This window comes from Mytilus galloprovincialis, chromosome 2 (genome assembly GCF_965363235.1).
Source record: "Mytilus galloprovincialis chromosome 2, xbMytGall1.hap1.1, whole genome shotgun sequence".
In the NCBI taxonomy this organism is placed as follows: Eukaryota; Metazoa; Mollusca; class Bivalvia; order Mytilida; family Mytilidae; genus Mytilus; species Mytilus galloprovincialis.
The window spans coordinates 36693455-36765543 of NC_134839.1; the positions used below are offsets into that span (position 1 = coordinate 36693455).

Genomic DNA, 72089 nt, shown 5'->3' on the forward strand with positions numbered 1-72089 from the left:
ATAAATAAAGTCATAGCGTAGATAGTAAAAGGTCAATAAGCGTAAACCTATATATTATATACTTTGATTTATTCACTTTATCAGTCTCAAAAAGTATAAATTAAAGCAAAAAAAAAAAAATAATTATAATAATTTCTTGTGCTGTCTACAAAAATAAATCGAAATATATACGGTAAATATAGAAATTTTTCTCATGAATGTGTATAACTGCACGACTGTGCGTTTTATTTTCTTATTATCGGATGGTTATTAGATATAGCATTAGTCATCGACACGCTTACGATAACGGTAAAATATGATTAAAAACCAAGACTCTTAATGATTGTATTTTAAATCCCGGCTGGCAAAAACCAGGAGAAAACGTCACGACCTACAGGAAGTAGTTAATATATTTTCATTAATTATTGAATTTCTCCTTTTTTACTGCACATACAGCAATAAAACTTTGTGAATATATATATATTATGTCATAATGAACATATTTAAACCATAAGTAAAAAATCGCGAATTTTCCCTTTAAAGTCCAATCAACTTGAAACTTAGTAAACATGTTCCCTATGATATGATAATTCTAATTTTAATGCCAAATTAGAGATTTTATCCCATTTTCACGGTCCACTGAACATAGAAAATGATAGTGCGGGTGGGCATCCGTGTACTAGGGACACACTCTTGTTTGATACTGACTTCCTCAGCTCGCGTATCAGCTTGCCATAGCGGACTCGCTTGATATTCTTGATTATAAAGTCCGTATCAAAAACAAAAAATAATAATATATAGCAGTAGACACTTACCCTCGAACCAGTCTTTCTTCTTTTGGTGTTCATGCTGTTTCCTCAATTTTCTGGTTTATCCAAATTTAGATCCTCCTAATCGATTTACGAGATTTGAACATTGGTACTTAACTGCCTTATATGTTTGAAGTCATTGCCAAATTAAACATAGATGATAATTAATGTGTTGATATTTTTGTTTTCTTTTGTTCGAATTCTATCCTCGTCTGAAAATAATATCGTCTTTGTTGTTTTTTTTGTTTTGTTTTTTTTTTTTTTGGGGGGGGGGGGGGGGCAATTATATCCATGCAAAAATTAAATAAAAAAAAATAATAAAAAGTACCGAACTCCAAGGAAAAATAAAAAAACAAAAAGTCCCTTACAAAATGGCAAAATCAAAAGCTCAAACACATCAAACGAATGAATAACAACTACCATATTCCTGACTTCGTACATGCATTTCTCTTTATAGAAAATAGTTGATTAAACATTGTTTTAGAGCTAAAATCACATTGATCGGATTTTGACGCTTCACGTTTTGTCTTTTTTATTTTTTTTTTTATTAAATTTAATCCAGTCTACCACATTTTGTTATCTCAAATTCCCCGTTTTTAGTCGTCTCAATCATATGGTCTGAAAGTTTTCATAAAAAATTTGAACGATTGGATATAGGAGTAAATTCAGTAAATAAATACTAGTATACGTCATCATGGACCCATTTTTTGGACAGCTTTCAGTATAAAATGGAACACCTGTGCTGCAATGATTGGTAGATAAAGTTTTCAGAAAAAGAGAGACGAAAGATACCAGAGGGACATCAAACTTATAAGATTGAAAATAAACTGACAACGCCATGGGTAAAAATAAAAAGACACACAGACAAATAATAGTACAGAAGACACACCATTGAGAACTAAAGACTAAGCAACGCGAACCCAACCAAATGTAAATTTGACCCAGTAAATGTATTTCTATTACATTGATCAAAGATAAGGTTCAATAAAATAAATAACGATATAGAAAATATTGATATAGAATTGAACAGTGATTGGTCATTGTAGTAACTTAGTGCGAAACTTTAAGGGCATACGATACAGTTACAGGGAAGGGAATGACGTTGTTAACGTTAAATGTTATTTTCGCGACGTCAAACTGTGACATATCGGGAAAAGATGCATTTTTCGACTGATTTTTATCATTCAAACTGATTTAATTTAAAAACGAGTGCATGGACCCCTATTTTTTAAAACAGCAATTTGTTTTATTTTGCATTGAGATTATGTGACCCAAATTTTATAAAACTGTAAATAGTGCAATTTTTTCCTCTATTCATGAACATTTGATAAATATAGAGTTATTTCGGAATAAAAATTGCATAATTTTTAATGATACTTATTAAATACAGAAATTACCGATTATTTAACAAAAACCGTTTTGTGTTTATCTTTTAAAACAAAAAAGTTATGTCTTTCTTTCGAAAAAGAAAATATGGACACAAATCTGAATTTTGAGCAAATATACAAAATTTCGAACTCATTTTACTCAAAAAGTAGCACATGAAGGTATATTTTTTATTACATATTTGATTTAATGAGGTAAAAAATACCCTATATGCAAATTTTCATCAACTTGTAAATACAGGTTCAAAACTGTATCGTATGCCCTTAATGTTTGTAAACAAAGCCATGTTGACGGCTCAAAAATGCCACATGACCCTATGTGTTGAAAGATGGGGCTACATGTGTACTTAAATAAATGATATATGAAAGCCTCTAATTTCTGAAGGTGAAAAAGTTATAAATTTAATTGAATATATATGTTTACATTAAAGTAAATGAGAGATGTGTTTAACTGAATTTATCCGAATGCAACACCTATAACTTGTTTTTTTTATATTTTTTTTTTATAATTTTTTCTTCATATTTTACTTTGTCATTTGAAAAATATCAAGTACCGATACCTTATCATATAAGTCGCGTTTTCATAACTAAATAACATTTAAAATTTTGATTTTTTTTTTTTACACGTAAGATATTTCAATTAAGAAGCTGACCATTAAAATTATGATCATTTATAATTATCTATTATAACAATTATACGGTTTGTGTAGTTTGAATAATAAAATTCAACGATATAAATAAATATAATAAATATTTATTTTATTATAGTGTCACATATTGATTGACAAATATTTACATATCACCGTATTCAAGAAAACAATCAATACCCAGTCATAATTTTGACTTTTGAAACACTTAACACATGCTATGTACATTATAATATATGTTGAGTTTGTTGATTTTTAAACAGTGCAAGCGAATTGTCTCCCTGTAGTGTTAGGTACTACCTTAAGGTTAAAAGATTTTTTTTATGTTTGCATTAGCACTAATGAGTTTGTGGTGTTTTCTAATAAAAAAAACCCAACATTTGTTCATCCTCTTTCGTTTGATTAATGCATTACATCAAACATCTATACGTTTTTTTTATTTGTTGTCAATTCTAATTTTTAAAAGTCAAGATATTAAACAAATCAATATGCACCCAATATGATTTGTTTTCTAATTCTAACTGTTGTGCATCATATACATAGATAAAATATAATATTGGAATATAAGATCATCTGGTTTATTTTCTGATATATATTACAATTCTTTAAAATTTTGTCTCGTCGTTTTCCTCATTTATCGGAATTTTCAGTATTTGTTCTACAAATGCAGATGTTTCATCTTGCTGTAGTTGAGCTGTAATTTTGTCTCGTCGTTTTCCTCATTTATCGGAATTTTCAGTATTTGTTCTACAAATGCAGATGTTTCATCTTGCTGTATTGATTGGTACCAAAATGGCTTTCTTAGTTTTTTTGTTGTTTTTGTGGTTGTAGGTGACTTTGTTTCCTTCATCGTCATATAGTTGATCATAGCTTTTTGTCCTGTCTCCATCATGTTTGTCGTACTTCTCTTTTTCAAAGGCCTGTTCTTCAGATTTTTCGACATGCCGATTTTCGCTTTGATCTATGCGTTTACTAGAGTGATCTACTGTCTGGTCAGATGAATTTGTATTTTCTTTTGGTAGTCCTGTACTTACATCAACGCCTTTATTATATACATCATCCCCTTTTACGGTTGCTTCGTTCGATTTTTCTCCTTTTGTTGTATTTAAATCTTTGAGAGACATTGGACTTTCTCCTTCCTTACGTTTTTTCCCACTGCGATGTTTCTTGCGCTTAGTTGACTTTTTCCGAGATTTCTGTGGTTTGTCATCATAATTCTCTTTTTCTTGATGAACATCTTTCTTTTCCGTATATGGAGAACGTGCACCATATCTTGCTCTGTAAATTTCATCGTCTGATTTTGCATAAGCCTCATTGTCATGTTCTTTTATATGACGTCTGCTCATACGTGTAGTTGCTGATTTCTTATTAGCCTTGTAATATGTGTCGTCATCATTTTCAGCTTCAGAGGGTAATAGTACTTCATCTTCTCTTGGTAGTGCACTTGATGACCCTAAAGGATTAGGTTCTTTATAGTCACTTGACTCTCTGTCTGGACCAATGATATGTATGGTGGGTAATCCTTCATGTGCGATATCTGTAACGTTTTTTCCGTCAACAATTCGTGAAATAACTTTATGTTTTGTCTTAATTTTTCTTTTACCGAATGCTTCACGACTTGGAGGCCGATCTTCATCGCTTCCCTTATTTGATCTGGAACCTTTTGTGAGCAAATAAATTTCAAGGTCACTATCATCAATCTGGCCACTCTCTAAACTATAACAACTAGATTGTCTGGATACATCACTGTCATAACCGGAATGAGTTTGTAAGTTTCTGCGTAAAATGTCTTTAAGAGGAGTATCTGAACTGACAATTTTCGGAGGTGGATGAACAAAGATTTCTTCATTGTTATCATGGTCATATATCGTTTTAAAGCTATACTCAGAAGACGGTGGAACAACCATTGGTTGTTTTAAAGTTTTCATTGGCCTTAATTTATAAGTATCGTCATCGCTGTCATCAGTTGTTATTGGTCTTGGTGGAGGGAGTTCTAAGGTTGTTACGCCATATAAGACAGCAAATTTACCTTTTAATCCAAGTGGTTCCGGTAACTGGCTTTGCTGTTTTGACATTTGATTATTGAAGCCATCTATTAATTTCTGTCTTTGATAGACAGTGAGAGCAGTAGGACAGGGAGCTGTATTTGTTGTCGAAACTTTTTCGTCTTTTTGTTTAATAGTATGACAACCATCAACAATATAACATGGACAGGCTAAAGTTACACAACCAAGACTAACAACTGCAATATACCATCCATAAATTATAGTTTCTGTTTCTTTGTCATGAGTGTTGTGGAATACAACAACAGCGACTACCAAGCAAATCGCTGTAAACAAAAATATGAAAATTGTAATAAAATAGCTTGGAATTAATAATCAATAATTAAACACATTCTCACACACACACCTCGTGCTCGGAATAAAAAAAAATATGGCGCTCGAAACAAAATTTTTATTAATGCAAATTGCGACATATAACATGTATAACATCTGAATGTATTTCCGTCAGTCAAATCGTTTGATTTTACGGAAATCTATACAACAACTTATCTTTATATACACAGGACTAGGTACAATAAATTCCCTTTGTACTAACAATATATGTAAATACAACATAACCATTTCATAGCTCTCGAAACATCATCTCTATTGATTTAAGGTAGATTCATGGTATACTGACAACTTGAATTTTTACAATCTCAATACAAAATCAGTCTAATTAATTACCCAAATCTGCAAATTTGGAAAAGATTTGGAATTTAATAGTAAGACGTTTACTTATATAAAGAAAACATGTTTATTTATTGTGTAATCTAAAATATTGAAACAGATATCAAATTTTGTGTTTTAATTTTTTTTCTTTCAAATAAGCCTTTAAGGGGAGATAACTCTTTTAGTAAAAAAAAAGTATACACTGGACAGATAGGGAATTTTTTAATTTTTACTGTCAGCAAGAAAACAAGTTCGGTGACACAAGTTTTCTTTTTATTTTCTTAAAACATATCATAAAACATATCTTCTTACAATTTATTTCAAAATTCTATCTCATAGAATTTTTTTTATGCACACAAATGTGCCTTTTCATGAACAATCTAACCAAATTTAGGCAATTTTCAACGACTCATAGCTTGGAAAATAGCAAAGTGACCCATACTTTTTATTATATTTTTGAAAAAATCATAGTAAAATCTTCTTTTTGGCAAAGTATAGTAAAATCTATCTCAAAAAGTATATACTTATGATCTACCTTAAAGCGATACACACAAATCCGTTTATTCACATTTTTCCGGATGCAGCATTTTAAAAAACACGGCGCTTTCGACAACATTTTCATTTTTCATGTACTAAACATAATATTTTTAATGGCATTAACAGGATTGCGAATCAAGGAAACAGGGTATCTTTTGAAAACAAAGCAAAATACGATTTGTGTGGTTATCAAGTGAAGACATTATCATTTGCTTTGGGTTTGACTGTCGAGAACTACCAGTTGATATGCATAAGGTTGGGATTATTTTGTCCTTTTACAGGTAATTTCCTAATGCATGTAAAACAAAACTTTGGTTAACTTGCTTGCTTTGTTTGTATATTGTACAATCAGTAGAATAACACCCAATTAAATTCAAATATGATATATACAGGTAAAACTATGCCTATATAAATTGTTTAAAGATGTCAATCTTATTTACAAAGCTTGAATAAACAGTTATACAAACAAAGCAAGCAAGCCAACCAAAGTTTTGTTCTACATGCATTAGGAAATTAGCTGTAAAAGTATTTATCTTGTCGAACGTGATTGATACTGTACTCCTATTATGTTTATATTAATCATATAAACATTGCTATTAAATGATTACGTCATTAAAAAAAGTTTTAAGACTTCATTATCACATGTAGATATACGAGTCTTTTTCTTTGTGAATAAACCTCAAATCGTCATCAAAAAAATTATTAAAGCAAAACAAAAAAGGATTATTGTTAGCTTACGTCAATATATCCATTAATCGAAGGATTTTTTCCTCCATAATTGTTTTCGCCTATTATTATGCATTGTCAAACTAATATTTTTCACAACAATGTGCAGAATTTATCTATGCTTCAAAACAATGTGCAGAATTTATCTATGCTTCAAAACAATGTGCAGAATTTATCTATGCTTCAAAACAATGTGTAGAATGTATCTATCATGCTTCAAAACAATGTGCAGAATTTATCTATGCTTCAAATATAGAACTTTTTCAGCATGAGTAAAGTTTTTTTCCTCTCCAGTTCTACAGTATAAATTTCAAATAACATCCCATTGCATACACTGTAATAAACATTACAGTAACTATAAGTTAAAAATTCGAATGATGATAAACTTTATTTCTCTGTGTATATGCTTTAGTTATCATGTCAACTCAAACTTTCAAAATATTTTATAGAAATACCAAATATAAAAGGAATGGTGATTTGAATCACCCACGGTATAATGTTTATGATTAAGAAATATGCAATGAAATGCAGGATGTATTTCCTACAACAGTCAAATTCAAGGAAATATTTTTAATTTTGATAGTTTTTCGTATGAAACCGGATGTGACGTACCATGATTCGGTGATATTACATCTTTTACATTACCTGTTAGAAAAGCAAATGATGCAGCAGCAAACTTGATTCCTCTGATTTTTTTCAAGTCACGTGTCCAGAAGAATGTCATGGAGGCCAAGACAACACAGATAAAGTAGAATGAAAACCCTAGGCTCATAAACACTTGCGGAATCTTGTAACTCCCTGAAATGTATAAAAATATATGATCATGTTCTTCGTTACATACAATCTTTGTGTTACAATATCTGTTAGGTCGATTGACATTAGAATTTTAGCACCAAATACAAAGTTATGTAGCCGTCTCTATTCTGATCTAGTTTTCAATAACACTTGTTTCTGGTTTCCTTACAGTTACATGTTTATGAATGTTTCTATCTTACATAGTTTAAGTCTTAAATCTTTTGCCTAGTAATTTTTAAAATAATAATATACAATGTTTACAAATAATTGTATTACTAAATCTTTGATATTTTCTATCGCATTCAACAGAATACCTGTACCAAGTCAGGAATATGACAGTTGTTGGCCGTTCGTTTGCTGTGTTTTATTATTTGATTTTTCCATTTGATTAGGGACTTTCTGTTTTGAATTTTCCTCGTAGTTAAGTATTTTTGTGATTTTACTTTTTTATGCAACTTAATAAACAATTTTGATTATCACAATCAAACTTAAAAATCAAACGTATTTTTCTCAACACTGTCACTACATGTATGCTTTTATTCTTAATATATTAACTCTCCAAAAATGATTGTGTATATTGTATATTTATAATTTCAAATTTTGCCATTAAGAATACGGTCAACAGGCTACACTTCTTTCCTTCTTTTACTTTCGTTAGTCAATTTCTTTATTGTATGTGTTTAAATTATATATGGTTTAAACATGATATGACTATTGTCATCGAAGATTGCTAGTTAACCGGTCTAGTGTGAATTGAACAGGTCCAAAATTGTCGATCGACCAAAGGAAGATAACTAGAATAATAACTCGTTCCAGATACGGCTGATTAAAAACGGATTTTTTTCTGAGGTGGCAGAAACCAGTTATTTTACAATAAATCTTTAAAATTTCATGGATTTATGATTTTATTTTCTTGAAAACTCATTCAAGCTTATATACAAATAAAATGTATGGTTTCAAGGAACTAAGATGTGTGCGTGCTTATGTAAATATATAGAAAACCTTTAAATTTGGGTGTCTGTCCAGCATGGAGATTTAAATTTATATTTATAAATGCATTGCAAATAAGGCAAAAAATGTGATGCTCTGATACCAATATAATCCTCACCTGCAGAATCCTGCTAAAAGCCGACAAGAATTTTAGCCAAATTCAAGAGAGAAACGATATTCAGTAAATTAGAGCCTTGTCCGAACCTATCCTTACCATCAAAATCTCAAGATATTTTTGTTTACATAAAACTGAATTTTTTCCCCACTTTGATTGGATGTCGTCAAGTGAGGAGACCACACTTTTGACATCAGATTGGACCTATATGTGAAGGAAATCCCCAACCTGTGTATACAACTACTTACTTGTGTAGTACAATAGCCTAGAATTTACATTCATTTATTTTTTCAGTCCACATGATGCAATTATATACCTGAATACTTAACTATAACAAAATTTCTGGTACACCAAAACTGGTACCTGCCACCTGAGGGATGATATATATCAAAAACTGTATCTGTATGCGGAGTTAAATGTGTAATTTTGAATACATCATGGAAATCATGATTTATCTTCCGCATGTGGGCACATGTCAAAACCTGCATATTGGTATTGCTAGAGAAATTGCAAATTATCACATTAAGATAATTTTAGAGTTAAACAGATACATTGTTTTGAAAATTATATAAATCTACTCACAATCACCTTAAGATTCAAACGAAATATAAATAACTGTTGGCAAAAAAATCCTTAAATTGTTATCAAAGGTACCAGGATTATAATTTAGTACACTAGACGCGCGTTTCGTCTACATAAGACTCATGAGTGACGCTCAGATCAAAAAAGTTAAAGTGAGGGGTTTTGAAACAGTAATTTATTAGACAAAAAGTCTGATCCCAAGCTGATCAGGTGAAAACTTTCCAACAGTAAAAGGGAATCCATGTTTTAACATTTTCACTAATTAAATGTTTTCCTGTATTGTGTCGTACTTTTATAGAAATAAGTGTTTCAAGGCATGTTAGAGTAAGGTTTAGGGATAGAGTTATTTACTTTACAATTTATAGTTTAACTTTTTTACGTTGCAATAATGTGTATTTTCATTACAGGCGTAATTGTTGCAATTAGTATACTTAATGCTTCAATGTTTATTCATAAGCAAGAAATGTACAAGAAATATGATTGCCCTACTGAAATTTCAACTTAAATAAATCTGTGTATAAAAGTGTATGCATAACATCACTTACTTTTGAAGCAATCTTTTTATAGATTCGCGTAGACGTATGGCTTAGATTTCAAACAATACCGACCATATATGTTTATATATAACAAGCATTGAACATATACATTTAAATATCAGCAGGCTTATGCATTTAGATAATGTATAATATACTTTTTGTTTTGATTCTATTTTGTTTGATGTTTTGTATTTTTATATATGGTTCAAGTTTTAAACGTAGGAATTATATTCGTTTATGTTTTATAGCCGTAATTATTGCAGTTGATATACTTAATGCCTCAATGTTTTTTTTTCACAAGGAAGAATTATACAAGAAATATGATTGCCCTACTGAAGATTCAACTTCAATAAAAATTGTTTCATGTGTTGAATTTGCTCATTATAAGAGAGGTTTGGGAATCTTTCTTTTATATGACAGGATAGAAGTGTACGGTCGAAATTACTTTCTTAAGTAATGATATTTTATTAATTTACCTATTACGCATCACTACGACTTCAAATAAAACAAGCCATTACATTAATATATAATATATAAAAAAAGAAGATGTGGTATGATTGTCAATGAGACAAATGTTCACAAGAGACCAAAATGACAGACATTAACAACTATAGGTCACCATACGGCCTTCAACAATGAGGAAAGCCCATACCGCATAGTCAGCTATAAAAGGCCCCGATAAGACAATGTAAAACAATTCAAACGAGAAAACTAACGGCCTTATTTATAAAAATAAAACGAACGAAAAACAAATATGTAACACAGAAACAAACGACCGACACTGAATTACAGGCTCCTGACTTGGGACAGACACATACTTAAATAATGTGGCGGGGTTAAACATGTTAGCGGGATCCCAACCCTCCCCCTAACCTGGGACAGTGGTATAACAGTACAACATAAGAACGAACTATAAAAATCAGTTGAAAAAGGCTTAACTCATCAGATGGACAAAAATACAAGTGGACGTGGCCGGGTACCTGTACATTCCGACAACAAAAAGACACTAGAAACAGATCTGAGAGTATTCGCAGTTATCTGACAGCTAATTCAAAGCCACTAACAACTAATAAAAAATCATGCATCTAAAACTAAACTGTCAATCCTTTCACATCCAACATCCAATCATCATCGGCGGGATTTAGTGTAAAGACGTCATAAACAGCCTTCTAAATATAAAGATTTAAATGTCAGCAGGGTTATGAACTTTAATCTAATGGATTATGAAGTATATTTTTTTTTATTGTATTTTTTTTTTTTTTTTTTTTTTTTTTTGATTTTCAAAAAGGATTTCTTATGTTCTGTTATTTTGCTATTCGATCATTTATAAAACTGTTATTTTTCCACTGATCGAGATTTTTGTATACTAGTAGTTAAAATAATCAGGTTTGAATGGAAAATCTTAAAACAAAAGTTTAATTTCTCTTTTATGATACAATGAAATTCTAACTGACATTTTATATAAACACATGAACATGTCTTCTTGTTTATCGTATTGTGGTGTTGGTTCATATAAAACATGAACATGTTTTCTGGCATTCTTTGTTATGGTGTTGGCTTATATAAACATATGAACATGTCTTCTGTCATTCTGTGTTACGTAGTTGGATCATACATACACATGACCATGTCTTCTGACATTATGTGTTATGATGTTGGTTCATAAAAAACATGAACATGTTTTCTGTCATTCTGTGTTATGATGTTGGCTCATACAAACACATGAACATGTCGTCTGGCATTCTGTGTATTGGTGTTGGCTCATACAAACACATGAACATGTCGTCTGGCATTCTGGTTTATGATGTTGGCTCATACAAACACATGAACATGTCTTCTGGCATTCTGGTTTATGGTGTTGGCTCATACAAACACATGAACATGTCTTCTGGCATTCTGGTTTATGGTGTTGGCTCATACAAACACATGAACATGTCTTCTGGCATTCTGTGTATTGGTGTTGGTTCATACAAACACATGAACATGTCTTCTGGCATTCTGGTTTATGGTGTTGGCTCATACAAACACATGCACGTGCCTTCTGGCATTCCTTGTTAATGTTTTCCTTTTGACATGATTTCACGTCTATTTTTATTCATAATTGTAGTTGCATTGCTTTGTTTCGAAATCACTAGTTGTTATGTCAAATCATCATAATTTAATAAACGAAAATAAAGAAGGATTGTCGGGTAATAATTCCTGATGATAAAACCATAAACCCACGTGACAAACCCGTAGTCAATGTACTACTTCATTTATGTACAAAATAATAAACGAAAGTAAATATGTAACCAACATCAAACGACAACCACTGAATAACAGGGCCCTGATCTGGGACAGGAACATAAAAAATGTGGCATTTACTTGGATCTTTCAGCAAAGCATGAATTATTCAAAAGGCTTAATATCAAAATGTTGGCCACGTTGTTTATATCATGGACAAGGAAAGTTATTTACTTTAAGTGATTTGATAGTTTTTGGAGACAGCATCAAACCACGTGATTAAAAATTATAATATGTGTTTTTATAAGTCACGTTGGTCTAATAAAATTGTGATTATATCACTCTTATGGCTGGCTGCCTTTTGTCATAAACTATATTGCTTGTGTAATAACTAATATATCTTTATCACCTACAAAATATCATGATCTATTATTGAGGTTGTTTATGGATTTAATTTGACTAAGCATAACGAATAACATTGATTAGACATTTTCATCGAACTTAAGTAGTATTTCACTACTAGGTCAGATGTGTCAGTTCAAATAAAATATGTCATAAACTTCATCAAACGTTTTAATGGGGGAAATGCATTTACCATCAAAAGAAATAGCAATAATAAATTTTTAATCAAGGGAAATGTATGCAAGAGTGAATTACATTCAAACAAAATAAAAGTATAGGTATGTAAGCGACTTGAGTGTATGTAAGCTATTATAGACAACCGTACGGCCTTCACAATGAAACAAAAACCATACCAAACTGTTGGATATAAAAGACCTCGATAAAAAAAATATGAAACAATTCGATGTAGAAAACTAACGCTATAATCAATAACAAAACAAACTACGGTAAACAAATATGACAGACTTTAATGAACGATAACCACTGAACTGCAGGCTTCTAACTTAGGACAGGCACATAAAGAATCTGAATGGTTTAAACATGTTTGTAAGATGACAGGGAGTCATGACCCTATAATTCTACGTTAGACCATATGTTAAAATATTCTCCTGTGGTACCACAGGGAAGTTGTGTTTTTTGTTATAAGTGGCTTTCTCTTGTTTACCAGAGCGGCCGGTTCATCACTGTTACCAGTTTTGAATTGTATCCTCCGAGTACCGAGGAAGCGTTATTCAAGTTATGGCTTAGCGTCAGTGTGGGGTTGTGCTCCTCGTTCCCTCTAATTTTCCTTGTTACAGTACTTCTGTTACCAGAAGAACACCTACTTGCCAATATTAAAAATGCCGGCGGTTTGTATCGTCTTGCCAGACCTCGTTTACTGTTTTTTCCCTGCGGCCGATTTTATTCCACATAAGATTTCTTGAATTATTTAGTATTAAGGAGTTGCGGAATGATCGCCTATGAAAAAATTCAACGGTACAAACTTTAGCATCTAAAGGAAACCGTACAACCTCCAACAATGAGCAAAACCCTTACCATATGCGGCCGGTTTTATTCCACACAATATTTCTCCAATTATTTTAACCTTTAGAATGAAATTCAAAACAGTGTGGCTGTGGCCATTGATTGACACATTAAATTCATCCATTGACTGGGACAATTTACATGAACGTTTGTCTGTAACGACCACTGTTCACGACGTACCTACGATAGACATTTAAACTGTGGGGTCACCATCACTGTGCTTAAACGGCTGTGGGTAACTTAAGTTACCCACAGCCCAAGATGGAGCCGCCTTGCGTCGGTTAGATACTTTTCTTCTATAGAATAACAATACCACGAATGCATCAATTAAACAACTGAATTTAAAAGTTGTATTAATCGTTTAGGGAAACCCTTAAACTGGAAAGGTGATTAAATTCTACAAAATAAACGATCACAGCACGATTTAAAAAAACACTTAGGCTGTCCGTAACTTCAAAACAATTTGTCCGTAACTTTTTTCATCATACCAATAGAGATGTCCGTAACTTTCAAAGAATCGACATACGCGGATGTAATGTTTAAACTGATGATAGAGATTGCATCGAAAACATATTCACAAAACGAAGTAGATGTCTAGTATGATATAATTCATTGTATCGATGGAAGACAAACTTGGGAAAAATATGAAAAAAATCACGATAAATCCGCAAAACTCGGGTCTCATTTTGTATAACGTCGGGGTACCCGAATTGCCTAGTTCGGAGGGTTGTTTCCGATCATAGCAGATAAACTGTTGAAACATCATTGTTCGTTTTTATTTTTGAACAAGTAGACTACACAAGTATTTTTTACACATACATGTAGCATGTATACACTTACTGATTTTCTGCCAGCAACGACAAGGGTAGCGTGAATCCGGGATTTTGGAGGGGAACCCAAATTGCCCAGGCATGCAGTGGATAGACTATACGAGACTTAAGTGCACAAACTTTTTCCGTCTTTTTGAAAAAGCCAAAAACACTTTTCTCTCATCCCCACAAAAACAAATCCCATCAGCATTGACAGTAAAAAAAAAGGGGTGTCAATCTGAACACACTGGGACGTTGAGCACGGTGATATTGCGGCACCCTGGCCAAGATTTACAGTAAATGGGAAAACTTAAAAAAAGGACATTTTGTATAAATGAATAAACCTAGTTTTACAGCTAGCTGCATTTTTCATTTGTATGCAAGTTGCATTAAATCTCATTAAACTGAATAAAACTAAAAGACACAATAGGTAAAAGTCAGTGACAATAAAAGGAAAAGAGCAGTCAACATAGTGTAACAATTCGACATAGTATATAAAAATATAAATAACTACGTAGGACAACAGGGTAATTTAATAGTCTAACAACCCCTGATAACATAGAAAGAGAGAAAAAATACATACTAGGAAACATATTCAAAAAATTAACACTATAACTAACTGGTGGGATGTATAAATACCGAGCCGCGTCAAAGAGTATTCATCAAAATACACATAGAAAGAAACAGTTGAGAAGGTAAACCGCACACATATAATTAAACTCAAATCATTAAAGAGTATGGAAAAGCCTTGGTCTGACAAGCGAAAAACGTCGATAAGACGCACATCAGTAAATAAAAGTTCAAACCATAACCAGGATGGAGTACCACAAACCCCACATAAAAGTCTGTGGTGTAAGTATGATGCGTTAATAAAATCACATTTGGTGGTGAATGAGTAGTATAAACGGCCGCGAAGGTTACAAATTATGATGTTAATTGTCTTCTAATTGTTGAAATTATAATTCTTAAAATTTTAAATCAAAAGTTACCCACATCTAAAAATAAAGTTACGGACAGTCTGCTTAGTTTCGATCAAAAAGTTACGGACATCTTATGCATTTTTTAAAGTTGACCTTGCGCTTTAGTGAACTCTATATTAACAAATTTATGGTAATTGTTAGTCATTTCTTTATTCAATAATTCTATAAATATTTACATTCTGCATGAAAAACGTCGCAAAAGGTACATTTTGTATGAATTAAATATCAACGAGTTTAGAGTCCGCCATCTTGGGCTGTGGGTAACTTAAGTTACCCACAGCCGTTTAAGCACAGTGACCATAGGTTTCTTAACGCCTTTAATTATAAAATAATTCAAAAAATTAATCAGGAATAACCTTTATGTTTTGATTTATATAATTGATATAAATCAAAACATCGTGTTATTTCTGATTAGTTTTTCGAATTACTTTATTAAGGTGTTGAGAACCTTTGGTGACCCCATAGTTTAAGTGTCTTTAAAAAGTACATAGTGAGCAGTGGTCGTTACATACAAACGTTCACCTAAATTGTCCCAGTCAATGGATGAATTTAATGTGTCAATCAATGGCCACAGCCACACTGTTTTGAATTTCATTCTAATTAAATATAAAATATATTCACGTTGTAAACCTAAGGTATAATGACAACTTCTGGTCACATATGATCCCCATGATACTGTGTATTACAAATGAAAATATCAAGATACTCTTTATGACGGCTTTATTTATAAGACATGATATTTCTATGTGATTTTAGGTAGCTTTATTTCGAGGTTATAAAATAAAGAAAAGATAATGAATAACAAATTAATAATATAATAAGGTATTCATAAAGAGGCTGAATGTTATGTAAAATATTTTCCTTATGTTTATTTCTACCATATGAATCTTGATTATGATAGATTACTTTAAAAAAAAATACTGAACTCTTAGGACTATTCAAAACGGACAATACTTTATCATATGACAAAATCAAAATCTCAGACACATCAAACAAATGGAAAACAACAGTCATATCCCTAAATTGATACAGGCATTTAACGCCTGTACCAAATAATGAATATGAGAGTTGTTATCCATTCGCTTGTTTTCCCACTTGATTACGGACTTTTCGTTTGTTTTGAATTTTCCCAGTATTTCAGTATTTTTGACATTTTAGCTTTTCGTTATGTGGTAAATGCTAAATTCAACCATAAAAAAAAAAAATAAAAAAAAAAAATAAATAAATAACAGAGATTTTATTTCAATGACAAGTTGACTGTATATTTCTTTATGACAAGTTTGCAATACTTATGAGCTATTTTGGACAAGAGCAGAGACGTTTTAAAAAGAAATAATAACAAAACATCCTTGTGTGACTTTTAATTGTGTGTTGTTTTGGAAAATGTTTTCGTGTGTAAACAACAAAGGGTAACGTCATGTAACCACCAATGGAAAATTAAATGTATTTTGGAAAAAGGAGTAGGACTAAAATAAAATGTCCTGTTCCCATATGCCTATGGTTCCAAAGACTGAAAATTAATGGATTGAATTTCTTTTTCAACGCCCAAAACTACCCTATCATAGAGAGGTAGGTGTAAATGAAAATTGTTGATCTTCTTATGATGAGATATATAATCTAAAGAAATACAGAGAGCCGTGGTGTAGTGATTAGTGCATCGAACTACTAACACAAAGGTTCCTGGTTCGATTCCCGTTCCCTTTTCGGCTCTCCCTTGATAGTATTTGCGAGTATGGTCTTGAGGAAACGACGACAGTCCGTCGGAAGGGGACGATAAATGGCTGACCCGTGTTAAGAAAGAGCCATATCGCTTGCACGTAAAAGACACCCTTGTAGATTTCGAAAAAAAAAAAGAACAGCTACAATTAAGGCTGAACTCGCACCTGCAAAGTGGAAAGGGATTAATATAAGTTGCAAAACTTGTTTCCCAATCCACTAAAAAAAAAAAAAAAAAAACACAAAAAAGAAAAGCCACGTGCACATTCACTTAAGATCAACTTTGCAATTTTATTTATTTTGGTGTGGCTGATTTGCCAAACAATACGATTAAAAATGCTTTGTAGAACTAATAGCAGATGCTTCATCTGACGATAAATTTATGAAGTTTGCAGATTACATACTGGAATTTTATATATATGGCAATTCAAGATTTGATTTCCACCAACCATTTGGGCTACACCTCGTGATGGAACAACAAATGGTGCCGAGTCTTTTCATGCCCACTTGAATGAGAAGTTTTACGCTAGCCATCCTTATTTTATCCTTGTCGATGTGCTATTAAAACTGCAAACAGTGGTATTACACCAAATATAGTGGTATTACACTAAATATGGACACCTTTGACCTTGTGAGTACTCTCCAGTGTTAAAATTTCTTGCTTTTTAAGTGAAATATTACAAATAATGAACTATTTTGAGTGGATTGAGACCAAAGCACACTTTATGAGAAAATTTCCTTAAAATAGGACTCTACCATGCATAATAGTTGGCAGAAAAAGCCATACTTGTGTTCTGTGTTCTGGTGAGCTTCTTCTCCTTATTCTTATATTCTGCTATAATACACATTTTTTCTTAAGAAAAACTTTAATAAATATATAATTTAGTAATTGAAATAACTTTAAAGTAGTAAGAACAAGCAGCTTTTTATGTACCTCTCTGGAACGCGGTGTATTTAAGTTTTACGTTAGGACTTATTGAAATCTACTTGGAGACAGTAAACTTTTATTAGGATAGTTCGTTCAGCTCGAATACTTCAGTTATCATTTATTATAACATTTCTATCATAAATAAGTGAAAGTCACCCCAATTTTTTTTAATAATTGGCCTAAAAAGTTGAAATTTGAGGAAATGAGAGGTCTAATTGGACCAAAAGAGACTTTATAAGGAGGGCGAAGAAGTCTATTAGTGGTTTATATCATCATGAAGTCATCTTTTGTATCATATTCAACTGTTTGTAGGCAAATGAGATAAAACAAGAATGTGCCCCACTCGGACTATCATTTTCCATGTTCAATGGACCGTTAAAATCTAATTTGGCATTAAAATTAGAAAGATAATATCATAGGGAACAAGTGTACTAAGTTTCAAGTTGATAGGACTTCAGCTTGATCAAAAACTACCTTGACCAAAAACTTTAACCTGAAGCGGGACAGACGGAGGAACGGAAGGATGCACGGACGGACACACAGACGAACGGAAGGACGCACGGACGGACGAGCAGACGGACGCACAGACCAGAAAACATAATGCCCCTCTGCTATCGTAGGTGGGGCATAACAAAAAGTATCATTTAAAGGTCCATACTATATTCTATCCTAATGAGGCTTCATGGTTTGGATTTTTCGAAGAATTTTTGCTTGAATCGCTGTAGATGTCGTCTTGTGAACATATATTTGTTCCGCATAATACTTGTTCCCCCTGGAACAAAACTATGGATAACAAAGTTCTTGGGAACAAACATTACATAATATTAATTCCACCTTCATAAGATTACCTTGTAAACATCAAAGGAATGCTGATCCAATTCCATCATCAGGTGGAGTCCTCCTTCCTTGGCTGTTTCGGCGCTATTCCACAACAACCTCCAGAGGTGCGCCGGCTCAGGTGATCAATCTGAACCTGGAACTGGATGGCCTACACGGCTCCGATGTCTCAGCTGATGTCATTGCTGTTCTTCTGTAACTGAATGCTGTTCTGTATATCTATATCTGTATTTTGCCATCTTTCTTTCATGAGCTTCCTCTATTCTGTCTTCCCATGGGACTGTTAGTTCCAGCAAGACCGCCTGCCTAGTTCTCTGTGACCAAATGACTATATCTGGTCTTAGCGATGTTGCTGCTATTTCTGCTGGGAAACTCATGCGTTGATGTATGTCTGCTGTCATCTGCCAGTCTGATGCTGTTCCAAGTATCCCTAAACCTTCTGCCTGGTTGTCTTTCTTTTCTCCAGCCCTCACAAAATTTACAAATGTGATGTTCTTCTGCATCTTTCTCTTCTTTCTCCTGGTGGTATCCAACTTTGCTGCTATTGTTTTCAATACACTGTCATGCCTCCATGTATATCTTCCATCTTTCAGTGCGACTGAACATGCTGACAACACATGCTGTAGAGATGCTGGTTTGTCTTTGCATAAGGTGCATGTTGGGTCTTCTATCAACCCCCAGGTATAGAGGTTTGATGGGCTTGGTAAAACATCGTACACTGATCTTAGGAGAAAACTCAATCTGTATCCCTCCATACTCCAAATCTCGCTCCAGGTCAAAGCCCTGCTTCTAGCTCCTTGCCAATTCAACCAACTACCCTGCTGTTTCATTCCTACTGCCTTAACATTCCTACTCTCTTCTTCCATCTGTCGTATTTCCTGTTGTACCAGTTCCCTCCGTCACTTCTCATTTGCTGTATCCAACCTTGGTTTTGTTGTCATACCAAATCCCTGTCTACCAACTGCTGTTACACCAACGATGACACTGTGCTTTAGTCTGGTCTCAGCTTCCTTAACTGCTTCCTCTGCTTTCCATTTTCTTCCTGTCCTGATCTTTACTTTGGCTCCTCTCACTTTAGCATCTTTGCTGTCTCTCAACGTCATAACCTGTCTTGTCTTTGTAACTTTATACTCTTCTGTCAATGCCTTCATTGGTAATTGTAGCTTTGTTCCTGTGCTGTACAATCCAATGCTGCTGAAACTTCTTGGCACACCCAACCATCTTCTTAGGCATGCACTGATCTTTCTCTCTAAGGCCTCCACTTTGGACAATCGGAACTCGTAAACTAGTAATGGCCACAATGTCCTTGGTAAGACCCCATGTTGATATATCCAGGCCTTATACCTTCCTGGGAGCCCACTTTTGTCTATCTTCGTCAGCCATTCTACCAATTGCACTTGAACTTCACCCATGTTTACCATATCTGCTAGTGTTGCATCAAACTTTTTACCTAGGCATTTCACTGGTTTCTCTCCAGCTGTTGGTATCTTTTCACCTGCTAACTCAAATGTCTCATCTTGCACTTTGCCTTTCCTCACTATCAAACTTCTAGATTTACTTGGTTTGAACTTCATTCTGGCCCACTTAATCATCCTTTCCAATTCCTCTAAAGTCCATCTTCCCTCTATGACTGTTTTTGCTGTCACTGTCATATCATCCATAAAAGCTCTTACTGGTGGTTGCCTGACCCCTGATGACAATAATGGTCCTCTACTTGGTTTTTCTATTGATTTTACAATTAAGTTCATTGCTGCTGCAAACAGGACTACTGATACTGTACACCCCGTTAGTATTCCAACTTCAAGTCTCTGCCAAGCTGTGGTGAAGTGTCCAGCTGTGAACCTCATTTCAATCTTGTCAAAATACTCTCGCAGCATAGTTCTGATAGTTGGTGGAACATGATACCTCTCCAATGTCAGGTCTACTAGTTTGTGAGGTATGGACCCATAAGCATTAGCCAGATCTAGCCAAAACACTGCTAAGTCACTTTTCTTCTCCTTTGCTTCTCTTAAAATCTGTGTAATAACGCTGGTGTGTTCGATGCAACCAGATACTTCAGGCATGCCTCCTTTCTGGACTGCGATGTCTATATATTCGTTGCCAAGCAGGTACCTCGTCGTTCTCCTTGCTAAAACTGCCAGGAATATCTTCCCCTCAATGTTCAATAGGGAGATGGTTCTAAACTGTTCAACTTTCCTGGAGTTCTCTTCTTTTGGTATAAAACATCCTTCTGCCTTGTACCATGACTCTGTCATCTTTCTCCTTCTCCAAATTACTTTTAATAGCTTCCACAACCTTCTGATCAGTCTGGGACAGTTCTTATATACCCTATATGAAATACCATTTGGTCCTGGTGCTGACCCTGCTCTTGCCTTTCTCACTATGTCCTGCACTTCTTGGAACTTCAGGTCTGACTCATCAAACTGTTCTTTTGGCTCCTCTGGTGTTAACAATTTCTCACATTCTTCCAGGTCTTCTCCTCGTCTCTCATCACTGTGGGTCTTACTGAGATGTTCTTCCACTTCTTCCCTCGAGTTTTACAGTTTACCAGATCCTCTCGCTCCAAATAATCGCTTCATATACTGAAATGGGTTTGCTGTAAATGTTGCTCTCTCCTTTGCCTTTTTCTTTCTATCTCTTCTATGAGTTTCTGCTCTTGTAAGTGTCTTAAGTTTCTCCCTAGTTCCCTTTCTTAACTGCTGTAATGGTAACCTTTCATTCTCATTGGCGACTTTGTACCTCTTCTTTAACCTTCTCAAGTCTCCTCTCAATTCCTTGATCTTCTTCTGTCTCCGGTTACTATGGCCTTGTTTTGTTGGTTGTTTCCCTTGTGGTACCACTCCAAATCTGTCCTTTTCTACGCTGTAAATAATGGACGTCATTGCTGTTATCTTTCTGTCTACACTGCCTGCTAATGTTGCCTCTAAGATGTTTTCCAAATCTTCGTCAAGAGCTTTCCAAGCTTTCGTTGGCCATTTGATCTTCTCTTTGCGTGGCTCATTCTCTTCTCTACGGGTTGTTGGTTCTATCCTGTCTTCTCTACGGACTGTTGTTTCTATCCCGTCTTCTCTATGGACTGTTGGTTCTATCCTCTATCTCTTCTGCCTCGTCATGTTGTTCTACCTCTGTAGGCTGTTCCTCGTGCTCATCCTCACCCTGGGTCACAGGGAGGCTATCATCACTGTGGTTTGCTTCCTGGAACTAAAATATCATACGGTTTCATAATATTTGTTCCTTTAAAAAAGAGTGTCATTCGATTTTTTACACCTGATTAGATCTTAATTAATGTTAACCTCACATGACATTTACCTGTTCATGTAGTACATACAAAGAATGAAGTCTGAGGAATACAATTTTGTTTTACATATTTAAACGATGGCTCTTATTCTAGACAAGGTACGAATATATATTTTTAATATTTTATTACTGCACACTCCACTGTGACTAACTAAACTAAATGGTCCATTAGTCTGTACCAATTTAGAAAGTTTAGCTTATACATTAGTCAAGCATGAAGTGGGCCACAAATTTCAGATGAAAATGCCTGTACTTTATTATTGGTCATTTACTTCCATACATTTGTAGCTAGAAATAATTTTGGATATTGTAGTATATATTCCTAGAACTTTGATCATATATTAAATATTTCTAGAACTTTAATCATCTGATAACCATGATATTAAACTATTCCTGGAACATTTATAAAATAGCCAATATTCCAATATGCCTGGAACTTTTTTAATATTATAACAAATATTCTGAGAACTTTTATAATATAACAAATATTCCTGGAGCTTTTTTAAATATAAAAAATTTCCTGGAACTTTTATAATATAATAAATATTCCTGGAACTTTTATTATATAAAACATTGTCCATAATAATATTCCAAAGAACTTTTAGCATATGACAAAAGTTCCATTTGGAACTTTCCTCATGTAATATTTTATCCTTTGTGAAGGAAATTTTCTTATAGCATTGGATAAAATATTTCACATTCACTGTTTTTCAAGAAAAAAATATTCTTTAAAAGTTACAATCTTTAGTACATGGGAGATAACTCTAGTACATGGGAGATAACTCTAATAGATGGGAGATAACTCTAATAGATGGGAGATAACTCTTGTACATGGGAGATAACTCCATTCATGTGAAAATTCAATCTCCCATACAGACAGAGTTATCGTCCTTTCCTCCTCATTGAGGAGGAAAGGACGATAACTCTGTCTGTATGGGAGATTGCATTGAGTTCTTTGGAATATTATTATGGACAATGTTTTATATAATAAAAGTTCCAGGATTGAGGAGGAAAGGACGATAACTCTGTCTGTATGGGAGATTGGTGAAAATTGTTGGTTGATCAAAGTTTTAAAATGTCGTGTTTTCATGTTACATGATTAAATAAGTTGCCATTAAATTATTTCTAAAATGTTGTTTTCATGTTACATGATTTAATTATTACCAAATTGTTGTGTTTTCATGTTACATGATTTAATTATTACCAAAATGTTGTGTTTTCATGTTACATGATTTAATTATTACCAAAATGTTGTGTTTTCATGTGACATGATTTAATTATTTCTAAACTTTTGTCTTTTCATGTTTACATGATTTGATACTTTAAAATCATTTCATTTGTTTTTATCGTGTTTTGTGTGCCTGCAAAAGAAATATCATTCACACCAATAAAATTTATAGCAAAGTTTTTCCTCTTAAATTGTTCTGGCCCATCCACTATACATATTAAAAAAGATATCGCACATCCAAATATTTACACAAAAAAGCGCTTGTCCCGCCCCATTTTGCACCGGCCCATCTGTCTGATAAATATTGAACGGTCCCTTAAAGCACTCGTACGAAAATTTGAAAAGGAGAAGATGGACTACCTCGTTGAACCAAATAAGAACTTGTAAACGGTGACTTTGCTTTCGTTCAACAGGTATAATTCCTTACTTATTTTTGGGAAAGTAATAACTTAATTTTACGTAATCGTTACTATTTTCCCCGAAATGTAAGGTATATATATCCGGAAACGTAGACATTTTTTTTTACCGGTTTAGTAATTTTTTTCGGAAAAGAAATGCCAATTTCCGGAAACATATAACGCCGATTGTAATATTTGTGTTGGCATTCAAGGAATAGGTAACATATATATCTTACAGGCATTTTCTAAATTGAAGCATTTTGTAAAATGACTGAATTTTCAGGCAATTTAGAAAATGCCTAACCTCGACAGACATTATACAAAATGACTAAAAATACCTAGTCATTTTGTAAAAATTTGCGAAATTCCACAAATTGACTGTTGAGTTTCAGGCAATTTGTAGAAGGAAGATATGATTGAGATGCATATGACAAAGTTGACAAAAACACAATATCTTACAAAGATAATAACTAATAGTTTGGCAGAACTAATTTATTCTCCAAAAACCAGATCGGAAGTTTTTTTTATGCCTTATGATATGTTCTTTTTAGGGAAACTACTTTAACAGTAAAGTGAAGCATATGAATTAGAGAAATGTTCGTTTTGCTGGTTTTTTTGTTGCTTTCAGTTGCAAATATGTCATGCATTTTTTAAGATGTGAACAATTTGGTTATAATACGTATGGATTATTTTACAGTGGATTGACCTGGATAAAAGACATACATTTAGACTGCAGCTTGCAATTAAAATGAAGGTATTTAGGACAGGAACAGAAAATACCCCTTCAGAACAACCTTAGAGTTCTCAAAAGAGTTGTCCGATCGTCTGAAAATGTCAGGGCTAATAGATCTTAACCTGAAGAACTTTTAAACCCCAATGTCAGATTTGATCTAAATGCATTAGATTTAGAGATATATCAAGCCAAAAACTGTATTTTACCCCTATGTTCCATTTATAGCCATGTTGGCCATATTGTTTGGCAATCAGGGATTAAACAAGATACTCTAATGATCAATTGTGGCCAAGTTTGGTTAAATTTGACCTAGTAGTTCCATAGGATAACATGTTTTTAAAAGTTAACAGACAAAGACGGAAGACAGCCGCCGAGATGAGCTCACTTGACTCCCTTGGCTAGGAGAGCTAAAAATCGACAAAGAAAAGAAAAATAACAGTGCTTTGACAAGAGAAGCGTTTCCTGCTAAGATACTTTGATTTTTTTTTTTTTTAGAATATATGAAAAAAAAAGATATGCATCTTAGATGTGTGTACTTATTGCGAAACCTTATGTTGCCTAACGTTAAGTACTTTATCAGTAAAGAACAGTAAAGGTAATGAAAGACCTAAAAGTGTGATGATCCAGATTTCTCCAAATGTTGTCTGAGTGCTAAATCAGATTTTACGCCAAACAATATATTTGCAAACAATCAGGACAAATATTAATTTATGTAGTTCTGTCGTGCAAACATTTTTAGATATTAAAAAAAAATGTCAGGTTCTGTGCTTGTGTGAATTGTAATTATTCAGTAAAATGTATTTTTAATAAGAAAGCCTCAGATTTAGCAGTGTTATCAGAGGTTGCAAGATTTCTTCTTTATTTTTCTGTCATTATATCTATGGTAAAATATATACACAAGCTTAACAAATTGGACAAAGGGTTACTTTATGATGCTTATGTTTGTAATAAAGTTTTAGATGCAGAAAACATTAATTGTTGGTATTCATCTATGAGATATGTACTTCAATCACTTGATATACAAAATTTAGATACAAAGCTCAATAAATTAATTAAATTTGTAAAATGTAAACTTTGTAATAGTTTTAAAACATTTTGGTTGGTCAAAAGATCTGAAACCTTATCACAAGGTAATAGTAAATTAGAAAATTATTTCAACCTCAAGACTGACTTTGTAAAGGAGGCTTATTTGTCAATTAAAGATTTTAGTATAAAAAAGAGCTATATGTAAAATGAGAATAAGTGCTTATGATCTTAGAATTGAGAAAGATAGATATAGTAAAAAATATATAGAGAGAACTCAACGTCTTTGTCATCACTGCTTATCACATGGATCAAATTCTATTGAAGATGAGACCCATTTTACAGTAAATTGTCCATTATATAATGAACAGAGGAAATTATTATTTGATAAAGTTATCACTTTTTGTACTAATTTTAAAGAACTACCTAATGATAAGAAATATTTCTGGCTGTTCACAAATGAGCATTTACCAACTCTCATGTGCCTAGGAAATTACATTATTTAAGGTTTAGAAATAAGATCCAGATGTAAACAAAATATAGGAAATAATATAATATTTTATTGTTATAAAATTTAATATAATAGTTATATAAAACACATGTTGTGTTAGGCTCTGATCCTGTCCATAACGTTATAGTATGGCATTAGTTTTCTGTTTTGCTTTTTCCAATCATATTGTGTTGTAAAATGATGCCCTTTATGGGTTCTTGATTAGATTAATAAAATTCTTATCTTATCTTATCTTATTCTTGATTATTTAAGGTCTTCTTTTTTAATTCAGTAATTATTACAAATAAAACACCTCTGGTTTTCAAACCGTTTTCAAAGCTTTTAAATGTTTTTCTTAAGATTTTATTCTATAAAATAATTTCAGACATTTTGTAAAATGCCTTTCAATTTTTCTAGGCATTTTGTAAAATTCCTAGAAAATTTAGTCATTATGGATAATGACTGAATCTTGCAGGCATTTGTTTTCAGGCATTTTACAAAATGCCTAAATTTAGAAAATGCCAGTAACATATATATATATATATATATATATATATATATATATATATATATATATAAGTACGTCTGAGTCAGTGACAACCCTACAACAGATGTATCCATCGGATCGCCATCAATGATGGTGATACATGGCTGTGTACATAATGTATATTCAACTCGTCTAAACATCAACCCAACAATGTTAGATCTGTAAATTTGCTTTCGCAAATTTTTTGTTCTTCCCTCGCCGGGATTCGAACCCATGCTACTGTGATATCGTGACACCAAATCGCCTGCACTGCAGCCGTCCCGCTAGACCACACGACCACCTGGGCTCTTAAAAAATAGAGCTTTCGCTGGCCGTGTGTTACCTTTCCACGTCAGTTTTAATCTAGCGGCGTACTGCAGTACATGATATATAAGGCATGAAGATGTTATATATATATATTGGCATTTGAGGAAGACACCATTATGATATCACAACAAAAATGCATGCTTATCAAAACAAATATACTAATTTAAAAAGAGATAAGTAACATATAAATCATATTTTTCAAGTTGTTGAAAATTATTTTTTTGCTGTTACTGCTTGAACAAATAAAACAAATATGCATGGGATTTTCTAAAAATGAAACTTTGAAAAGTGTTGCATCACAAAGTCCACATCTGCATATTGCCAGGAATTCAAGTTTACGCAAAATCAACAAAAGCCTCTTTGGACTTTGAAGTGTTTATTTTTCAATATTTCTATAGTTCTGTGTAATGTAATATATAGGGTTATTGCATGAATATTGGGGAATATTGTCCCGAGTAAAATTTGATAATGCACGAGCTTGCGAGTGCAATATATGTTCTTCGAGGGACATATTCTCTCGATTCCAAGCGTCTGGCTGGTGACAAACTCATAAAATAAACGGAGGGTTATTTGAAAACTTGTCATGGGTGCTCTGTGGCACCGTTAAAGTCCACAATTCCTCTAAAATCCACAACACCGCTAAAGTCCACAACAATTTTCCGCTAAAGTCCACAACGCCGCTAAAGTCCACAAAATTTCCGCTAAAGTCCACAAAATGACCTCTGCTAAAGTCCACAAGAAAACACCGTTAAAGTCCACAACAACAAGTTCCGCTAAAGTCCACAAAAAAGCACCGTTAAAGTCCAAACATTTTTTTTTCATTATCAAAAGACAATTTTCTGTTTTTTACACCCGATATTATAGATCTAATTAAAAGCACGGACTTTTGTTCTTAGAAAGTATTTCTTGTCAGCATAAATTCTATTTTGATGAATGAAAAAAATTATAGTATTTGCTTTATCGATTTTTATGCGATTTTCTATCAATCAAACAGACAACATTTCTGAAAAGTTATCTAACTATTATACTCTTTTTATTCTTTAGTAAATATTTGTTCATCCACAAGAAACTCCAACATAGCGTTCTCTTTATGTATATGCTGGAGACATCATAATTTGGAGCCTATATTTGATATTTAAATTTCCTTTGCAATATCTATAAAACATAAGTAAGATTTCCATCGTCTGTTAGGTTCCACAGCAGCCAAAACGGTCCGTAAATCTCAAAAATAGACTTGGATCCATCATGTTCTTTTTTTAAATCAAAATAATGATATAGAATACCACACATTCATGCATTTTGTGGTGCTCAGCAGATTTCCATCACTCTTTGGTTTGCATATAAAAAAAGAAGATATGGTATGATTGCCAATGAGACAACTGTCCACAAGAGACCAAAATGACACAGACATTATAAACAACTGTTTGTTTTGTTTTCAAAAAGGAAAATGAATTTGTTTCAGAATGAAAGATGAATTGAATAAATTATACGCGGATGTGGCTCTGTATTGTGTATTATCCATGATGAGTACAAGTATAAGTTTTTTTTCAACAATGCTACATGTATATATATATATATATATATATGTTCCAGACAATATGAGTGTATCTGATTTGAACCCTTACGCGTACAATGTGGACCATATAAGTATACCTGAACGTATACTCGTACCGTATGAGTATACTCGTATGGTTTAGTATGAGGTCGACCATACATGTGCATTTGTCAAATTTATCAAGAGTCAGAAAATGAAATAAAAACTTTAAACAAATAAACTAGAGTCTCTAAAGAGTCTGTGTCGCTCACCTGTATTTACTGATCCTTTGGAAATCATGTAAAATAAGGTTAAAATCATAATTTATAGTATAAGATATCATTAGATACTATAATAATATCTAAGATAATAGCAAAGAACTCAGGGACAGCAACCCAACAACTGGTTGTCTGAAAATTTCAGGGCAGATATATCTAAATCTGATGAACATTTTTGCCACCGTCAGATTTGCTCTAAATGCTTCAGTTTCAGAGATATAAACCAAAAACTGATTTTACCCTATGTACTATTTTTAGCCATGTCTTTCATCTTCGTTCGCGGGCAGGGTCATCGGACACATTTTTTAAACTATATACTCTTATGATGATTGTGGATAAGTTTAGTTACACTTTGTTTAAGTAATTCCAGAGGAGAAGATTTTTGTAAAAGTTAACGACGACGATGACGACGCCGGACGACGCCGAACGCAAAGTGATGAGAAAAGCTCACTTGGCCCTTCGGGCCAGGAGAGCTAAAAAGTGACGCTACATTTTTTAGTATGAAATTAAGTTCAAATGCTCAAATTGCAATTGAAGTCAGGGCCGTAACTAGGGTTCGAATTCAGGGGAGGCAGGGGTTTGGGGGCCGCCGATTGAGGCCCAATAGAGAGGGGGCTAGGGGTCGCAGCCCCCCGCCGATTTTTTTCTCTCAGTAAAATGGCTAAAAATGACCCGTTTTCCTTCGATTTCCTTACTTTAAGAAACATCAGTATTGTTTGAACCTGAAATCAGTTTTTATGCAAAAACAAGCTGAAATTGCTGTTCGGGTTGAGCCAAGACTGCGTCTTGAAGGCCGTACTTCGACCTATAATTATCAACATCATGATTAAATACATTGTAAACGCAGATTTTTTTTTCTCTCAATATGGCTCAAAATGACCCGTTTTCCTTCGATTTCCTTACTTTAAGAAACATCAGTATTTCTGGATCCTGGAAGCAATTTTTATGCAAACAATTATTATCTGTATTTGAAGATATGTTTGTTAGAAATCAAACTGGTAAGTTAAAAAAAAAACATATAAAGCAAGATCATAGAACGCAAGATATTTTTTTTATCGAGGACCTTGAATTTCAATATTGTTGAAAGCTGAACAGACATGTATATAACTACAACCAGGGACTTTCAATACTAGTATATACTGACTAGTATAGAAAGTCTCTGCTACAACGAATGGGAGTGTTTAACTACTAAGGCATTGACCATAATGTTCTCGTACGCGGTTAAATAAATGACCCAACAGCTGATTCAGCCGGTTACGAATTTCCGATGTCATAAAAGATTCACAATACAAAGGGAACTTCCTCTGCTTAATTGAGCCCCTAAATAAATGTGAATAGTTAAGTTTTATTCAAAATTGTCGAAAGCAAAGTTTCATATGTGTTCTCGTACAAATACTGAATAATAAACTGGAAATCCGCTTGTATTATCGCTACACTCAAACTATGAACAAAGTGTAGTAGTCAGTCGAGAACCAGCTTAACTGAATAACAGATGGACGGCCACACGAAAAAAAAAATTAAAAAAATACTGAAACGGTTCACTTTCGATCAAAAATCCGGAAAATGACAGATATATCACGTATCCTGATAACACTGTTAAAACTGTAAACTTGTGTTGTTTATAATATAAATTCAAGTTCTTCGTGTACATATTGTCAATATTTCATTTTATTACTTAAAAAAAAAGTTTTGGTGTAGAAAATTTAGGGGAGGCAGTTGACTCCCCTGCCTCATAGGTAGTTACGGCCCTGGAAGTTATGGAAGTACATGTACATACATGTATATTTTGGAAGATTAGTTTTTAGAACATTTAGGAACGTTGTATTTCAAAAACCGATAAGCCAGTAAAGTAAAATGGTCAGAAGTATTTGTCACCTATAATTAGTTGTTATATATATCATGAAATCTACGGATATTTTTCATAACAAATATTTAGGAACTATTTCATGTAAGATTTTAATCAAAATTAGTACCAATAGAAGCAGACCTCTCATAGGTTTATTTGTTTATTTAGTAATTTATCTATTTTGAAGCGTTAATTCTCAATTTCTGATGATATAACACAAAGTTTATATCTTATCCAAAAATTTGATTTACACCAAAAATGAAAAACAAAACTAACCGAAGAAAAGTATGACCAAATAAAAAAAAACTTGCCGACGTATTTGTGTGTTGAGAAATCCAGAACTAATAAAAATAAGTGTCTATAAGCATTGGAGGGTGTGGATATAGGATAAAGACAGGATGTGGATATAGAATAAAGGCGATAGGAACGTTCATCTTGCATTGAGCCCGAACACCAACAATTGCTGAACTATCCTATAGTCATATTGATTGATAAAATGTACGCCACATCAAAGTTCACGGTATCGCTTTCAGAGTTAATTTCGTTTCTTTATTCTCTTTTAAGGATACTTTTTTTAGTATTTTGAAAAGGCTACATGGAAGACTAGTATGAAGTTTTAAGCTGAAACTTTTACGAATTATATAATATCAAAGAATGTTTCTGTTCTTTTCAATACAATTTTATTGGTTTAATACTGTAGAACAGATTTAGCGTTTTGTGAGTTTATAGAAATTAATCTTGTGAGTAATTTTACATGTGATTAAAACACTTTACCAAGATAAACAACTAGTGTATGTATATTTTCTTAAGCCCCATTTATGGGCATTGGTTTTTCCTTTTGAATGGTTTTACACTTGTAATTGTTGGGGACTTTTATAGCTGGCTGTTCCGTGTGAGCCAAGGTTCCGTGTTGAAGGCCGTACCTTGACCTATAATGGTCTTTTATAAATTTTAACTTGGAAAGAGAGTTGTCTTATTGGCACTGTGACTCATACCACATCTTCCTATATCGATCAAATCAGGTTTTGTTGTGACATTTTGGTAGAAACCCATTCAACGCATCGATATCTGATACTAATCGATAAAAATATAACTTAAAGCATAGAATATTTTCTTTTTTATTTGGAATTTATCATACTGGCTTCATTTTTACGTTCTGAAAATCAGAAATTAATAACGTTAAACGTTGGTTAAAAGTTTTGCGACAGGAGACCTTTGGGAATTCATAAACTTAGTATTTTTTTGTTTAATGATATATTCAAGATTGTTGCATGCCGTTCAAATGTTATAGATTAGGAGACACCTTTGCTTTGTACATTAATTATGTCAAAAAGTGATTATATGCAAAGAATAAGTGAAAAAAATTACTTGTTGAATGCAGTAATAATAAATAACGAATTTACAAACTTTTTAGAAATGATGTCCAAATTGGCGATCAAGATCAAAATTGATAGAACAAAATCATATACCGATACTGTACTTTTTTCATGTATCAAACTGATAAAAAAAAAAAAAAAAATACTACCGAGAAGAAAGGCCAATGCTTTGTATTGTACTAACGGGATAAAAATAACGAATAATATGTTTTTAACAATAAAAAAATTGGTGTGGACTTTAACGGTGCTTTTTTGTGGACTTAAGCTGAACTTGTTATTGTGGACTTTAACGGCGTTTTCTTGTGGACTTTAGCGGAGGTAATTTTGTGGACTTTAGCGGAAAGTTTGTGGACTTTAGCGGCGTTGTGGACTTTAGCGGAAATTTGTTGTGGACTTTAGAGGAATTGTGGACTTTAACGGTGCCACAGTGCTCAATCCTCATCCGACATTAGAGTATGTAACAATAGAACATGAGTACAAACAAAATCAAACAACTGGCAAGATAATAATAGGTACAAAATACCGATCAGAGAGCTCACAGTGACTGAAAGGAATTTCAAAGCTGAATTTTCAGTAATAGTTTTAAAATAGTTAAAAAAAAGTATGCTTACCGTATACGTTCAACTTGGAGTCCATGATATTGCTGCAAGGAACACTACCGCCATGATTGTAGATGCATGTAAAGAATAATCCCTGATAACCAGAGACGAAATCCGTTTTAAACCTTATCCAATAAGGTAGTATCAAAGACAAGAAACATAGAATAAATCCAGCAATTAATAAAACAAGAACAACAACACGGTACAGCATAAGTTGTTCCATGTCAAGTTGGCCTGTAAAAATAATAAGAATCTAAAGGGTGTTGTTGAATAAGGCATCTAATAATGATTCAACCGAATAATTATAATGGATGATTTAAATCCACGAAAGATCCGGATGTTCTACATAAATAGTTAAAGTTCAAAAATGTAACTAACAAAAATAATTGTTTTTCATTATCACGATATATCCATTTAATGTACATTAACAGTATATTTCTATATTGATTTAGTATTTTCAGTCGGCTATTGGTACTTTACGGAACGGAACGGAACGGAACGGAATTTCATTTAAGGTATCCAAAGGGGGCATTTATCAAAATTTCGAAAAATCTTTAAAACAAAACAAACTTTAGAATTTCTGTGTTTTACGGTTTTCCATATACAAATAACACAAATGTATACTTAATCTCATCTTCACAGGTGAAATGTGTAATAATGTATAACATCGGGAAATATTCTGTAGATGAATATGTCGGATTGTCCTGATAAATTATCATGAAATTAACGCATTTGCAAGTCATGCATTATGATATCTAGACTGACCTCACGTCGTCCTTGATTAGAGACAGTGATCAAAATGAATCTGATTTAAACTTTTTAATTTATTTTTCCGTTCCGTTCCGTTCCGCAAAGTACCAATTGCTCTGAGGAATTGGTATTTAACGGAAAAAACGGAAACAGACATCTTTAATGTAATTAAAGCAGTATGATAAAAAAAAATTGTCTGACACCTCTTTTTGCATGAGTGGTATGTGTTTTAGATAGCATTTTCGACTTGATCAATAATAAAAAATTTAACACAAAGGCAGGTTACACAAAAAGTCTTTCTCCTTCCATCGGTAATTATATTTTAAAAAAGGGGCCTTCAACAGCCCGTTCCGACGATGATTAGAGACAGTGATCCAGTGAATCTGATTTAAACTTTTTAATTTATTTTTCCGTTCCGTTCCGTTCCGCAAAGTACCAATTGCTCTGAGGAATTGGTATTTAACGGAAAAAACGGAAACAGACATCTTTAATGTAATTAAAGCAGTATGATAAAAAAAAAATTGTCTGACACCTCTTTTTGCATGAGTGGTATGTGTTTTAGATAGCATTTTCGACTTGATCAATAATAAAAAATTTAACACAAAGGCAGGTTACATAAAAAGTCTTTCTCCTTCCATCGGTAATTATATTTTAAAAAAGAGGCCTTCAACAGCCCGTTCCGACGATGATTAGAGACAGTGATCCAGTTGAATCTGATTTAAACTTTTTAATTTATTTTTCCGTTCCGTTCCGTTCCGCAAAGTACCAATTGCTCTGAGGAATTGGTATTTAACGGAAAAAACGGAAACAGACATCTTTAATGTAATTAAAGCAGTATGATAAAAACAAGTCAGACCCTTCTATTTTGAATGAGTGGTAAGTGTTTTAGATAGCATTTCGACTTGATCAATATTCATGAGCGCATGATACGCCCGTCGTCTTGTGAAAAAACATAAATCTTTTTTGAATAACACAGGGTTGTACAGGATGTCATGCTTAGTATATCCTGACTCATTCCTTATTCCCGCTCAATAGGAAGATTGTACAAGATGTATTTGGAAACCCGACGCAACATTAGCCTGTTAAGTTTTAAGCAATAGAGATACAGCGCAACATGTGAAAAAAAACCTCTTTTTTTACAAAAAACTCAATAACTCGAAAATATAAAAATGAATCATCACCAAAAAGTATACAGATCTTTAGATTAATATAACAAAGAAGTGTGTAAAGTTTTAAGCAATAATCATAAATCGTTTTTGAGATATGGTGCGACATGTAAACCCCCCTTTTTTTTTTTACAAAATACTCAATAACTCAAAAATGAATTGAATCATCACCAAAAAGTATACAGATATTAAGATTAATATAACTAAGAAATATTTAAAGTTTTAAGCCATAATCAAGAATCGTTTTTGAGATACGGTGCGACATGTGAAAAAATCACACCCCTGTTTTAGTTACAAAGTGCCGTAACTCAAAAAGTTGTAATCTTATTTTCACAAAAAAGTATACAGATCATTTTACCATCATAAGAAACAACTATGTTAAGTTTCATGAAATTTGGATAAGTCGTTCTCAAGTTACGGTGCGACATGTTTACACCGGACAGACGGACAGACGGACGGACGGACGGACGGACACTGGACATTTGTATACCATAATACGTCCCGTCAAAATTGACGGATGTATAAAAAATAACACAAAGACAGGTTAGACAAAAGGTCTTTCTACTTCCATTGGTAATTATAAATTAAAAAAGGGGCCTTCCGAAGATGATTAGAAACAGTGATCAAGTTGAATCTGATTTCCGTTCCGTTCCGCAAAATACCAATTGCTCTGAGGAATTGGTATTTAACGGAATCGAACGGAAACAGGCATCTGTAATGTAATAAAAGCAGTCTTGATAATATCAGTGCAAAGTTTTTAAAAATTACTTCTCATCTTATTTCAGTTCCCTTATGTCAAATTTTTAATTCAAGCATTAAAAAATCAGTTTATCCATCATTATTCAAACTAGCTAAAGTCATACCAGTTTTTGAAAATAAATGTTAAAAAATGATGTATTTAATTACAGACCAATTGCATTTTTACAATTAGTATCTAAAATACTTGAGAGACACGTAAAAACTTATTTAATGAACTATACGGACACATATAATCTGTTGTATGTCCTGCAATCAGGTTTTCGTTCGAACCATTCCTGTCAAACTGCCATGACAACTTTGTTAGATAAATGGTTAAAAGCAATTGATGAAGGCGAATTAGTAGGAGCAGTATTTCTGGATCTTTGTAAAGCTTCTGATGTTCTTCATCATAAACTGCTCCTCCAGAAATTACAAAAATACAGATTTTCTTATTCTTCACTGCACTGGCTTACTTCATATCTAACTGATAGACAGCAGGTTGTATACATTTCAAATACTTTTTCAGGTGTATTAAAAGTAAAAACAGGTGTACCTCATGTAATAGAATATTATACCACAAGTCTTTATTAATGTATGAATAAAACAATGGATTGGTACCCCAATACTTGTCAAATCTTATTGTAACTACAAATAGCAAACAGTCATACAGTACTCGACTCTCATTTTCAGATAATTTTATTGTTCCAAAATCAAATACAGAATTATACAAACCAAGCTTTTCTTTTAGTGGTCAAAAGGTGTGGAATTCACTATCCAACGAAATCAAAAAATCAAAAAAATGTATCGTCATTCAAGTATACTTACAAATCATTATATATTTTAACAATAAAACTCAAAACACTATCATGTAATCCGTTTTGTTCATGTATTTGTTTATGTCATTTAATATTTATACTATTATTCATCATTGTGTATTGCTAGATTGATTTGGTTTATATCAACCGTGCAAGGGCTTTTGTCAAGGTCGTTAAAAAAAACCGTAGTAGTAGATTATGTTTATTCATGTTGTTAATATTGTGTCTATAGAGAGCCTTATTGAAAATTGATTTAATCCAAATGAGTTACTCTCTTTAAATAAAGATTTATTTATTTATTCTTATTTAATTATTTATTTATTTATTTATACGAATGACCCCGAGGTTAATGCAAGTTAAAGTTGACATGGATCGTAATTCCAATAAGGCCAATTATAACATAAAATGCATCCAATCTGCAAGTTATCATTATACACTTATAATTTCACGTCAAAAATCTTTAGGCGTGCTCAAACAAGTTGGAATATGTACTGTCTTAATGCAATTTTAAAAGTAAAAACACTGTATTCAGGCGCGTATTTGGAGGAGTCCTGCACTCCGTAATTAAAACAGGTTGCTATCTTTTAAAAAAAGATAAGCAATACGAGAACCTTATTGGGGGTTTGGTTTGAAAGAAAAATAAATTCATTATGTTTTTTTTCGTAAATAAATATGTTGATTCTGAATAGAGAAAATAAATAATTTGGCCAGCAAAGGGAGAAAAAAAATTTTGACAGAGGATATTTACCATAAAAAATAATGTTAAATTTGAAAAAAATAATTTGTCGCGCCACTTCCCAAAAATAAAAATAAAAAAATGCGCGCATGCCTCCCCCTCTGCAAGTTAAATGGTCCGTCCCTAAAGATCATATAAAATGTGTCGATACGTTGCTTATAAGGATCTGAAAACGCTCAATTTTACTTTCTGTTTAAAGATCTTTTGAGGTTCTCTTAATTTGTCGGATTAATACACACTTTTAAAATTTGAAAGCTTAAATTTTTATTAGCTGATGTAAAAACTACCAGGACAGAAAGTAAAACGGAGTGTTGTCAGATCCTTGTACGCAAACTTTTTAAGAGTAGACACGGGATTTGAATTTTGATCAATTTGGTTTGAATATAAATAAAAATTTATGTGTTAATCTTCTTTGTTTATCCTACTATAAATTTCATGATTCTTCTTTTGGAAATAAATTCAATCAACGATGACAGAAGGAATGTTCATGTAATATTATACTTGCCTGACGAAGGACAGAAGGAAACTGGAATCGCAGAGCCAATGCAGTGTAGTCTATATAAACATAGCAGACATAATGGGTATGATTACAAATGAGACAACTTTTATAAAAAGACGAACTAATAAAGATGTATAACCCAATAAAACATCGTATGCCTAATGGCATTCAACAATGAACAAAGCACATCCAATATAGTAAGTTATAAGAGACCCCTTTACTTGCACTCACTACTAAATGTAAACCAATAAAAAGCGAGAAAAACAGCGTTTCCGGTTTCTAGAAAAAAAAGCAATAAACAAATATAACACGCATAATTAAAAGCTGCCGATTTCGGATCTTGTTCTATATAATGAGGCGCTGTTCAAGTCGCCGTGAGCGCTCTATCCCGTCAAGAGCAATGGTGTAATAGTACAACTTGTTTAGTTAAATTAAAATTCTGTTTAATATTAGATCGCCCATGTTAAGAGTTGTGTACATATATTTGAGGTGTTCAGAAACAGCAAAGATAATTGTTATCATTATAGAGAAGACTTTTTCACTATACAAATTTCTATTTAGTTGAGCACTCTTAAATAATTGTTAAAAGTTTGGCAAAAACAGATCCTCTCCTAAGAAACATTTTAACAAGAGAAACGTTTTAAATAGCTCTGATTTCTTATGTTAGCATGCTACAATAAATATAGATTACATGGATGTTTGCTGGGCGATATTCATGCATTGGTTTTATACATTTTAGTCATTTTGTTGGAAGATTTGTTATTTTCATCTAAAAAACTTGAATGACGATACTAAGTTCATAGTTATTTTTGTGAAAACAATATTAGAAGTCCGGGTATTCATATGATAACATGGCAAAAAAATACCTTGAAGAAAATTAATGAAATCTGGCAAAAATTAATAAAACAAATTTTTCTAATGGTTCTAAGTCCATTTCAGAGTCAAATTTTACTTGAAAAATTACAGGTCTAAATGAAAGTTAATTTCATTTTGAAAAAAATCAATTTCAAGATGCTTCAAATTTATCACGGCAAAATTTGCAACCTTGATACGAATCATTATAATTCTAATTTTAAAGATGTTCTGCTATTCTATGCATTGACGGACTTTGGTATCTCTACGATTAAATGAAATAACCTCAAACCATCTATTTGGACAAAGCTTGTATTTCATGAAACTTACGTATGCGTTTCTAATTTAATTAACTCATGGTATAGCACATTAATCGAGATCGCAGAAATCGTACTGTATAAATGATCTTCTTCTTCTTCTTTGGAAGTCCACCCTATTTGCAGGGTCACCGCATTAAAAATATACTAGTTTAGATATTTTTAAAAATGCGTATTTATTATAAAATATTAAAATTCTATTACTTTAATTATGTAACTTTGTTTTAGTAAAACAAAAATAATAAGAATAAAAGAATAAAAGGTAAAAACTTGTATTTACACTGTACAGATCATACTGCCATGAGCTTAAAACATTTGTTTTTAAAATTCAAAAATGGATAAAACTTAAAATTAATAAGTTTATAAAAGTCCACTTGTTAAAAGATAAAAATTCATTAATTACTTTGCGGAACGGAACGGAACGGAAAAATAAATTAAAAAGTTTAAATCAGATTCAACTTGATCACTGTCTCTAATCATCGTCGGAACGGGCTGTTGAAGGCCTCTTTTTTAAAATATAATTACCGATGGAAGGAGAAAGACTTTTTGTGTAACCTGCCTTTGTGTTAAATTTTTTATTATTGATCAAGTCGAAAATGTTATCTAAAACACATACCACTCATGCAAAAAGAGGTGTCAGACAATTTTTTTTTATCATACTGCTTTAATTACATTAAAGATGTCTGTTTCCGTTTTTTCCGTTAAATACCAATTCCTCAGAGCAATTGGTACTTTGCGGAACGGAACGGAACGGAAAAATAAATTAAAAAGTTTACATCAGATTCAACTGGATCACTGTCTCTAATCATCGTCGGAACGGGCTGTTGAAGGCCCCTTTTTTAAAATATAATTACCGATGGAAGGAGAAAGACTTTTTGTGTAACCTGCCTTTGTGTTAAATTTTTTATTATTGATCAAGTCGAAAATGCTATCTAAAACACATACCACTCATGCAAAAAGAGGTGTCAGACAATTTTTTTTTATCATACTGCTTTAATTACATTAAAGATGTCTGTTTCCGTTTTTTCCGTTAAATACCAATTCCTCAGAGCAATTGGTACTTTGCGGAACGGAACGGAACGGAAAAATAAATTAAAAAGTTTACATCAGATTCAACTGGATCACTGTCTCTAATCATCGTCGGAACGGGCTGTTGAAGGCCCCTTTTTTAAAATATAATTACCGATGGAAGGATAAAGACTTTTTGTGTAACCTGCCTTTGTGTTAAATTTTTTATTACTGATCAAGTCGAAAATGCTATCTAACACACATACCACTCATGCAAAAAGAGGTGTCAGACAATTTTTTTTTTATCATACTGCTTTAATTACATTAAAGATGTCTGTTTCCGTTTTTTCCGTTAAATACCAATTCCTCAGAGCAATTGGTACTTTGCGGAACGGAACGGAACGGAAAAATAAATTAAAAAGTTTAAATCAGATTCAACTTGATCACTGTCTCTAATCATCGTCGGAACGGGCTGTTGAAGGCCTCTTTTTTAAAATATAATTACCGATGGAAGGAGAAAGACTTTTTGTGTAACCTGCCTTTGTGTTTGTTTTTTCGAAATTTTGATAAATGCCCCCTTTGGATACCTTAAATGAAATTCCGTTCCGTTCCGTTCCGTAAAGTACCAATAGCCTTTTCAGTCTATGGAAAGTGCGAATCGAAAAAATAAGAAATCGGAAGTATGTAGACACCTCATGAAAAAAAAAGTTTTCTGCAATGAGAAATATGTTTAATATTTTAAAAACTAGATGGATTTCGTTCGGAATTACTTCATTTGACAAACAGTATATTTTTATGTCCCACTATAAATGAAACGATTCTGAAATCGATTATTACATACCTTTAATAGTAATGAGGAAAAGAATCAAGTGTATCTATCTGTAAAACCAAAATGAAAGCTATATCATAGTAAAATCGTCGTATCGAGTAGCGTTTAGTTCTGGGATTTTGTCATAGTTTGATTAAGTTGTTTTTAAGAAATTAACACAGGGTAACTAAAATATCGAAATTGATATGGTTTGGTTAAACGATTGACATAGTTTTTGACTGTATAAGAATAATTGGTGACGAAAAAATCATATGGTGGTGCAATTCTTTATTTTATTATTATCAAGATTTCATTTTAACTTTTAAAAGTTTTACAAGCTACACTAGTCCTGAACTTACATAATAAGGAGAGATTTTTGGCGATCCAGCTTTTTGTTCAAGCTTAGATAGCAGCATTCGTCTGAACTCTGCCGATTCCGTACCCTACCGAGGATTGCCGAATGAAATAGCAGTACGCGCTGATGTTATGGCAGCGTAACTTTCTTAGTTATCATAGCCAAATATTGAATTGTCCGAAAGAATGTCCAATTGTTAATTTGTTTAAGAACAGGGGTGGTGTTCTCGAGGGTATCCTAAGATTCGTCCTAAGTCATAGATAAGCCCGATTTTAGGATGGACTTAGGATCGACTTAGGACACTCTTAAGTTGCGTCTCTAAGCTATCTCAGACGCATCTTATGGTAGGACGTCCTAAACATATCCTACGTGCGAAATTCTAAATAGTTAAAGTAATTGTTTGATAAAACATTTATTAGAGACAAAACCAATTAATCAAATTGTTTACACTATTTTGTAATAACATGTATTTAATTAAAAGCATGATTTCAAATGTAATTATAAAATAATGTCAAATAGGATTTTGATATAAACTGTAAAACAAGTATTAGATAAAATACAAAGGTAACAAAGAAACAGGCCGGTAACAACCGTTGCCGGATAGTTTTTCTGCACGAGTAGTCAGGTCAAGGTCCGAGGCGATAGCCGAGGACCTTGACCTGACTACAAGTGCAGAAAAACTATTCGGCTGGTTGTTACCGGCCTGTTTCTTTTGTTACTTTTGTTTTTTATCTGACTTGTACGACGTTTCAAGTAATAATACGTTAAGCAAGACTAAACATTTGAGAATCTTTGATAGCCATAAAGCAGTAAATGTAAGTTATAGTATAAACACATTTTTTTTCATTTCCCTTCAACCGAGATTTTTTTTAAAGAAAAAAATCAGGAATCTAATAATTTGATAAAAAAAAAAGGACCATTTCAAGTAAAATATAAATGTTGTTCACATTTAAGACTTTTTAAAATGCAACTTCGTAAAAAAGTAATATATTAAGGAATATTTTAGTGGTAAGTAAGATAATGTTTGATTTTTATGAATAAAACAGAAAGCGGGGAGGGGGAGGGGGGCTAATTCATTTTAAAATACACAGGCTGTGATCTTTATATTTGATGAAAAAATGCAGGATGAGCCATTAAATCCCGCCATTCCCCCTTTAAAAAAATCGTAAAAATCGCGCGTTTGTTGCCAAATACATGAATTTAATATGCAGTGGTGGGGGTCCCGCGGGTTGGAACAACCCTTTTTTTGAAGATCAATGCATTTAAAATTTAAATGGGGACATAAAGTTGGACCCCCCCCCCCCTGTTTTGTTCTGGATTTAGACATGGATCCGCCACTGATATAAATTCGATAACAATATAAAGGTATCAAAAGAATGAATTTCCTACTTCATTAGTGAATGAAATATTTATGAAAAAAATGGATTTTGTCTTAATATTATTTATATTCAGGAATATACTTTGATTTTTTTTTTTAAATTCATGCTCGTCTCTAGATCTGCAAGTGTTGATCGGGATTAAACACGTGTTACCATATGATCCAATCGCAGCTTACCGCCCAAAATTGATGACAAGTTGAATGATTTTCTTCTAGATTTGCTGCTTATTTGGACGTGTATTACATGAACACTTTTTGTTTATAGGATCAATCGTGCATTGGTGAGTTGATAGGTATTTTATCTTTTGATATTAGATTTGATTTTTATTTATTTATTTCCCGTCTTATTTTTTATTGAAATGTTCACGTCAGTATCATCCTTTCTTTACTTTCAGCCTTGTCCAAAATACTATTCATGTCCATATATTTAAGAAAACATTTATTGACCGAATATTTTGCTTCATAAAGGGGGCGGTATGTTCTTTTTTGAGTATATTAACTATTTACTTTTCAACGCCATCACCCAAATGTTTTTGTTTAAATTAGCACCAGGGGCGGATCCAGTCATTTTAAAAAGGGGGGTTCCAACTATATGTCCCCATTCAAATGCATTGATCGGCCAACAAAAAAGGGGGGTTGCAACCCCCGGATCCGCCAATGAGCACTATTAACGGTATTTGGAAAATCAGGAATCATTCAAAACATTAATTTGTCATCTGCTTGACCATAATAATTTTTTCCTCATATAATTTGGGACCAAAATATCTATTTTAGGAGAAAATACCCCCCACTATTGAAGTTAAATGTCTAATCCCTTAGTGTACTGATGTGAATAGTAATTAACTGGAAATGTTTGAAAAAAAAGATATTGATGTTGTTCAATAAAAAGACGGGAAATAAGTCAGTGGACCAAAAAGTTCAAATCTAACTGAAAGATAAAGTGCCCATGAACTCACTGATCATGCACGAGTGATTCTATTCATAAAAAGTGTCCGTGTAACAACTAAAAAGAGTCCGTGTATCGTCTAAAAAGAGTCCGTGTAACACCCGTTAATGTACTGTTTTTCTATAGCTCTGCGGGGGGCAAAGTCGTACAATTTGTTTTGAAATGAGAATATTGAATTCGTAGTGTCATCGTACAGTAAAAACACGAAGTTCAAAGTTTAAAATCATGCACAAGTTCTTAATACGGGTTAATAACCGATGGTGCGTTTCTTTTCACGTTTATCATCAAGTAAAAAAATGAGAAAAAAGCATGCACAAAGTTAGGATGAAGATATGATGATCTTAAGACACCTAATTAGGTGACCTAACGTTGGGACGGAAAAGGTGATATATCCTAAGTTAAGAGAGCTTCGAGAACATGACTTAGGACAAAGACTTGTCATAAGATGGTCTTAGGACACGTCCTAATCCTAAGGTAGCTTCGAGAACACCACCCCAGATGTTTCTATTATGTCCAAAGTTATATAATAAGTGTTGATCTTTTTGAAGTTGATTTGATTCATATCTCATCAAAGATTCATTCTATTAAAAAATAATTAACTATTCATTTGCATTAATCTTGTAATGATAAACATATGCCTAAGAAGATTTTTTAAATTAGTATTGACAATACCCAACTAGAATCATATTCAAAACAGTGTGGCTGTGGCCATTGATTGACGACCTAAATTATCCCATTGACTGGGACAGATTAGGTGAACGTGTGTCTGTAACGACCACTGCTCACTATTTACTTATTATAGAATTTAAACTGTGGGGTAACCAAAGGTTCTTAACACCTTCAATAATAAAATAATTGGAAAAATTAATCAGGAATAATCTTTATGTTTTGATTTATATTATTGATATAAATCATAACATCGTGTTATTCCTGATTAATTTTTCGAATAACTTCATTTAGGTGTTGAGAACCTTTGGTGACCCCACAGTTTAAGTGTCTTTAAAAAGTACATAGTGAGCAGTAGTCGTTACAGACAAACGTTCACATAATCTGTCCCAGTCAATGGGATAATTTAGGTCGTCAATCAATGGCCACAGCCACACTGTTTTGAATATGATTCTATAATTTATAGTATTGATATTGATTCCACTTATAGTGAAATAATAGTTTCCGAACTAGTTTGTTATACAGTTTTATCAAATATTTCGTCACAATATAAATGCACATTTTTTCACAGAGTTTTGTTTGATTATGATATTTATTAAATTCACTGCTATTTTCAACTTCTATCACATGTTTTGGAAATAATTCCAGAACGAAATTTCAACGAGACTGAAACGTCAGAAGAATACATCCTTAAGATCATAGGTACAAGTTTCCCGAGATAGATTTTTTTTTATACTTTGCTCAAATGAAGATTTTACCATGCTCTTTTCAAAAATACAATATAACATGAATCTCCTTTAATGTGATATACTCTGAGCGGCATCACCTCCCAATCTACCAAAAGATGCAAAACGAAGAAGACAGTAATTTTTTTTACATTTTTCTAGCAAACTATCCGGTTTTTTTTAAACGAACCAGCTCATGTTTATGATGTGGAGTTATCCGCGTATGATATAGTAACCCAACTAAAACCCTTACCAAACAATCTCGAAAGGAGACATTCAACCACATACTGGACAAAATGTTAAAAGTTAAAAAAAAAATTCATAAACTATAAATAAATTGCTATGAAAACTATTTAAATTTATGAAAGATCACAATTTCGAATTAGAATTAGGTCGATATAATTAGACAATATACGTATAGTGTATGAAATTTATTTGTATGAGGCTTAGAAACGGGAAAATGCGAGGTTCTACCGAGCATTTTCCCGTTTCGTGCCGAATACTAATAAATTTCATATTTCAAGACACTATACGTATATTGTTTTTATACTGAAATCGATAAAAAAAATAAAAAAATAATAAAAATATGAAACAAATATTATTAAAAAAAAGTGTTTGGAATTTTCCCCTTGGGGTACCATTTTGGGGTATTTCCCTATGAGCGTAGTCTAGGCGGTAAGCATTGACAATTTAAGGAATTAGAAAGGGAAAATGAATTTAATTAATAACATTTGATAAATATGGTATATAAATTACCAATTTGAAGACATAACAGGTTTAAATTCATAAAAGTTTGACCATTGTTACTACACGTTGTCATGGTTGTGACGTGACGTTGTAAGTAGGCGGGGCTTATAGGTGAGTTGAGGTCATTGACGTATAAAGCTAATGTTTATACGTATAGCTTTATTTGTATAGTAAAATAGCTGATTGCAGTATAATTATTATGTTTTGCCATATTGTAAAATGTAAATGTGTAGTATCATTTTACCTGTTTAAGATTTTTTTTCTATTATGCAATACATTTTCGATATTATCAGAAAAAGCTCTTTTGGTCTAGTTTTAGCATCCCTTCGTAAATTTTACGGACGCCATGACGAGTTGGTTGACCGTTATGACATAACCGATTCACAAATGATATCGGATATGTTCCTTACATCGTCGAAACTACAATCCCCTTCCCTTTCATGAATGTGACCTACCGAATTAGACTATTTACCGGATTTGTTATAACATGAGCAACACGACGGGTGTCACATGTGGAGCAGGATCTGCTTACCCTTCCAGAGCACCTGAGATCACCCATAGTTTTTGGTGGGGTTCGCGTTGCTTATTCTTTTAAATTAGTCTTTTTTATGTTGGTTAATGTGTACTATTGTTTGTCTGTTTGTCTTTTTCATTTTTAGCCATGGCGTTGTCAGTTTATTTTCGATTTATAAGTTTGACTGTCCCTCTGGTATCTTTCGTCCCTCTTTTAGTATGATCTATTGTACATTATTAATTTAAAATGTGATTGAAAAATAATTTAAGTCCCAAGATACACGCGTTATTTTGCTTGGTATAGGTATATTTATACTGTGTACGAACGACCTTAATTTTGACCCCACAAGAAAAGAAACCATCGTTCTTAGTACATGTACCAGTGAATACGATTGACGAAGATGAATATTGGCAGCAAATTATATTTAAAAAAAAAAGTTATATCTTGGGATTTATGATATTTCTATTAATTGTGTTTGGCTTGGAACTACGTTAAATACGAGTACTCACAGATCGGTTCTTCGTGTCTTTGTTGTTTTGTTACTTGGTTATTTTGTTTTGCATCAATCTAAAAATTTAAATTTTTTCAACTGATTTGTATTATATATTATATGGTTTGTTCTTCTTTGTTGTGTTGTTACACCACTGCCAAGGTTAAGACAACAAGAGGATTGGGAGCCCGCAAACATGTTTACATGCCACATGCTGCATGTGCAAGTGCCTGTCCAATGATGTCCAGTGTCTGCAATGCAGTGGCTGTCGTTTGTTACTGGATAATATATTTGTGCTTTTCACTCATTTATTTAAGAATTGAATGCTTCTTTTTGTAAATCTATTGGGGTGTAAAAGCGTTGACCGAAGTACATTTTGTATGAAGCGCGCAAGCGCTTCATTCTAAAAATGTGCGCACGGTCAACGCTTTTACAACCCTATAAAGTTACAAAAAGAAGCATTCAATACTTATAATTACATTTTTTAGCTATGATCATGAAAACACGAATTTTATATATTTTTTAATTTAATTCACCTGTGCACTTTATTGTTGGACCACGTGTTATCATGAATAAAAAGTGTATTGAGCAATGCAACTGCTTACGGAATAACACGTGATGTGCAGTTAGCCAATCAGAATAAAGTATTATAATGAAACATACATCTAATGTAATTATTTGAACATAAATCAGGCCGTTGGTTTTCTCATTTGAATTGCAAATATATTTAATTTGATGAAGCCTTTTATATATTTCTACGAGGTATGGGTTGCGGTTATTGTTTAAGGACGTTCGGCGTTTGCTCTGTTATTTAAAACTGTAAAAGTTATTCATCTATATGTTCTTTGGTTCTTTAAATGTGACAGTCGTAAGTGATTTTCCCACAATGCATCTTGTTTATAAAATATAATATCGAACTCTGCATAGGAAACGGTTTTCCCGATTCACACTTTCCATAGAGTGATTTTATGACCCGACTTAATTTTTTTTATTATAGTTTTATTTTTCCGAGTCATCACCGAGTTTAATTATTCTGTCACGCTATCTAAAAGTTACTTGTACATTATAATTCAGATTAAAACTAAATAATTTCGTTGAAATGGATCAAAGATTAATATTCGTCATAATGTTGCACAACAATTGACCGTACGATGACCTATATAGTTCATTTCTATGTTTTTTGGTGGATAGTTGTACGTCTCCTTGGCGACCATACCACATCTTATTCCTATCGTAATATTAACGACCGAAAAGACTCTTGACCAATTTTAGAACATGTGAAAAACCTCCAGCTATTTTATTCATCTGAACGGTGTCTAAATCATATATTTAAATTCACAGCCCGGTATCCCATCGTTAGAACCGTCGGGGTACCGCCTGTAATTATGTATATACGGGGATGCGAGAGAGACAAGACAGAGTGAATTGATAGATATAGTTAGTTAGAAGAATTGAGAGGATAGTTAGAGAACGAAAGGACAATGATATCGTGTTAGTAAGATAAGGATTATCGTTCACTGTTTTATTATGTTAAACTGATATTATACATTTAATTAAAGAATCAAGTTTAAGGCAAAGCATAATAAACAAGCAATTTATGTGGAATTAACGGCCACAGTTCACTTTGAATGACGAGGTCTGACATGATAACAGAATGCCGACATGATTGATTTAACTGACAACTCTGTGCACCATTGGTAGCAATGGATGCTCAAGTTCCTCCAGGTTAAATCTGAGAGAACGAGGGCCATGATCCCCAAATACGTCGGGTCTTATTCGCATCACCCCCTGGTTTCAGGGGAGTAAAGATTAACAATTTAACAATTTCTAGATCAAAAAACAGTTAAGCTCGAACTGGTACCAATTCAGAACCGGCCACTCAGAGTAGACATGAGATGGTCTCAACAGAACTTCCTGCGGTAACGCAGGAAAGTAAAAAACTAATATGATCCGACGTACAATACAGGAACGGATCATGACCCCTTAATCTTGCCACGTGAGTGAGTCTATACACACTCATTAAATACAACAGTCCATGAAAAAAACGACAACACTACACTATGTTGTTATTCAATTATGTTTATGACGAAAGAAGAACATGGATGCAAATAAATGATATGTAAACTATCAACAACGTCAATGAGACAACAACCCGACCCAAGAGCAGAAAACAGCCAAAGGCCGGCACCAATGTGTCTTCAGCACAGCTTGAAAATACCGCACCCGGAGGCGAGCTTCGACTGGCCTTTCAACAAAAAAATGAGTTCTAGTTCAATGAGAATGGACGTCTTACGAAATATATAAATGAACTAATATTGCAAATCATACAAGACTAACAAAGACCAGAGGCTCCTTATTTGGGCAGACGCAAAAGTGCGGCGGGGTAAAACATGTTTTGTGAGACCCAACCCTCACCCTATACCTCTAGCCAATATAAAAAAAAAAAAACACACAGCAATACGCACAGTCAAACTCAATTTAAAAGAAGTCCGAGTTCGATAAACATTATTTATTGAAAAGGTGTACTTCATTTATGGTCTGTATGACTGTATCTTAAAAAGAATCTTACTACAAAAAATATATAAGGATTTTTTGGATATTTAAAGGCTTCTATGTTTGAGATCTTTCAGCTTCCAATAAAATCTTATTTAAAAGTTTTCGTTATCTTTTTAGGCGGGAGAATCATTTCTAGTCAAATATTGAATTGATTTTACATATAAAAAAACAAGAACAGGGCCCTTTAATTTCTTCAGGTTTTTAATTTTTGTTATTTACAAACTATTGATATATGACAGTTTTTTTTGTTTTTTTTTAAAGTTTGTTATTTTGAAACAGATGAGCGAACAAACATCCGTAAGTTGTATTTAAATCGTACTTATATTATGACGTTGCATGGGTATGATTTACCTATTGATACAAGTGGGGTATATATGTGTGAAATGGAAAATTAGGATTGGGTGGTATGATTGATTTTTCCACCAATATCGTATTGCTGCTCTTCATCACGAAGATCGATGCTGTTAACATAGAGTCATAGCTCATAATCTTTCCAGTTTAGAACAAACGCTTGTGCCCATTTTAGTGCATGGAATTGTTTGATGTGTGAGGACAAAGATTCATTCCTGCATTGTGGAACAAACACTCGAGGAAATTATTTTATAATGCGTTTAAAAATTTAAAAACTTTTTTTAATAAAATTTTAAAAATCCGCACTTTAAAATTTAATGATTATCTGCAATATAACTTTTTGTGTAATTTTGACGAATCAAGTCAACCGTTGGTCCTTGTGCTCCATTGAACGTTGATAATAAATGACTAAACGCAAGTAAGGATCATATCATGTCTGCTAATTTTGAAATATACATTGACAAAAAGAACATTTTTAGCCAGAATTTACACAATAGTATTCATTAAGTATACATTTATTTGCAAGATATTCAACATAATATATCATACAAATAACAATCATGCATGCCGGACTCTGACTGTACAATTTGCACGATTTAGTAAAAGGTGATACATGTAATACATATATATTTATATTTATCCATTTTATTTTACATCCTGTATAGATCTTTATCAATCGCATGAGTTACATGTTTAACTTAGCAGATGTCTCAACCCATACAAAAGTTTAAAAAAAAAATATGAAAAAGTTAAGAAAATTGAAAAAAGGCAGCAAACCCCCCCCCCCCCCCCAAAACAAACAAATCTAACGGTAATCTGTATATCTTGTTTGAATTGATTTCACAATCATGACAATGTCGCTACAATTTGTGAATATATTATTGTTTTAAAAAATGAACCAAACTTTTCGAATAGGAATATTAAAAAAGGGTGATTACGTATGATTGCAGCGGAGAAAACTTCTCAACACTAACGGTAGAACGTACTATTGGTCACCATTTGGACCTCAACAATGAGCAAAACCATATGAGTTAACACAATGAAACCTTGTTAATTTAGTTTTTTAAACCTATTATAGTGGGGGAACTCCAAATATTATGTTACCGCAATAATGCCAGCAAGCACGTATGACAATTAAAAGCTTAACTTTTCAACAAAATTCGGCAAAATTTTCATACATGCTGTATGGGTAGATTTCCATGTTTGACCAGATAAATTTTAAACAAGTGGAAACTTGCATATAAACTATATATATATATATTCATGTACAATGTTTGAAATATCCCCGGCTGATATGAAAGACTCAGATTGACGTCCGGTCTCTAATCGACATCCGTTCCCCAAATCGACGGCCAAATATGTCGTCACTATAAGTAATATGGTTCGCTATTGACCCCCTACGGATCCATAGAGGGTTAGTAAAATCCATAGGGGGTGAGGCCGGAGGCCAAATCCCCTATGTATTTTATTCACCCTCTATGGATCCGTAGGGGGTCAGTAGTTAACCGTAAAACGAATATATCGCATGCTGCACTTTTTCTGAAGCGTTCTGTTGAAAAATAAATAAGGAAACACAAACAATATTATGAGATGACGTCACCATTAACGCGTCATGAACACCCTATGAAATTTACTAATCCCTTACGGTCTCATAGGGGGTCACCACGTGACGCCGTTAAACCAATCACAACGTGATATTTTACCAGCGGTGCGATAAAATAAAATAACATTCCAAATCGACGGCCGATGTTATGCCTATCTAATCGACGTCCTTTATTTTTGGCTTCTCTAATCGCCATCCAATTTATAGCTTCTCTAATCAACGTCCGTTTTGGACACAGAATACAAAATTGAACTAAAGCAGCTGAAACCTTTAGACCTTTAAATACGTACTAGTATATAATATGTGTGACAAACAACATCTATTTTAAAAACAAATATTACAAAGAAGACTAAATATGTAAACAGGTTGTGATATAAATTTTTAAATTTTAGAGATTACATCATCATGTAAAATAAGGAGATACGGTATGGTTTTTAAAAAGGACAACTATCCACAGAGTTCAAATAAAGTAATGTGAGCAATTAAAGGAAACTGTAAGGCTTACAACAATATTAAAAAAAACATACCACAGAGGCTATAAAAGGCCATGACATGAATAATGTAAACAATTCAAATTAGAAAATTAAGAGTCTTATTTATGATAAAAAAAAAGCAATTCCGAAAAGCAAATAGGACCGACATAAACCATCAACAACCACTGTATTGCATTCCCATAAAGAATATGCTGGGGTTAAACATGTGTGTGTGAGCACTTAAATTAGAACAGTTGTGGAAAAGCACAACATAAAAACCTAATGCTAATTTCTTGCGTATATGTTTCACCTAAGGTCAGAAATTTATCGGAAAATATCTTACAAATTAGGCTGTTCTTCTTTAGTTTGTCTTTTGTTGAAGACTGAATAATGCTTCTATAGCTAGATGTCGTATGGGTTTCTTTGTCGTTGGGTTGCTTCCTCGTTTACCTACACTTACATGCATGTTGTTTAGTAATATGAATAGGAATGACACACTATTATGTAGATAGATTGGATTAACTTTTTATCAAGATACATATTAATTTGCATGTCACCTATTTCGAGTTGAAAAAATCTATATGGAAAGTATGTGTAAATGTTTGAAAGTTTAATAGTGTCAATAGAACTCTACAAAACATGTTCACGTATAAGTGTAAGTGCAGTTATTTATTATTTATTGATATTGGACATCGTTTGGGCAATACATGACATCACATTTGAAGTCCATTAGAGTGTTTCAAAATATTGGACGTCGATTTGAGATTGTGACGTCAGATTTGGACGTCGATTTGAGGAACTGACGTCGATCTGAGTCTAACATATATATATAAGATGTTTTTCAACTCTTATACCCCTTCTTAAAATTTACTCCCGTCATGCTAGTGATTCCTATATAATCAACCAATTTCCCCACCAAACTCATTTAAGGTTGCATTTCGGTAAATATTGACAATGCAATTTCCCATAGGAACTCCTTTTACGGCTTAAACTGTACCACTTTTACTATGAAGTTTTGAAAAAAATCTTATCCTCGAATTGAAAGTTCATATGCACTACAATTGGCTGTGCGGCATATTTTCAACGTTTATATGCCCTGAACTTCTAAGATTTTAGACTAACACTAATTTTCTTAACTACCCCTACCTCGAATGAAGGGTTACCACAGATTTCAATATAAACAATATGTACATGTATATTTACTGGTAACATTCTCAAGTTATGTCTCTGTGAGATGCAATCAATTTTCTATGAATATTCTAGATCTCCCAAAAAGAGGCGTGGTATACAGATCAGAACTGGGAACCAGTATGTTAACAAAATTAATTGAGAAACAGCTGTATTTACATAATGCAACCTTAAAGTGGTTTCTAGTCAGAACGTTATAATGATCGACTGGAGCACCAAATTATCACAACCACAAACCCGTTCTTCACCCATCCCCGTACGTGACCTACCGAATTAGACTGTACACTGGGTTTTTACTTACATGTATCGTGCAACACGATGGGTGCCACATATGGGGCAGGATCTGCTTACCTTCCGTAACACCTGTGATCGTCCAGGTTTTTGGTGTGGTTCATGTTGTTCAGTCTTTACTTTTCTTATTGGGTTTTGTAGGCTTTTGTTTGTCCTATGTTCATTTTTTTTTGTCAAAATGTGGTCAGATTATGTTCGACTTGTGAGTTCCTCTGGTAAATTTTGCCTCTCTTTTTTAAAATGAGACAAATGAGCCAAAAATTAACAACAATTATTGTTCTCATTTTTGCACAAAGTATAAAAATTTAAATACTTCTGCCTTTGCAGATATATATCAATTAAGACAGGAGTCAAGAAAGGTCTTATAATTGTACTGCATCTGATGTTTTTATTATCAATTGTCCAGTACTTTTTCTTACTGACTTTATCGAAATTTCTTCGATGTATCGTCAATTAATCGGTTGATAAAGATTATTATTATATGACTTTTATATATTAACTGTTTTCTCATTGGCTAAAAGATATGAAATCATCTCTGATAAAACGTTATAGAATCATATTCAAAACAGTGTGGCTGTGGCCATTGATTGACGACCTAAATTATCCCATTGACTGGGACAGATTAGGTGAACGTGTGTCTGTAACGACCACTGCTCACTATTTACTTATTGTAGAATTTAAACTGTGGGGTAACCAAAGGTTCTTAACGCCTTCAATAATAAAATAATTCGAAAAATTAATCAGGAATAATCTTTATGTTTTGATTTATATTATTGATATAAATCATAACATCGTGTTATTCCTGATTTATTTTTCGAATAACTTCATTTAGGTGTTGAGAACCTTTGGTGACCCCACAGTTTAAATGTCTTTAACAAGTACATAGTGAGCAGTGGTCGTTACAGACAAACGTTCACATAATCTGTCCCAGTCAATGGGATAATTTAGGTCGTCAATCAATGGCCACAGCCACACTGTTTTGAATATGATTCTATTATCCGCGACAAAATCACAAGAGGTTTATATAATAATAAGATTTGGAACACCGTCCATGTACCTAACTACAGATATTTCAAGGCATCGTCAATGGCGCAGGTTTATGACATCAAGTATATTCCTGTTTCATTTCCTTTTTCTTCTTGTTTTCTATGTAATTTGTTTCTCTTTCTCTTGTATTTTTGACATTTGTTTTAAAGTTACTTCATTGAAATTCAATATTTCAACTTATGAAAATTAGCATCTGCAATTAAAAGCACATGATATAACTAGTACATGTATAAACATAGGAAGCAGTTTTAAAAGTATCTTGATCAAATACTGGAAAATTGAAAATGGATAAAAAGTCATATAATAAAACAATTGTTGACTTTTGATTTTAGTTGATGCTATGATTTATCAACGCTAGAGATATGACATTCACCCTCGGCCTTTGGCCTCGGCGAATAACATATTTCTGGTCTTGCTAAATCATTGTATCAACATCATTAAAAGTCAATAATTATATAATAGAAGAACGCTGATTTGTAAGAAATGAAAACACCAAAACACCAAAACACTCATAAACCTAACCAAATTCACGATTTGTGTTGACAGCGATCAACTTTAGTTGAATATGTTGTTGAAGGTAGAACATATTGTTTTTATTTCCAGTCCCAATTTATCTACTTAGAAGACCTGACCTCTAGATATTTTTTTAATTCCTTGTGTCGTTACCTTGGTGTATTATTTATCTGTACCCACGTTTTCTTTCTATCGTGACGTTTTCTAAAGATAAAGAGGGAAACTTATCAAATCTAAATAATAGTGTCATTGATTATTTTAGCATTCAAATTCGTCGGTTTAATGTACATGTATATTGAATTGCAATCTAATTAAAAACCGATCTCTCATCGCTCCTGTTTCTGATATGTCGCGTCGGAGATCTAACGAAACCGGCTTTGAGGTCACATGTGAGTGAACTAAAAGTTATGAATTTATAAAGATATGCAAATGAGTTGACGACCTATTAATAAGCCAATCAAAAAAGTTTATGAATTATTTTGACTGACGATTTCGTCGTAAATAAAATGAGTTACATCCCTTTGCCTTACGTTAAACTTCCAAGATCGTGGAAGACTCAATTTCATTGGTCGAAAAAGACACACCTACGAGGTCACTCACATGTGACCTCAAAGCGGGTTTCGTTAGATCTCCCACGCGACATATCAGAAACAGGAGCGATGAGAGATCGGTTTTTAATTAGATTGATTGAATTGTTGCAGACATTACCAAGATGGCTCACGTTGCTGTATAATCAACCGCGGTGGAGTATTATTTGATGTGTTATTAAAAGCGAATCTGATTATTTAATGTTGTAGGTTATTGCACTGTGTTTTAAGATTTCCAGTCGTTTTTTTTTGGCATAAATTTATATCCAAGCTGTTCAAAGATTTCTATCATACAATTGTACTATAATAACTTTAAGTGACAAACAAGCATTTTACAATTTAACGTACACAAACAAAAGTTCACATATTTGGACTGCAACGAATTTGTTTTATAAATATATATGCCATTTAATTAACTTTTTGTCATACATAGCTATTTTTATATCTTTCCACGTTCTGTTTAATTCGAAACAAAAGAACCATACACTGTTTTGCAACGCATAACTATTTACAGCATAATTTCAAACACGACTCCGGATCTCCTTCTAGTTCCTTTGTCACTATTGACCATTTGTTCACATGATAAAAATCCTGTTTGTTTATCAGCAGCCATGTTGTCTTCGATTGACGTCATACTATTCCCGTCAAACGAAGTTGACCTATTACTTTCGAAGGAGGTCTGTCGACTGTCGTTCCCAAATTTCATTTGTCGAAAGGACGATGCATAACTGCAATTGTCTAACGATGCCTTTCTAGAATTCGAAACAATACTATTATTATCTGAACTTGTGATTCCGGACAATATGCTCGTGGTATCATATGACGTAGATCCAGTATCTGGTATCACATTATCATCACTTGATATTTGTCTTACTGTAGAATCAAGATTGTTCGTTTCTGTTGATGAATCTTTAGGTGATAGCAGTTCTATGTTGGGGCTTAGAATATTTTGACCACTAGACTGACTTGAAGAATTAGTATTACTCTTCTTATTTAATTTTTGCAAATCATTAGAAAAGTTATTTTTAATTTCACTGTACTCGCAGCTTGACAAATTGTTAGTACTATTTGGCCCCGACAATGTATCGCTATCACTTGAAAGTGTTAGCTCTGATTCCGTATGGCAGATGTTAAAAACAGGTGACGAACATGTATGAGCCAGTTCATCAGAGCAATAGGTAGTAGGCGGAACAATAGTAGAATGTGATCTCGGCTCTACATGTTCGTGTAATGGTGGGGGTATAGCCTCTCCTGTTGAATGAGAACGTTTTGTGTATTGTAATTTTGGCTTCCGGTCAATGATGTTTAAACTTTTCATAATCCGTCGAAGAGTTTTAAGTCCCGGATTTTTCTTGTCTTTCTTTCCCGTCGCGAGACTCGCATATTGTTCTCTTGGACATATTCCTGAGGCACCACTTGGAAGATCGCAGCAAGCAGCACTCGCTACAGATTTCTCAGATGGAAAATCATAAGTTAGAACACACGACATTTTTTCCGTAGAATTTGAATGATCCATTTGTTGCTGGACAGCATTATTCCGTTCCGACTTTTCCATTGGTTGATCTGCATCACTCTGTTTGTGTGAACAAAATTGATCGGTTTTGTCGAAACTGTTCATGTTGTAATTGTTGTCATTGTTTACATTTTCTTCATCATTTATAACTTTTTTAAGACGTAACGACGAACTAAGTAAATTCCAAAATGCATGTCCAAACTTTAGCCGCCGGGCTTTAATTGAGCTGATTCCACGTAAGACACGGGGATAAGATACATCTTCATCTAAGAGTACAGGAATAATCTTTCTGCGTTTAGCATCTGAAAAATACCAAACATATATACATAGACTATCTGATGTCCAGTAGTTATAGTTTGTTGATGTGGTTCATACGTGTTTCTCGTTTTTTAAACATAGAATATACCGTTGGTTTCCCCGTTCGAATGGTATTACACTAGTAATGTGTTATGGTCCTTTATAGGCTTTATGTGTTGAAGGGTGTACTTTGAACTATAATGGTTTACTTTCATGAATTGTGACTTGGATGGAGAGTTGCCTCATTGGCACTCATACCACATCTTCCTATATCTATATATCGTTATGTTAATGTACAATCAAATTAACTGGCACATGTTTATAATAACGCATAACAATAGTTATTTTAAGAAAAATGTTAAATAATAATACAAAAAACCGAAATACCACTGAAAAATCTTCTACTCTACAATGCACACACTGTCCTTTAAATTGATATTTTTTTATTAAGTTAACCTTTTGATAAAAAAAACTAATTTAATTCAATGTCATTGCGCCCTATAATTAATGTCCATAACCCCAGCTTTTAATGATCGGATTTTAGCATATAAATGTAAAGATATGAATAAAAGAAGGATATTGGTTTGCCTCAAGGTTAAAAACTACGAATTGAAGGCAATTTAGGACCGAACATTTTGTAGATCTGTATTTAAACTATGCGTTTCAAGAGAGATAAATAGTATACGATAATATATCACGATATAGGTATTTCTGGGTTTTTTTTGTGTGTGTGTGTGTTTTTTTTTTTAAATCATTTGATATATGCGAATGCTTTTAAAAAAAAGTAAATTTGCCAAAATACCCGAGCTCCAAGGAAAATTCAAAACGGAAAGTCCTTTTTCAAATAGCAAAATCAAAGCTCAAACACATTAAATACACAACTGTTATATTCCAAAATACATTCAAATCCTGACAAACATTTACACGAAATCAAGCATTTACCTTACACGTAGCCCTTCCTTAGACATTTTGTATATCAGTATAAAACATACTAACTTGATCAATCAATGCTGATTGGGTTAGTATATGTGATAATAATATAAAGTAAGGAAATATGGTATGATTGCCAATGAGACAATTATCAAACTGATGCAGCAACAGGTTACTTTACAGCTTTACTTTACCAATAAGCAAAACCCATAGTTATTTTTTAAGTTGGTAAGTTCAAATGTGCCCCAGAAACTGTACAAGTGAAAGTTGACATACAAAAGGTCAGATAGCTTCGTTTGTATATATACACATTGTGATAAAGAGCTTATGTCTGACTGTCAGTGATCCAGATTAATGTCCGAACGACAGACAAGCTATGGTTGATCTAAAAATCCTAAGGTTCTTGCCAATAATTGTCATCAACTTTAGCATTTGTGATTAACTTCTACGTTCCTAAAACAAAACTAACGCAAATTTTTAAAACTCAATCAATCGATTTAAAAAATGTATTATTGCATTAAAATTTTTCTCTGACAGAAAAGAAAATAAAAGAATACCTTAAAGTAAAAACAGACAAAAATGAATATGTATAACTTGGTTGAACAACGTTTTTTCCAAGGAAAATTAACCATTTTAAGTGCAAGAGTTATTCATTATGAAATGATTATCTTTAACATATTGAGGGCATGGCACAGAAACGCATAATATTACATTTTACAAATAGTTCAATAGTCTTCACATTGTAAATCGTCTGCTTTTAGACATTTACAACCGGAAATGAAACTAATTATACTGCATGTACTTTTGTTAATACCATGAATGTTTTACATACACTAGATACATATTATTTAACATCTAATTAATGTAATACATATGTATTGTCATTTTAAATCTGCACTTCTTATCAAACCCGAAACAGAACCGGTATAAAATCTTTTATGCAGTTTCGTGTTTTTTTTTCTTTCTTTTAAACGTACATTCGCAATGTTTCCTTTCATTGCTGGTACCCTATGGTTAATGGTTGGTCTACAATTCCAGAGGGTACCAACAGATAAGGCTCTGATGTTTGCATTGATTGAAATCTTACAACTTTACTGCAATGTTCAATGTATATGATATTGCAATGTTTCGCTCCGTTAAAATCGAAGTCTTCAAATTCATAAAAAAAGGTTTATCGGCATCAAATGAAATAAGTTTAAGCAAACATAATCACCGTGTGCGCAGTACACAAGATGTGTCATTCTGATCTTAAATGATAAACTGACATAATTTTGAAAGGAAAGAAAGCAGTTTAATGTTTTTGAAATTTTTAGGAGCTGGTGCTCTAATAGAGCGACCTCCACCTACCATTTTTCTTTGAAGAACAGCAATAAAAGCTATGTTTCTTTGCTTATTTCGTTTTTTTTCTATGCTGAGATGAAAATAAAATGTATGCATTGATTTTGTGACACGGTTGAATGCCCTATATCCTTTCTTATCTTTGAAAGAAATATACAAATTCATAATAGTCAATAAAACCTACGGTAGGAACAATTGAAGATAACACAACAGAAACCCCCCCCCCCCAAAAAAAAAAAGAAAAATAGTCCACAAAAGCTACCATTTGAACAATTTTAGATTAACAACACGAATCCATACAAAGACCGTATGACTAAGATATTCCGGAAAGGTAAGCTGTTACCTCCAATACACACTAAAGTGCTTCACTTAATTTCTTTCAATTCTAACAGTGAAAAAAGTTCAATTGTGTATACATACAGACTCCAACATCGCTCGGCGACATAAAAGCAATGATACATTAATGCACGGTGGCATACAAGCAATGATGCATCAATGATCGGTGACATACAAGCGACAATGCATCATTGGCCGTCCACATTCAAACGATGATGCAAAATAAAAGCTTTTGATTTTTCTTGTATCGTCTTATATAAAGCTATTTGTTTTTCTATTGGAATGTTATCTTTATCCCATCGGCATCATTTAAGTAAGGTTTATATCACTCTCTAAATTGTAAAGGCTTACCTGGGTCGAGCGTCTTGACAAACTGTGTTGCAAACACACAAGCAGGACTGGTAAGGTAATGTTTAGACAGAATAACTATAAGTCTGCTGTCACACCTATTAAATATATTATGAATCACTAACAGAGTAATTGACAATTAAATGCAAATTGTCACCTTGTGTGATGTAAAATTGAAAGGTTTATGTCCGAATATGATAAATCATTGACAAGCAAACAAGAGAAGGCTTTATAAAATATGGAATCTATCAATTTGATAGGAAAGAAATGAAATTAAATTCATAAATCTAGACATTTTACTTTCTATGTAAAATTATTTTGTAATGAAATTAAACAGAAAATATTATTCGGGAAACCCCAAACGAAATAAGGAAATATTTGGTTTGAAGGAAGAAGGAATCTATATCCCATGATCATTGTTTAAATGCAGAACAATTGTTATTTCATATTAAGATGAATTCAATTTTTCCAATATCTAAATTCTAATAAATTAAAATGTGTTGTTCTCAAATTTTTAAATATGTATAACAAAAGTACATGACTTCATCTCTCTTATGGACATACCAAAGGAAAAATGTGCATTGTTCTCAAATATTAAGATATACATTACAAAAGTGCATGACTTCATCTCTCAAAATCAAAATTCGAAATAGCCAACTCTATACACATGATAAGTTGAAAAGATAGAAAAATAAATACAATATATATCAAATGTGTATTTAAATTATGATTAATGTCTCAATATTAATTCTGGTGCTTGTAACATCTGTTTTTCTTCGTGCTAGAGGAGCTTGGGGAAATCATCAAAAATGTTTCACTGTTTTGGAATAAATAGGTAATTTACCTTGTTTCTATGACTTCCGCCAAGGTTTCAAATTCGTATTTTCCACTTAGCAATGCTTCCTGAGGCAAGAAGAAATCAGCTTTCTGGTCTTTATACTTCACGATGATATCATTAGCGAGATTTATATTTTCATCAGCACAACAAATGCAAGCAGAATATTTTTTTAGGAAACCTTCCCCTAAAAACAAAAAAAATAAAAAATGGATTACTTAATTTAGCTGTTTCTTTTATTCACCTAGAGGGTGGAGCATGTAAAGTAGGAGATTTTGTCCTGTCGCTGTACATACCCAAGTCTCTCGCTCCTTTTAGAGTTCATGCATTACCTATATAAGGTTTGTATTTTTACCTAGATATGTTTTTTTCTAAATGGATTTATGAGACCTGGACATCGGTAAACTACTGTGCTTTTGTTTTTCTATATTGGTGAGATGTATACGGAGAGGTTTGAGATTTAAAAAAAAAATGGTTAACCCCGCCGCTTTTTTGGCCTGTCCTAAGTCAGGAGCCTCTGGCGATTGTTAGTTTTGTATGATTTTTAAGTTCATTTATATATTGCGGAGTTTAGTATGACGTCTTTTATCACTGAACTGGTACACTTTTTTGTTAAGGGGCCAGCTGAAGCACATAGCTGGGTGCGGGATTTTCACGCTGTGTTGAGACCCATTGGTGGCCTTCGGCTGTATGTTTGCTCTTTGGTCGGATTGTTGTCTCTTCATCATTGACACACTCATCATTTACATTCTCAATTTAACTATCACATCTTCTTAATAAATTCTGACAATTCTCTTAGTCTCGCAAAATACTTTGATGTACATTTTTTTCTTCATAAAACATACCTTGTTTTTTCAAACTTTTTATTTGTTTTTGTCATTTTCTTATTGTAAAGGTTAGCTCATTTTTATACAAATTGTTGTAATTTCTTTTTTACAACTTTTATCAATACTCTATTCGTTGTCAATGAACACCACCATTTTAATACTTTGTTATTCATGACTATATTATGAAAAGATGATGTTGATACATGTAGTCGATCTTTGAAATTCTCTATTAAAATCTATTTACAACTTTTGAAGAATGGGGGAGGGGGATAATCTGCATATCTTTGCGTTTGTATTCTTAATGTTGCTGTCTCATTGACGTATAACCAAATGTGTCTATGTCTATTTAAATAAAATGTTTACAATGTTAATCCACATTGAAGTGTCATGTTACATATCAAAGTGTCAACTGTTGTTGTTACATATCAGAGTGTCAACTGTGCATGTTACATATCAAAGTGTCAACTGTTCATGTAACATATCAAAATGTCAACTATTTATGTTGCATAATAAAGTGTCAACAGTCACTGTACTTGAAAAAGTGATATTTTCTTTTTTGTCTATGTAAATGAAGTGACTACTATATTAAACCGACTTTGAGGTGTCAATAGTTACTCAGATAACTTATAAAAGTTAACACTGTTTATATTACATGACAGAGTATAAAAACTTACAGTTCATGTTACATGACAAAGTGTCAAAATTGATTGTTCATGTTTCATGACAAAGTGTCAATAATAACTGTTTATTTTAGATATGAAAGTGTCAACAGCTAGTCGGCTACTGTTCATGTTACATATCAGAGTGTCAACTCTTTATGATAAATATCAATGTGTCTTCTAGTCATGATAAATATTGAGTATCAACTGTTCATGTAACATATCAAAGTGTCAACTGTTGATTTTACATATCAAAGTGTCAACGGTTCATTTGACATATCAAAATGTCAACTGTTCATGTGACATATCAAAATGTCAACTGTTCATGTAACATATCAAAGTGGTGTCAACTGTTGATGTAACATATCAAAGTGTCAACTGTTCATGTAACATATCAAAGTGTCAACTGTTCATTTGACATATATCAAAATGTCAACTGTTCATGTAACATATCAAAATGTCAACTGTTCATTTGACATATCAAAGTGTCTGCTATTCATGTTACTGTACATATCAAAGTGTCAACTGTTTATGTAACATTTCTAAGTTTTAACTGTTCATATAACAATTCTAAGTTGTAACTGTTCATGTTACATATCAAAGTATCAATTGTCTGCTTTATATGAGAAAAACTACTTATGTGTCACACTGAAAATGACAGAACAAGTATATGCCTTTTTACCAACATATATTATATCCTTTTTAAGATATGTTATCAAAATGAAAATATTATTAATTAATGTTATTGCCTTCTAATGTCTTTTGGCTGTGTTTGTTGTTTGGCTGCTATCTATCTCATTAAGTCATATAAAATATTATGAATTATAAAAAAAACAAGTTCATATTCTGATGAATTATTCGTTATACTGATACTACAGAAAGCATCAGTTTTACAATATTATAATAAATGATACAGACAACACGAAAAGCATTATTTTAACCATGATAAACAGGGGCGGATCCAGGATTTTGAAAAGGGGGGGGCGAAGTTTTAAACTTTCGCCGAGCGGATCGAGGCTAAAAATTTTGGGACCTTATTTGGTCTAAAAACATAAAATATAAAGTGTAATATGCACTTTTTAAACGGGTCCTGGTGTGGGGCATGTATATTTTGTAGTTGCTGTAAAGTGTAAGGGTTGGATATTTTCGATGCTGTATTCTCCCTATTATTGTCTACCATTAAATGATACTAGTAGTATGGATCCAAAGCTATGTTCGGATAAATTTGATGTGCATGGGACTTATCAGTAAGAAGTAGACATGGAAAATTCTCGCCGGTTTGTTGCAAGTAATAAGTTTATCATAACCTCACAAATTTCGTGTTCTAAACAAGATATACGCCGGGCTGTATGATTACATTTAAATTACGACAGTCACGAGTTAAAAAAGACTAAACAAGCAATTTTTATCCAAATATTTGTTTGATATATTTCACCCAACAAAATTAAGGGAAGTGAGGGTTTTCAAATCATCCAAAGGCTAATACTCATAATGAGTCTGAAATGACAACAAAGTTATGATTGACAGCCGACAAGTTGAGACATATAGGCCACACCCAGCAGGCAGGTTGCAGTCTGGTCTTGAAAAAAATATTCAATTTATCAGTTCGGCGAAACAGATATGTCGGCCAGACATGCAAACTCCTGCCACAAAATAAAATATAACCGTTTTTTATTCATCATGTTCATTGAATGCTTAATAATTCTGTTGGAAATTTTCGTTTCTAATAGCAAAGATGTGGACAAGATTATTGTTTTCAATCCAGATACGACCAGAATTTTTGTTTTTAAAAAGGCAAAAATCAGAATCATTTTTTTTTTCTCTCCAATATCTAAGACTGTCTCCTCACATCAAATTGTTCGTACATTAGACTTTAAATGTATATAGAGCTTATACTGACTAAGCATCATTATTCAGCTATGTTATTTTAAAATAGGCTGGGGCGTTTGGGGTTAAACATGTTTTCGTAGGTGTTTAATATTGAGGCGGAACTTTTTTGTCATGAGAGTGTAATAGTCTATATATAGAGAGTATTACTTTCTGTTTGGTGGAATAATGAAACAGAAGTCAATACGTTCTTGCTCAATCCAGTGTCGCTTTGAATGTGTCATGAATGTCGTCCTCAGCAAAAGCAATGTGTTACTGTAATTTGAATATAAAATTGACTGAGCGACGGTTTTTTCGATGCACTGGTCAACTCTACCATATAGCGAATCACAGACACATGACTTTGATAATCAGTAGATTCCAGCGAAAATATCTTTATAAATAAAGAATTGTCGCATAAAAATAAAATAAAGAGTACACGGGAAATGGCAAAGTTCACGAAGTCTAGTCTGATAAAATCATTTTACAAAAAAAAAAAAGTCCGAGCAAAGGGGGGGGGGGGGGGGGGCGTACGCCCTCTACGCCCCCCTCTGAATCCGCCACTGATAAATGATACAGAAACCACGAAAAGATTTAGTTAAACAATGATAAATGATAAATTATGAATGTACATGTAACTTACTATCGTCCGTAGTTAGAAATCCATCATCTTCATAAACTGGACTGACTGGCCGTGGTAATAGATAACGAACCCCATCATCTGCGCATATGCTCCTCGTTGTGTCTTCGACCTTATCTAACTTTTTAAGTTTGTTACTTTCAACTATTGGGCAGTTTTTATTTTCAACTGCACTTCGAATAGTTATCTCTATATCTTCTGTATTGGTAATCTTTGCAAGTTTAGTTGTCTCATTCCTGTTCTGATCTGTAATGTTTGATGTGTTCTCGCTACTAACTCTACTTATTGTATTCTCGCTGCTAGCTCTACTTATGGTATTCTCGCTACAAACTCTACTTATTGTATTCTCAACATTTGGTTGAAGATTCACTGCCTCGTTTTCGTTCCCATTTATTAAGGATTGAAGTTCTTCATCGTTCAACGAGCACGTTCTATAACCTTCATCTTCTTGTATCGAACAGTTATCGGATAAGTTGTTTTCACCAAAAACATTTTTATCTGTGTTTAACGATGGTAAACAGTCATCGGAGAAGTTGTTTTCACCAATAACTTTTTTTTCTGTGTTTAACAATGGCAAACCATTATCTGACAAGTTGTTTTCACCAACAATTTTGAGAGTTGTGTTTAACGATGTTACAGTTTTACATCCAGTAATTGAATCAAAATTGTTTTCATTATCAGTATTACCTACAAAACAATTATAACTGGTTAAAAAATTATCTTATTTTATTATGTTTACAATAGTAAATTGTTTTGTAGCATTTTATTATATGATAAAATATACCGATTTACAACTTAAAACATCGTGTAGACCCCTAGACACCAATCGATTTACAGCTTTACGCATTGTGTAGACAACTATAAACAAATCGATTCACAATTTAATACATTGTGTAGACCACTAGACACCAATCGATTTACAACTTAACACATTGTGTAGACCCCTAGGCACCAATCGATTTACAACTTAACACATTGTGTAGACCCCTAGGCACCAATCGATTTACAACTATACACCTTGTGTAGACCACTATACTGTCAAAAGGTTATATCTTTTTTTCAAAAATCATTAAAAAAAATTATGTTCTCACCAATATTAAGCACCGTCTCACTATTTTGTGTTGTCCTTTTGATGTGACTTTTAATATCTCTCACTGCAAAGCAATGGTACAAAATTAAAATGCAAGTTTATATATGAGCATTAATATTGCTTGATTTAATTGGTCTGTGAATAAAAACTAAATAATATCCCATTTGATGTTTACCAAGATGATTAATTATTAAAAAAAATATACATAAAGCGACATTAAATAGCAAAAATAATTACAATGCATATATGTGATAGAAAAGTTTGATGGTGAGTTTTAAATCTTCAACATATCCAGATTGGTAGGTTATCACGTTTATACACTTTTATGAAAGGTTTGCATACTTTGTCTACAGATTGTAATTATTAGCCATGTTATATATATATATATATATATATATATATATATATATATTGATATCTTTTTAAAGGGGCACTAGTTAAAAGATATATATATGTAAAACAACTAAAATTTTAAAGATTTTTTTTTTCAATAATTAATGAAAGTGAAATTATTGCTCGCTTTTAGCAGTCAGTATTGTTCAATTTTGTCAATTTTTGCAAGTGAATAATTCGACCTCATTGAAACCGTATTCATGTGAACTTCAATTTGACCCCTTATGTAGAGATGGATAAAGCATGAGTTGTGCGTGTTCAGTATTTTAAAGAAAAAGAATGTCAACATTGAAAGTGAAACAAAGGTAAAGCATTTGATTGAATGATCATTGAAAAATCATTCTTTGAATATATAAGTAAAAGCGATGATTAACAAATATTTTAAATCTATAATATGAAATTTAACAGACCTAGAAAAATTCAATTTCACGAGTTCGCTATCTATTTTTTTCTATATCAGTGATTATATCGCTTATGTGACCATCGTAAGTCTTCGAAGGTCCTCCCGATTAGTGATTAGTAGGCGTCTAGACTAAAATACACACGAAACGAAGCTTCACTTTCTCGAGTCTAATGAGCATGCCCTGAAAATTGTTTATTTCAATTTTTTTTTATAATTTGTTATAAATCAAATATGAGAATTTGAGTCAAATCGGTAAACAGGAATTTGACAGCTAGTGCCCCTGTAATAAATACGATCCAATTATATACATAGTATGCCTAATTTGGTACTTACATACAGATTCTTTTATTTCAGAGAGACAGTCAAATCGTTCCATGATAACCAAATTCTTGAGTAGATTCCCGAGGGTTCCCGAATGCCGCAGTCCCCATTCCTCTAAACAAGCAAACGTTCTGCTATACTTAGTTTCAAAATATCGAATATGACAAAACTCAAATCCAGCTAGTTCTGCCAAACCAGACATGTCACCTAGAACACCATTTGAAGACGGTATAACTGCTGGTGGATCTAGATGAATTGACATCAAACGTCTAGTTGAAGGGCTAAGTATTCTTATTGGTAAGTCATAATATTCTTCTGGAAGGTGCACTCCTTCGCCCATGACGTCACAATATATATTTTTTAGCTTGAAAAATTATAAACTTTTTTTCTCTCACTGAAAAAGAAATAACATCTATTTTATTAGAATAACTATTAAAATATTTCAAAGATTCAATATTTAAAATTAAGGATTTTATTAACCAATCTACTCCAAATATAACAATTTCACCATGATTATCATAGCATTATCAGAGGTTCGTATGTTGCTTGCTGCAGACAAAAATGTATTCCTACATTCAACTATACTATCTAGTTGTAATATTTAAGACTTGGTCCTTGTCCGGCAAAGATATACATTGTATTCGTCCTAAATATTCATGAAATACTTGTCGCTGAACACAAACCAAATATCAATCTTTCGGTAATGTCAGTTTTGTCTACTTAAAATTCTTTAAAAGACAAAAAAATAGGATAAGTGACTGTATTCCTGACATGTTACATGTATCTAACTCTATTTACCAATTTAACATACTTTGTCAGTAATAAACTTTCCACGGGCCATGAATAGAAATCAAGTGACAGGATTCAACTCACTTTGTGAGTGCCCCCACCCCATCCCCTTCGCACACAAGTTTCCATCGAATAAATTTCCACGGGATAAATCCCCTTTAAGAGTAATCGACTCCAATCGACTTGTCTCGCATTGCTCTCCTGATTTCTGACATGTCGCAGGGGAGGTCAACGCGACATATCAGAAATTGGGTCGATGCGAAATCGGTTGTAAATAGATTTCGACATTACAGGGGAAAAAAAAGAACAATGCGAGATGGGGGTTTAATACGCCACTCCAACCCCCAACCTCTGCGCATACTCAGTAATTATACTTATAGTGAAAAGATGAACAAATAAAGTAGGATTTGTAAAATGTCGCTGTATTTAAATGAATAAACATGGAGTAAACTCACATTAGACAATTTTGAAAATATATAAACATGATAAAGAAACAAGTGCAATCTATTTTATTTACTATTGTTATTGATTTCATCGTTGCATATTTTTGCATTAATTTTATAGAACAAAGAAAGTCCTTGAGAAGTAAAGGTAAATCTCCGTTGTCTTGTGTAATGGATTGGATATATACAAATAGCGTATGTACAGTTAGGAGAATGTAACTTATTATTAATAAAGAATGTTTGTATTTAGATAAATGTCTTCCTGGTTCAATCTATCTTTAAAATAGACAAACTATTATCTGTCAAGATGTCAAATATTGCCAAAAATTATTGAAAACTACAAGTCAATCAATGTTTTACACCTACACAGGTGTCAATGGCAATTTTAAATTAAAAGATTATATAGTTCGTCAGAATTCTACAGAAGCCTGTTAGTGTCATGGTGGACATAGCTTACTCGTTTAAAAAAGTTAGTTTTCTTGTTAAAACGCTATGTTATTATATCGAGTTAGCTAAGTAGTTTAAACGGGTAAGCCAAGTCGTTAAAACAAGTTAGCTAAGTGGTTATAACGAGTTAGATAAGTTAAGTCGTTTTAACAAGTCAGTTTAGTCTTTATAACGATTTAGAACTTCAATGATAAAAATTCACCTTGACACTAACCGGCTTCCGTAGAATTCACTTGTCCATCTTTCTAGTCATTTTCGTAATTGGTGGGAGCAAGAACCCGACGCCAGAGCTCGATCCCTTTACTCTTATTCTAGAAAATTTGCAGTAAATTGATGAACTGAATATATATATTTAGTCATTTTCGTAATGTTAGGAGCTAGTACCCGACGCCATAGCTCGATTCCGCCAAATCTCTTTTCTCTCATTCTAGAAAACTTGACAATAAATTGATGAACCGATAATAAATTTATACATGCATGTATAGTCCCTCACATCCCCCGACGCATAACAACTACTATGCACATTGCAAAGAATCTAGAACTTGCATGAGTTATAATTTATCGTAAATTTTGAACGAATAACATATCTTTGAAATGTACATCTACATTCTTTTGGGTCCTAATTTTAAGAAAATCGGCTTTGTTTAAAACTCGATTAAAATAAGCAATAACTGTCATCATTTTGTAACCAAGTTAAAACCTTCAAAACCACACAATATAAATATGTTTTTTTATATACTTGACCTAGTATTTATAAATACAAATGATCGTTCTTCTTGTTCGATTTATGAAAATTGAACAAAGGTTAACTACTGTAAAGCTTGTCTATATCTTAAAAATCTATTTGCATCCTCCGGAAAAATGATCAGTCATTATTTTCCTCTTTCGTAATTATCATTAATAAGGAAATGCCATTTAACTTTATAGACTACAAAATTAAAAGTTATTTCGAAACAAACATGTCTTTATATAGATACCTAGTAAATGAGAGAACAAATGGGGAAAAATAATCTTAGGTTTTAACGACATAATTATTAATTTAATTGCGTAATTGCGTAATTGCGTAAAAGTTGGCACAGCATATGCCTGTCAGGAACATTGGTTTCTGCCGAAAACTGCAATGAAATATTATCCTTTTATTTAACTTTTAAAACAAAGATATAGGTCATTTCGTAACAATCATTTCTTTATTTTACAGTTGTGATAATAGACAAACATAACATTGATAGTATGACTTATCCATATTTGCTTTGTCATTAAACTTATTAGTACATATATGACCTTTCATTCCATCTGTTGAAGTGAGGCCAGAGATTTGTCAAATCATTATACAGGTTTTAATTGATGTATGCATGCTCTGCATGTACATAATAATATGTTAGAAATCGATGAATTAATTAAATGAAAAGTTGAATAAAAAGTCATAATTATTTTCCTCCTGCGGTTACTTTTCAAAAATAAGAATGGATGATTGGCGAATTGAGAGAATAAAATAGACGTTTTGTTCCTGTACATAAGGAAATAACATAACGATTGTAACCTTTACAGAAAGTGCAAGGTAAACACGATAGTATGAAAGGAAATTGTTGTTAAATAGTGTACACCTGTACCAGGAGTTTATAGTAGAAAAAAAGTATTTAAAATTCTGCTTCGTCAAGATCTAACCCGAGGCCGCTTCTGACTTCTGCAAAAAATCTACTTTTTGTCTAATAAAAATGAGCAAGAGTTTGAACACAAGTCTACATGCATATATATCAGACTTGCTATATGTCCCTTCCTACTATTTGTATAATTTCTTTTTCTTCAATTTTACCCTTCACCAATTTTACTGCTGTAAAAAAAGATATTTTCATATCATTCTACTGATATCTGCAGAGGAAGGACAATCAGTATACTTGCAGTTTTCAGTAGAAATATAAATTAGGAAGAAAGATCTAAACGAAAAGGAATTATAGCAAGTCTATATATTTATATATAAGATTATACTTCTGTGTCATGTATTAGAATAGAATAAAGCAATTCTATGAATAAACAAGCATTCCTTTAAAACCTTCCGCATTCCAAAAGCTGCATGCTATAAAGTATAATTATAACACACAAAACTGTATTTAAACAAAACCCTAGTTAACAAAGATGAACTAAGATTTTTCGATGAACAAAAAATCGATATCATACAATCAAGGAAGTCTGATTTTATCTACACATTACATAATATTTGTCAATAATCCTGCATTCTTTAAAGGGGCATTATATACGATTTATAAACACAAATTAAACAAAATTGAGAATGGAAACAGGGAATGTGTCAAATAGACAACCCAACCAAAGAGCAGATAACAGCCCAATGTTTGTTTTTAAACATTAAAAAACCCCGAAACTTGCATTGAAATAACATTTCACTATACGCAGTTTATAGTTTGGTTTGTTAAGATACGCCATAACAAATCTCTGTTATTATATGTTTTGGTCCGTTTGCATACAATCTTAAATTTGACCGTAAGTTGGTTGAGGGTTGTGTATGTGCTAAGCATGGTCAGTTATTAAAAAGGAAAGGATGTCAAAGTTAAACAGTAAAACAAAGGAGCAACCGCAACCATTTTGTCTTCTGATATATTTAAAATGTTGATTTGATTATTTATAAAACTTCGACACGAAATCAAGGATTTCTTTTCTATTGAATAATATTTATATTTATGCATGGTCATCAGTAGTCTTCAGAGGTCATTGCAGCGGTAATGTAGATTACGTTCAGGCTTAAAATACGCTCAAAATGCAAAATCCTTAAACTATGCATAGCCGTTAAAAGGTATCCGGCGGATATAACTACTGGATTATTCAGGTTAACAAATACTGATACTTTGTTATAACAGAGTTCTAGAAATCATTTTTTCTTCCGGTGGTCCATGAGGGAAATATGCTGGTTTTCAATACCATTTCTATTGCAAAATGCTGAAATTGTGCCAGTCCTTTGCCAATTTCGTTGGTCAAAATCTTAGGACCACCACTTTTCGAGAACTCTGTTCTAACCGTACACTCTTTTGAATCTGGTAAATATTTTAGTATGTAATGAATCTGAGAGACTGAGTCAATTCTGGCAACTGCTGCCTCTGTAAGAATGTTCGGTCCAGTCCTGTGTTGGATTTTTATCAGATATTTTATTACATATAGTTTAAAGGCTTTAAAAATCTATGTTGGAAAAATGAAATTCTTGCTAGTATGCATATTGAAAGAAAAAGGCGTCAATATCAAATGTAATAAAAAACTGGGAAAAATCATTTCCTGCCAATTTTCTAATGCCCCGCACCACCCCGCCCTCAGGGTGACATGGGAGTAGAAATATGGTCACTTTGTCTTATTCCGACCGGCAGTAAAACGCTTGCTAAAGTGGGGCATCCGTTTGGCTGTGCGGGATGTATCAAGTTTGCAAACACGTCCTATCAGAATGGGGACGTTAAATCCGATACCTCGTGTAAAGAGAGTGCCACGCTTTTTGCACGTTCAGAACCCTTGCAACAACTCTTTGAAGGGTCCGTAGGTGGCCTGTTGCAAGGCAAAATTCCTGTCCCTATCACATATACCCTCATTTTCTAGTGGCAGTCCAAATTTCCCCCACCATCAACACGGATGGCCTCTATTACAAGACCTACCTATTGCATTTATTGTTAACTTGTTCTCGTCCTGAACATGCATGATTCGCCACTCGACGTTAAGAAACCAACAATCAATCAATCAATCTTTATGGTTTTTATTTCGAAAACAAGCACATAGACCCTTATTTTTTTCTGCTTTTTTATTGTTCCTTTAAACATATACCTTCGACCAATGACAGTCCTTTAAAGAGGTTGTTATTTTGAAACAGTCTTAAAATGACATCCCATGTGTTATTAGTTATGTTAATTTATATTGAAAACAAATCAATAGGGATTATGATTTACAATATCGCCTACAGATGAAACATGTAGTTATAAGACTTAGTCTGTTCGTCATTTTCGCATGTCAGTTAAACAAAAATTACTTCATCATTCTCAAATCACATTGAGTGGACATCCGTAAGGAATTTTCATGTGATGGTATGCATATTGTCATGTTTATTTTTTACAACCTGAT

At 32.8% G+C, this 72089-nt stretch overlaps 2 protein-coding genes across 2 annotated transcripts in view; both read right to left on the reverse strand.

Annotated features, from left to right (window-relative positions):
- Window positions 1-3584: 3584 nt before the first annotated feature.
- LOC143062023 (uncharacterized) lies at window positions 3585-32667 on the reverse strand. The gene is made up of 3 exons (XM_076233875.1): window positions 32401-32667; window positions 7443-7595; window positions 3585-5149 (listed from the first exon to the last, which is right to left on the reverse strand). Exons 1-3 carry the CDS (start codon window positions 32609-32611, stop codon window positions 3585-3587), a joined length of 1929 nt encoding a protein of 642 aa, XP_076089990.1. The 5' UTR covers window positions 32612-32667.
- A 22118-nt stretch (window positions 32668-54785) lies between these two features.
- LOC143063520 (uncharacterized) overlaps window positions 54786-72089 on the reverse strand; it is an 84942-nt gene continuing 67638 nt past the window's right edge. Inside the window, exons 2-7 of the mRNA XM_076235718.1 lie at window positions 66316-66697; window positions 65188-65250; window positions 64100-64783; window positions 60114-60291; window positions 59273-59367; window positions 54786-56322 (exon numbers count right to left, since the gene is read on the reverse strand). Of these exons, the coding sequence (XP_076091833.1) occupies window positions 55016-56322; window positions 59273-59367; window positions 60114-60291; window positions 64100-64783; window positions 65188-65250; window positions 66316-66643 (2655 nt within the window). The 5' untranslated portion in view covers window positions 66644-66697 and the 3' untranslated portion in view covers window positions 54786-55015. The remainder of the gene's footprint in view (window positions 56323-59272; window positions 59368-60113; window positions 60292-64099; window positions 64784-65187; window positions 65251-66315; window positions 66698-72089) is intronic.

Bases quoted from the DNA above. Each gene is read 5' to 3' on its own strand.
- LOC143062023 (XM_076233875.1), bottom strand. From the start codon at position 32,611: ATGGAACAACTTATGCTGTACCGTGTTGTTGTTCTTGTTTTATTAATT. The intron at 7,596-32,400 runs GTAAGCATACTT...TATACATTTCAG, and splicing joins CTCCAAGTTGAACGTATACG to GGAGTTACAAGATTCCGCAA. The intron at 5,150-7,442 runs GTAATGTAAAAG...TTTTGTTTACAG, and splicing joins ATCATTTGCTTTTCTAACAG to CGATTTGCTTGGTAGTCGCT.